The 72,089-nt window shown below is 38.1% G+C and overlaps 2 protein-coding genes across 2 annotated transcripts; one reads left to right on the top strand and one right to left on the bottom strand.

The window, feature by feature from the left end:
- Positions 1-24,054: 24,054 nt before the first annotated feature.
- On the bottom strand, positions 24,055-29,195 carry LOC112184522. The gene is made up of 6 exons (XM_024322788.2): positions 26,892-29,195; positions 25,627-26,738; positions 25,229-25,250; positions 24,500-24,592; positions 24,237-24,316; positions 24,055-24,148 (listed from the first exon to the last, which is right to left on the bottom strand). Exons 1-6 carry the CDS (start codon positions 29,193-29,195, stop codon positions 24,055-24,057), a joined length of 3,705 nt encoding a protein of 1,234 aa, XP_024178556.2.
- Positions 29,196-52,626: 23,431 nt separating this feature from the next.
- LOC112190153 (ethylene-responsive transcription factor WIN1) lies at positions 52,627-53,994 on the top strand. The gene is made up of 2 exons (XM_024329568.2): positions 52,627-52,788; positions 53,094-53,994. The coding sequence occupies exons 1-2, from the start codon at positions 52,709-52,711 to the stop codon at positions 53,596-53,598; spliced, it is 585 nt and encodes a 194-aa protein (XP_024185336.1). The 5' UTR covers positions 52,627-52,708; the 3' UTR covers positions 53,599-53,994.
- The last annotated feature ends 18,095 nt before the right edge of the window (positions 53,995-72,089 follow it).

Genomic DNA, 72,089 nt, shown 5'->3' on the forward strand with positions numbered 1-72,089 from the left:
GCAATCTTAAATCTCTAGAAACTGAAAATAAAAATGCAGGAACAGAAAGAACGATGCACCTATGCTAATATGATGGCATACAATGTAGATGCATGCAAGGATTCAGTTAACTCAAGGGAGAGTTTCATAACTTAGAACATTAATAGCGCTTCTAAGTGATTCAAACTAGTATTATCCAAGGGTTTTGTAAACGAATCAGCTAAATGATGTTCAGTAGAAACAACGGCACGCTAAAGCATATTATCAAGATTATCCATCTGAGCAGAAAAACAATTGTTAGAACCTTTTCTAATCCAGATTTGCTTTTACTTCAAATTCTGCTCTTTGGGGATTGCAATGCGCTCTGCAATTCTATTGATCAACTTCAGATGCTCGTTCAGCTCAGCTTGCAGTTATGCAGTTGGGCTAATTTTTAAGCGATTCCTCTGATTTTGAGTGACCCTGCAAAGTATATTACACCTAGGACGTATGTGTCCCAATTTTCCGTAATAATGACAGGTGGGAGTAAAACGTTTAGAGTTATGAACATACCTAGGTTGACGCACAGAGATGTGATTTTCAGAACTTACTTGAGCAACTTTTTGATGGGTTTGAATGTCCAATTTAGGCTCTGATTGTCAGGACCCACCCCGGAATTACCCTCCTAACTCCTAGGTGGACCTGCAGGACCCACTTTTCGAGAAAATTCGACAGAACCTCCCCTAAAAATGGGCAACCCTAAACCTGCTGAAAACACTCCTCAAATATAATTTAAGTTCTATGCTTGAAGCCACCCTGCTTCGTAGCAACAATCCAAAAATTCTCCAAATAAAAACATCGAACTTCACAACCAAAACATCTTAAACAAATACAACTCAGCAACTCAAACGTTCAATAACCTCCCAAAATAAACCACTCTCTTACACACATAATTATACAAATGTGTAAATCCACTCTCAACAAGTATTCAGAGCAATCTAAGGAACAGACTCGGAATATAATACAATAAGTAGGTTAATCAATAACCTACTGAGAATGGATGACAAAGGTGGTACTAGCCTCCGCTCCTATGCCGGTCCGCAGCACTGTGATCTGGGCAATTTAAACCAAAGGGCCCAGGGGGAAAGTACATAAAAACGTTAGCGTGAGTGGACAAAAATAAATAAGTATAAAGGAAGAAGAATTTATACTTTCCCACAATTTTTACATTATAAAGTCTCGATGCATGCAACGTTTATAAAACGTATTTCTTTAAATTCAAAACTCGTGCAAAACATACCAGCCCCGCTGGTAAAATAAATCGGACTAGCCCCGCTAGTCAAATCATAATAAAAGATGGGGAAAGACGTTCACCATACGAAAGAAGGGAGCCTTATTGGCTCGGGTCGGAGTGTCCCACACTCTTGAGCATCCCATGCTCTCCTGTACTCACCTACGAACACATAGTAAGTAGGGAGGAGTACTAATAGGCTAGCCAGTAATATAATATATATATAACGACCCTGGGTATGGCGGTTTAAAAACCGATAAATCCTTAAAGCTTCCCCATGTCCCACATATAAAGAAAAATACGGGTACGATTCCCAACCGTACCCTGATTTTCGTAAAAAACCGTATAAATTAACAGCGTGTCCCACACGCTAAAGAAATAAATAAATCAACAACGAGGCATTCCCAATGCCAAAATCGTAATCAACAAATAATCATAGAGATTTATTTCAAACAAACTCCATTTATAAATAAAGTCTCAAATATAAATTCGAATCCGAGCATAATAACTTTATAACCAAATTCTCAACCGATATAAATCATAATCACTTCATGGAAAAAAAAAATATTTAGAAGTAATTCCATAAGATAAATCATAATTATCTTTATATGCTCGAAAAAAATACGTTAATAAAATAAAACAGGCTTTAATAAATAAATGCATGCATCACTTATTTAAAACAAACGTCCACTCACAAAGTACGGCTAAGCTTGCCGTCGATCCAAACCCTCCTCGAGGAAATCCTCCTCACATCCTGTACAATATAACGTTCGTAACTTTAATTTCGGGTTGGAAAATTAAATTGGATTAATTAAAATCAACCCTAATAACAACTTCAATTGCCCAATTTCTCCCAATCGTCTTCAATAATAATATCTCCTTAATATATAGGCTCAAAGGCCAAACCGAGGAAATCCGATGGATGGATTCCTCATAATTCGTTTAATAATTTCACCAATTTTCTTGATCAACCATCAAAATTTATATTCAATTCAACTCCAAATCCATTTCCAAGCTTCGATTAATTAACTATGCGTAAAATTGATCCAATACATGTTCAACAGTCAAAATTCCCGGCCAAAACCCTGTCTCACGCGCCACCTACAGTGGCGGTGCGTGGGTTTCACGCGCCGGTGGCCAACCTCCACCTCCGACCACCAAATTTCAGGTACAACACCTACTCAACACACTGATTCCACTTCATAACTACAACATTTACAAATAACAACTACAAACAGTCGAAATCGATCCAAGAACACAAACCTAGAAAATTCAAGAACCCTAATTCGATCCGGCCTCTACACTTCAAATCGTGTTACAAGACCATAGGGGAAATAATCAGTGAAGAAAACCAAACCTTCGACAGAAAGATGGGGACCGGAGGTGGCCGGAATCGCCGGGAATCGGCAAAAGTATCAAACTGCAGCCGGAGGAGGTTTTTGCTTCGATCTGCGTTTTCTGGCCAAATCGTTCCAAACCCCGGTTGCTAGGGTGCTCGGAGGGAGGAGGCGCTCCTCTGGTGACCGGTGGCACGCCGGTTGGTGGCCGGAATTGCCGGAATTTGATGGAAGAGGAAAAATGGCCGAACCGGAGGAAGAGAGATCGGGGGAGAGGAGAGAGAAAGAGCTGGGGTGGTTTCCGGAAATGGAAACCTACCCGGGTAACTTTCCATTTTTATCAAAAGTTACCATGAACAGTAACTTTACAATTTTTGCCATAACTCTGGCATACGAAGTCCGATTTTTACGAACCATATATGCATGCGCTCGGTTTAACGTCCCCTACAACTTTCGTGAAGAACATTTTCTCAAATTTTGACCCGAATAAAAAGTCAACTTTTAGGGCCACTAAAATATCCATAACGGTTCAAAATTGAAAATATTTAACAATTCACCGTCCAACACGAAAGTAAATCGTAAATTCTAGGTTTGGGACGTAACACTGATCTTTTGGACAACTTGGGGAAAGAATCATTGTCATTTGAAGTTTGAAATGGGCCCAATGAATTTTCACACTCCTTGCCTTTTACAAAGGTTAAGAGCCTGCAAGTTTCACCTTCATACCCCAATCTTTCTTTGTTGCAATGAACTTTACCAAATCCAATCATCTTAGAGACTTTTTAAGACCCTATAGAGAACTTGTTGAAGCTTTCCTTGACTTTCAATAGCTCATCCTGCAATTTCTCATTTTCAAGGGTTAGTGAAATATTTAGAGTGGACTGAGTCTTGACTTCAACCTGCAAAATTTTGATTTTGTTAATAAGTTCATCATGCTCCTTGTCCCAATCGTGAGGTTTGACCTCACCATGTAAAACTTTAATCTTATCAACAATGTCAGTACACTCTTCTTCCCATTCTTTTAAAGAAGTTTCAAGTTTTTGCTCAATTTTCATCTTTTCCACTCTTAAAAATTCAATTTCTTCTTCAAGTTTGTTATTTTTTTGAAGAACAATTTTTGACGCATTATACAATTGCTTACACTTTTCATTTGTTTCTTCATCAAGAGTGTCATCTTCCAAATCAGAATCATAAGATAAATCAATATTAAGAGAAAAAGTAAGAGCAAGATTTACCTCTTCACCATTAGATCGAGAGCCTTCATCACTATCACTCCATGTGGTCTTTAAAGTCTTGTTACCACGTGAATTATACTTCTTGTTGTCACAATCGGTAGCAAGATGTCCAATTCCACCACACTCAAAGCATTTAGGTTTGTTAGGAAAAATTTTGAACTAAATACTGTTTAGTCCTTGAGTTTTTGACCATAAAACACTTCAGTCCCTGACCTTCTAATTTCACACGTTTAGTCCCTGTATTTCAAATTTTCAGACCAATAGGTCATTGCCGTCTAAAAGTCGCGACGAAATGTCTATTATGTCTTCAGTTCTTTTTTTATAATAAATTTATTCCTTTTTTTTTTATTTATTTATTCTTTTTTCTTTATTTTATTTATTCTTTTTTTTTTCAAACAGAAAGAAAGAAAGGGAAAAAAACAGCAAGAAAGAAAAAAGAAGGGTTTTTGTCCATTTACACCATTTTTAGAGATTTTTTTCCCACTTACCCCACTAAGTTTTTTTAATTCCCTCTTACCCAAAACACTCTAAGGAGGTCTTCCCTAATACCCCATTAAGATTTTTTTTTTGTTTTTATTATTTTTTAATACCATTTTACCCTCACCTTTGTTACTTAGAGAGAGAGAGAGAGAGAATGGAAGAGAGAGAAACCATAGGGGACTTCGCCGGAGTCCGATCACCGGCAGCCGGATTCCGGTCACCGGCCGCCGGATTCCGATCACCGGTTACCACCCACCGGAAAGTTTTTTTGCCCCCAATAGACTTCTATTGCCCCCTAATAGACGTCTATTGCCCCCCAATAGACGACTATCAGCCATGTATTGCCCCCCAATAAAGGGGAAATAGACGTCTATCAACCATGTATTGCCCCCCAATAGACGTCTATTAACCATGTATTGCCCTCCCAATAGACGACTATCAGCCATATATTGCCCCCCAATAGACGTCTATTGGAGGCCAATAGACGTCTATTGAGGTGTCTTCTGCCCACAGTTGACCCCTCAATAGACACTTTTTTTCCTTTTTTCTTTCTTTCCTTCTCGGACTTCCTTCTACCCACCTATTCATCAACTTTGTCCTCATCAAATTTCTCGTCATCATCAGCATCCTGTATCACATTGGTCAATAACAAACATCAGAAATTGGGCAAGGAGTCTTGCAAGCATTGACCAAATAAGATTGATCCGGCACGGGCATCAAAGATGTCTATTGTAGGCAACGACGCTAGCGACCCAATCGACCCAACTCTTGAAGCCACATGACCCGTATCAAAATCCTCCGAGAAGCTCTTGCACTCGACACCGACGAGCTGGACCTGAAACCAGCACCGGAGAATGAAGGAAGGCTTCGACGCAGGAGAGAAGAGGCCGACCAACATCGAACTCGTATCCACCGAACCCCAATCGCAGAGGGCTGAAGACCATCAGAAGCGAAACCGCTATCGACCACTTGGCTCAGACCCGAAGAACCGGCGTCGCTTCTACCGTCTCACCCCCCTCCACTCGCCGCTCTCGCAAAGTCCACCTGAAACCAGAGATTTTATCTCTTCTCCACTAACAACGACGACGATGATCGAGGTCACAGTGGTCTGAGATCCATCAGTTTGTGTCCTCCTCCTCTGATGAAGACGACGCCATCGGCCACGACATGGTGCTTGTGATCGGGGAGGGGGAGAGAGAGAGAGGAGAGAGAGATAGAGAGATGAGATGAGATGAGTGTGGTAGTGTAATTGTTTAATTAGTCTGAGGGCAAAATTGTTATTTTTTTTTAAATAGGGTTGGTGGGAATACAAATTTCTTGGTGGTGTGAGTGGGCTAATTTTAATCTATTTTGGTGCGATGGGTCAAGATCCCAAAAAAGAATTCATTTTCTAAAAAAAAAAATTAATTAATTAATTAAAAAAAACTGAGGGCATAATAGACATTTCACAGTGACTTTTAGATGGTAAGTACCTATTGGTCTGAAATTTTGAAGTACATGGACTAAACGTGTGAAATTAGAAGGTGAGGGCTGAAGTGTTTTATGGTTAAAAACTCAATGATTAAACAGTATTTAGTCCAAAAATTTTCGAAGAGTTTCCAAAGGAGTTTTTGTTTTTTAGAAAATTTTTGAACTCTTTTGTCAACAACATTAAATCCACATAATCATCATCAATATCATCTTTCTTTTTAACAGAAGAAAAAACAATATTTTTTACCTTTTTCTCGGGGCTTGATCCTTATCTCAAAGGTTTTGAGATTACCTATAAGTTCATCAAGAGAATAGGTGTCTAGGTCTTGAGCCGCCTCTATGGCTGTTTGTTTGGATTGAAATTTTGATGAAAGCGATCTAAGGATTTTCTTGACAATTCGATGTTTTTCAAAAGGATCACCAAGACTATGACACTGACTTGTCACATTCAGAAGACGAGCATGAAACTCATCTATTGATTCATCCTCCCCCATTTGCATGTTCTCAAACTCCAGGATAAGTCTCTAAAGTTTTTGGCCTCTGACCTTTTTGTTGCCTTCATAAGTGACCTGAAGAAGATCCCATGCCTGTTTGGCCGTGTCACAGTGACTAATTTTCACCCTCTCCTTGGATAAAGTTGTGAATAGGGAATTTCGTGCCTTGTAATCACAACTTCTATTCCGAACCTCCTCTTCTATCCATTCATTCATTGGCTTAGAACTCTTGCAGATGCCCCTTCTCCTTTCTTTGAGTCTTCTGCCTTGGATAGGTGTTCCCATCCAGTCTCAACTATATTCCACATATTTTCATCCTGAGAGTAGAGGAATGCCCTCATCATGATCTTCTATTGTGAGTAATCTTCACCATCAAACAAAGGGGGGTAGTTTACCGAACTAGAGGCTCTGTTATATTCACGTTTCATCATGTCCTCGGATCTACTAAAAAGCTCTAGAACCTGCTCTGATGCCAAGTGAAAAATACAAGAACAGATCTTGTTTTTTGGAAAATGGGGATTGATAGACACGTTGCAATCCTTACGGGCAGAAATAAAAAAAATTACATAGAAAGCACAATTTTGGTTACGCAGTGAAAACCTCAATTTTGAGATTAAAAAACACTGCGGGGCTTTACTCTTGAGAACCCAAATAAAATTAATTAGCTTATTGATGAAGGATACGGTTCTTTACAAACACATATAGCTCTCTACGCCGCTACAATCTCTAGACTCATTAGAGAGGTGCTTGTCTTGAATCTTGACCTTCTTCTTCACTTGAACGATCTGCAAATATCACTCCACTTGCAACACCAATCTTCTCTACTGATCTCGAGATAATCAATGCATGTATATGAATGGTTGGTGAGACACTTCTACATGGAACAAGTGTCTCAAGACTCCTATGCAATTCTTTCTCAGCAACACAAGAAGAACAGTTATTCTTGAGTCTAAAAAACAGTCCCCAAATAACCTCACGTTTCTGAATATATGGAGGACAAAAACCAAATCCTCAATCACAAGGATTTACCATAATTGGACTCCTAATAGGAAAAAGACTTTAATAAAAGATTTTTCAATTTAAATAGAAAAATCCTTAAATGACTAGGACTTCAATGACACGATTTCACCAGTTAGAAAATATCTTTAAAACAATAATATTGGAAAACCAAAAGATACTTTCCAAAAACAAACTCCCTAAAACGTAGGGTTGACTAGGACTAACTCGGGCTGATTTAGACATGTTGCAATCCCATGCTTATACATGAGATGCAATTACCTGAAATTCTCCGAGACCAGTTTTGATGAACTTTGTAGGCTTCTTTTTCCAACTTCTAAGGATGAAATGGGATAAGATATTTCACTTGCTTTTGTATGGGAATGCCAACACATAAAACGTACAAACTTTTGTACTTACACAAGATGAGGTCGAAGGATGTCCCGTACTTAATTCATATGTTAATTTATTTTTTATATAAAGAAATTTGATCAAAGAAAATTCAGTTCAAAGTCGGTCCAATACGCTAATCTAGGGTTGAGAAAATCGAAAACCCTTACACTATCTTTTTGGTTTAACAAGCCCTATATCCTAAATACTAAACTTTTCTTTAAAGATGGAAAATAAGGCCTTAAAAGTTAATTCTAAGTATTGCATGATGTTTGTTTGTTTGTTTATTTATTTATTTATTTATTAAAAGAAAAGGAAATTACAAGAAAAAGCCTCTAGGGAAACCACAACGCATTATTAGGAATACGGTCGAGCCAAAATCGTAGGGTTAGAAATACTTTGGCCCAAAAACGATATCGCATCAGCTACGATATTATCTTCTCGCATAACGTGAGAGTAAAAATGTTAGAGAAGTTGAATCTGATAGCAGCTTGAAGTCCCCATCCTTGGGACTGAAATCCATACCGACCATTTTGTTTATTTCTTGTTAAAACCCAATAGCTACAAGGCTGGCCCAAAAGCAGCCAAGCCAAGCATAGACAACCCAAGCAGCAAAGTCTTGCTACACCACAGAGACAGGCCACTGTAAACGGCCCACCAAATGAAATAAATAATAAATATAAAAAAACAAACAAACAAAACAAAATGATCCTCAAAAGAAAGTGACTTGGATTGGATCCAAGCCTATTGCCTACTAAGGGAGAAAAGATGGCCAATAATTCTCATATAAAAAAAAGAAGAGAAAATTCAGAATGATGTGTTAGCGAAATACATTATTTGTATCGTAAATATTAATTTAAAAGAGTAGGTATATGAAGGGTTTGCAACCTCTGTTGCATATTACCAAAATAGTATCTGTATGTGCTTTTCCGGCTCGAGTGCTAGACTTAATGATTTGAAAATACATACTGTTTTGCAATACTTTTTTTGACAATTCTTATAAAAATATAAAATAAAATAAAATAAAATTTTTTGACAATTTTTGAGAAACGAGTCGATCATTATGTGTAATCTCTCTCGAATTGTTATAGTCAATCATCTTTTTCTTTTTGTTTATATTGTAACTCTTTTATTTTTCGCAACCATTAAGGGGAATCAGAGAACATAAAGATTCATAAAGGGATTAAGCAAACAGCAAACTGATTGTTGGTAAACTGCGGGAAGCCTCTATGAGTGACAATGATTGAAGAAAAATATAAATGAATGGAATCCGTGAACATGCAAAAGCATAAGTTGTAAAACAAACACAAATAAATGATTAAGGGGTCGGAGAAGAAGCAAACAAAGGAAACCAAAAGAACCGGTGAGTGGAGGAGAATAGATGGATAAGGGGGAAATGATTGATACGAAGGCATCAGAGATGGAGAAGAAATACCAGAAGGACCAAAACAGAGGAAACAACACGTAGAAAAACAAGCCGGAAAAAGAGGCTAACAGTCTTAGATTTGGAGTAGAACTCGGGAAAAATTAATTGTCCATAAAGGGTGGGAGAGATCGCCACGGACTGTTAATATGCTTTAAGAGGAAACATAGACCGATGAGTTTGATAGCTATATTCTTGAATGACGAGTTAGTGCCAACGTTTTGTTAGAGTAGGACTAGAAAAAAATTGAGTGTGTGCCAAATACTTCGATTGTAGGTTAGACAGTTAGACTTAGTTGTCAAATGTGGAAGCTCCTCCAGTTTTCAACCTCAACCAACCAAAAAAAGATATTTTCAGTCAGCTCTTATCTTTATAACTGAGCTTATAGTTTTAGTTGCAATGGACCAGCAACAATCCATGGTTGTTAAATTGGTGCATAGCCTAACATAGCATAATGCATGTGCTACCCCAACCCCAAAATAAGCTCATGCCTTTCACATTTCAATGGTTGCTACGAGTCACTTCAAGTCTTCAGCATTGGGGGTTGGTCCTTGATCTGGCCGAGCAGTTATACTTGCCAATGGGATTAGTTTGTATCTGTACGGCTGTACCATCTATGCTACTTTAAGTGGAATCAAGCATGAAATCTCATCTTAAGATCTGTGACAGGTGAATATATACATGATTGATGATTTATGATTGACCCCTAGTCTTTCTATTTGTACCCATCATATTTCTAAGTAGACCCAACAATAATATTTTATGTCAAATTATTCCAACTTTGTCCCTGTACAGTGAAAAAAAATGCCCCATGCGTGCTGTTCCTCTGCCAACCGTCTCCAGTGGCTCTTTCCCCTCACCTCCAGCGGCATTTTCTTCCTCCTTCTATGAACGAAAACCATAAGGCAAACAACTGAACTGTCCAATACCCAATTAGAACTGCAAAATTCAGCCATATGGAGAATTTCAAGCGAGATATCAATTCAACCATTGAAGTCTCCCGTACCCAATCAGAACTGGGAAACAAAGTCATCAAACCAAAACAGGGACGTTACAATTCTAAATTGCAAACCAGCAATCACCTCTGGTTTTAGTTTAGGTTGTTATACACTTATTTTTAGATAGAGCTGTTATACATATGTTCCTTTATTCAACTTTCCTTTGTCTTGACGTTGAACCTTCCATTTTCCCCTATTCTGTATTCCCATAGTTTCATAAAGCCACACTAACCCAGAGCTTTGATCACTCTCTATATATATACATAAACGCTTTCAAAACCTCCCTAAGAACCCAGAACCATAAATCAGCAACACTATCTTTGATATCACTTTTAAACATAGAACCATCTATACACGCTGGGCCGACACCTGGCTTTGCGGTTGGTCGAGATCGGCGTTCATGACGTGTTCTCCGTCCCCGACGACTTCAACATGACTTTCTTGGACCACCTGATCACCGAGCTGGAGCTCAACCTCATAACCTGCTGCAATGAGCTCAACGCCGAGTACGCCGCCAACGGCTACACGAGCGCCAGGGGTGTCAGCGCGTGTGTCGTCACTTTCACGATGGGTGGGCTCAGCGTCTTGAACGCTATCGCCGATGCTTGCAGTGAGAACTTGCCGGTGATTTGTATTGTCGGTGGGAGAGATCAATTGCAAGAGATCAATTCCCAGTCTTGTCAACGTCTTTTGAATCTGGTTGCTGGGTTTGTAACTCAAAGCAAGGGTAAAGTTGGAAAGTACATGACAATATTTTAAGTGCTGGGTGTATTTAGATATTTGCTGGGTACATTTAGAAAGACCCATTCACTATTCATTTAAGATTTTGGGTTGAATCACTGGTACTTAGGGTTGAATTCGATTCTATCAGTATGATTTTTTTAACTACTAACAAAACTCATGATACCGGTTTTTTAATTTTCAAAAATCAAAATTATCAAAACTCATGATATCAGTTAAACTCATAATAAATATGTGATATAAACCCATAAGCCGTGGTTAGTTTAATGTAGATTGCATCCTAGCGGTGCAGACTGCGGAGAAGTTACATTTTTTCACCCTTCACAAACTTGTGGGACCTAGACATGTTCTTGGGCCTCTAGCATGGCAATTGGGTCATGACCCATGTCTAGCCTTTTCCCAACCCATGCCCTAGGTCAGACAAAGACCAGGCTCCTTATTATCACTTAAGATGGGTTTCTAAAAAAGAGATTTTTACCATAAGCATGATGCAAATAGTGAAAATCCGTGTGGTCACCTTAAAATTGCGGAAATGATTTAAATTGTAATTAAACATTGAAGTTGTAATAAATTATGAGATTACCACCAGGTTTATTAAAATTATGATAAATTACATGGTTGCCACCTCATTTATTCAGGTTGTTATTAATTACGAGATTGCCACCACATCTAAATATTTTTTTAAGGTAATGCTATTGACTGTCAGTAGTAATATTAAACTTTATCTGCTACCAAATATAGACCTCTATAAATTAATATTAAAAACAGTAACCAATGAAAATCAAGAAGATGAATTATTGAGTGAGCCTTGGAAGCTTGTACTATCATATTCAACAACAAATACATAATACTACTGAGAGTCAGAATATTTGCCACATTACTACTAAAAGTATACTTAGTGGCGTTGCATCTGAGAATCTGTATACTTGTTGTCATTGACATTCACAGTTAGTAATTGACATTTTTATTTAATAAGTCTATTTACAGAAATTGCTACTGATCATCAGTATACTTACAACATTTGCTACTGACCATCAGTACTTACTGAAAAGCAATAACAAACACTATAAAGAATTCCAATTAATATAATCAAAGCTCTAATTATCATTAGAATTAAGATTTTATAGAATTTACAAAGGGCCGTGACCACTTACCCAATTTCAGTTTAAAAATTGCACACTTACTCCACTAAGAGTTTTTTAACCCAATTTACCCAATCTAACATTTATTGACAGTTTTGACCTCATTTTAATTAATAAATTACACTCATCTCTCTATTAGACTCTCTCTCTCTCTCTCTCTCTCCCCTCTTTGATCTATTCTCTCTCTCCTCCTCCATCACCGATTTCTTCTCTCACTAGAGACCGAATCCGGCAACGCTGTCGAATGATGACTCTCTCTCTCTCTCTCTCCCTCCCTCCTCCCCTCTTCTATCCGTCAAAACAACGTTGACCGCCACCGTTTTACGACCACCTTTTGATCCTTTCGCCGCCAGAACCTCAAGCTTTTGGTTCGTGAGTGTTTTGCTGAGAAAGTAGCTCTGCTGGAGGATTTGATTCCCTACAGCGACGGTGCCTGGGCAGTGCGTGTACCCCGCAATGGTCTGCCACCACGATGAGACAGATGGCTGTGGAGTGCCGTGGCCAGAGCTCAGAGACTAAAGAAAGTCAACGAGAATTGACCGTTGATTGGGGGAGAATTTACCGTACCATACAAGGTTTATAGTGACGTTGCCATGGAGAAGTGGGCCCTTGTGGTACTTAAGGACCAGAGGTTGTTGTTACACGAGGGCTGAGAGCTTTCGAGGTGTGGTTGCACTAGGGCTGAGGAAGGTCGAGAGCGCGAGGAGGAAGAAGACCCAGATGGCCAAATGGTAATTAGAAGCCATTGACAGGGTTAATCTCTCTACTTGAACTGGGTTTGGATGTTTGTTTACGGTAGCTATGTGTTCAGTGGTGCACTAAGGAATGCAGACCTCTGGGAGGGAGTGGAAGAATATATATAGATGAGAACTGAGGAAGAAGAGACAGGTGAGTTATTAAAATAGGGGAGTGAGTGATGAACCTGTCTTTGTTTAATGGAGTCGCGTGGGTTTGTGTGTGACCTGGTGGTTGCTAATGGGGTTAAAAACTTGAAACGCAGCGCCTATGGTTTCAATTTTCATTAATGGAAAGTTGGAAACTAGGATTGAGATGAAGGTTTTGGGAGTTCATGCAATTCACTGGAGGGTAATAATATGATTATTATGGCAATAATATGATTATTAGGAGGTAATAATATAATTATTGGGAGGCAATAATATGATTATTGGGAGGCAATAATATGATTATTGGGAGGCAATAAAAAGAGTATTGGGAGGCAATAATATGATTTTTGGAGGGCAATAATATGGTTACTGGGTATTATTAGGGGCAATAAATTCAGATGCCTGAATCCGGTCACCAGTCTGGCGACCGGATTTTGGATTCCGGTGACCGGCTGCCGGATTAGGATGACTGGTTGCCTGATTCCCGTCACCGGAGTCCGCGGCCAGCCACTGGTCACCGATGTCTAGCAAGGTCTCTGATGACTTCTCTCTCTAAGTGAGAAAGAATGAGAGGGCAAAAAAGTCCCAAAAATAAATAAAAAAGAATAAAAATAATAATTAATTGGGTATTAGGGAAATGATCTCTTAGAGTGTTTGGACAAGTGAGGTTAATTAACTCCAAAATTGGGTAAATGATCATTTCCCCAATTTACAATACCAGCAGTGGCGAATCCTTATAGGGGCGGGTATGGGCCATGGCCCCCTAATGTTTTCAAATTTTCTTGATAAACTATGTATAAAATCGATGAAGTCGACAATTTTGTACTTATATGCCCCCCCCCAATTTACTATAAAAATTGCCTTTAATCCGTTTTTCTTTTTATTTAATTAATGTTTCTTACTTTCCAGCCTTCCAGGCATCTACTCTGCTAGCCTTTTGCTATTCACGATGGTGGCTTTTGAATGTCTCACTGTTCCAAGCAACCTCATGCTTTTTTATTGTCAAAAAAATACTTCATGCATTTCCATATTTTATTATTATAAGTGATTAAATAGTCATTAAAAGGCAAAAAGGAGTCACCATATTTCGACTTCGACACATCGTCTTCTAGGTCCCAAAAAAAAGAAGAAGGTCATTGTATGTTTTTATCCGGCCTCTCCAAGGTTCGGCTCCTAGTTCCTCCACTGAATACCAGAATTTCATTTATTATAAAAAGGTCAGTAAAGTACTACCATTTCCTAACAAGCAAACTTAAAATGAGATATTATAAGTTTTCCAAATATGTCAACCCAAAAGGCCACATTAAAGAACTTCACCCGTGTTCTTGAAACCTTAACAAGCAGTCTTCATCTTGATATATAACATAAGCATAATCATGAAGTGAGTAACTCAAGAAGAACATATTCACAAACGTTATTGATCTTCAGTAAGAAACAGCATGATGAACAATATTAAGGAAAAAAAAAGCGTATTTAAGTATCCTAAAACTTAATTAAACACACTAAAATAAAATGCGTCAAACATAAGTACAGACTCCATGTCAATTCCACTATGTGGCATATAATATTAATCAAGAACTCTAGAGCCCAAGATATCAATTGGAAGGATTCGGCTTCCAACTTTCTCAATGATAAAGAAATGTATCTATCTCTCTCTTATAGCCTGAAATCAATATGCATAAGAAATTGATTAGATCGAATAGAAAAATAGGAATTACCTATTTCAAATTGCAGATTCACATCATATCTTTCTCACAGCTTGAAATCAGCATGTAGAAAAATTAATCCCAATCGAATAGAAAAATAGGAAATCACCAATTTCAAATCCTTACAATTGCATATTCTCACCGATCTCTCTCTCGCCCCCCTGGCAGGTGAATGAACCAAATCTACCAGATCGGCGAATCTATCAATGATATAAGAAGGGTATGTCACGTCCCTGATTTTACACACATGAAAATCGATATATATATAATCCCATAATTACATATGCGTGAACGTTCAGCCATCAATAAAAATACCTAGAAACTTTTTCCCTTTTTAACCCAAGTACATATTGATGCCCAGAACCCACTATGTCAATATTGACCCGCTCCACAGAGTCATATATTACAATGCTTACGAATTAAATTGTCAACAACAAAATAAAACGTAAATGCTGCTCAGAGTAACTGTGCAACGGAAGTCCTTATCAATGGTAAAGTCACAAAGATATCTTCCACCGTAAAGCTGCAAAGACGCCACCTCAGCTTCAGCCACGATTTCCCTGACTTGCAGGATTAACCCCTACACCATTCCATTGAATAGTGCACCGGGTTGCCACATAACAAACGCAGTAAGTTTATGAAGCTCGTATGAGTAAACTCAAAACCACAAAGCAAAACACATATCTTAAGTCACCACAACCTAAACAACGATAAGCACACATCTCACACCTACAACCATCCATTCCACATCCTTCCATATTGTGCTTACATAAGTCAACTGGTGACTAAAGCCTCATGCTCAGAACCTCAATCCTAGCATCCAATTACACAAATTTCGGTCAAACAAGACTTCCTCAAGCAATGTTTAATGCCATCCTAACGCACTACTGCGAATTCCAAATCACACTCATTCCCTCCCCTCTAGGAGCTTTTTGTCATCAACATGACATCAAGGTGAAAAACAATAAATCACCTTCCTATCCTCACCACAGAGTACAATTCATCACCAATATAGCTCTTAATATAAATCAAACCATCAATCAATACAATCAAGGAGAAACAAGGCAATCACATATCAAAACAAGCAAAACAATTCATAGTAACCCCTGCATGTAATTTAGTTCAGGAGGTCACATTAAGTCAAGCAATTCGAGTCAAAGTAGTCATCGGAGTCCCACACTCTGACGTCTGCAGGTAGCCCCAACCATCACAACAGTCCTCTCGATCTTTGTTAACTTAATAACAATTCAGCTCCTTTACCGAGCAGTCATCACACTGATCATCGTACAGATTTCACCAATCATCACGCAGATATTCATCATCTTACTGATCATCACATAGATTTCAAGGATCATCACATAGATAGCAATTGTCCAGCTGATCACCACATAGATTTTGCCGATCATCACGCAGATAACAATCATCCTACTAATCATCACATAGATATCGTTGGTCATCACATAGATGGCGATCATAGATATCGCCAGTCATCACACAGATAGAGATCATCACATAGATTCATGGCTAGTCATCACACAGATATCAATCATCCTACTAATATTCCTACACAAGCTACACAGATATTTCTACACAAGGTTTACATGACAATTATCACAAAGATTCATTATACTGATGTCATCAATTCATTACACAAATATTCCTACCCAAGCTTTACATGACAATCAACACAAAGATTCATCATACTGATGTCATCGATTCATTACACAAATATTCCTACACAAGCTTCACATGGAAATCATCACAAAGATTCATCAATACATATATATTTCACGTAAATATATATATATATATATACACACATATACGTAGTCATTCAATTAGGAATACCACTAATACCAACTATAGTCGTAGTTAACCTAATAACTCCAAGACAATAGGGTAATCTCACTCATAACAAATATCAATCATGCTCATAACTAATATCGATCCTGCTCATAACAAATATTGTGAGATTTACTCACCAAACGATAAAGGTAATCCGTTCATTAATGAACCTTATGAGATTACTCACCTTTGAATCCAACTGCGTCTTCACACGAGAACCAAAACAAGCACAATCACTGCAATCCGTTCAACAAGTCCTACAAGCACCTGAACACATAGGGTTTTGATTTAGTGCGCGAATCACGAAGTGATTAAAGTTTGAAACCCTCGTTTTGAACAAAATCCCCATGAGCAATGCCAATAGAGGCAAAACCTCATCCGAGACCTCCCAAAGTCTCCAGAGTACTTCCACGATCGATGTGTCCAAACCATAAGTTGATCGGAAGCTCGAATCCTCACGGATCAAATAAATCAACCGGTATGAAACCGTAAAAATCATAACAAATTCATTCGAACTCCAAAATTTGTATATTATATATCGAAACGCTCGTATCAATGAGTAGAACATATATAATACCAAAAAGAGTTCCCTACATGGCCAGAAAACCTTCAGAACGCCGCCACAGGCAGTGGCTCACCGCCATCGTCCAAAACTCATTATTTCACAAAACTCCCAACATCAAAAAGTTTCATCTAAGCATGCTTGTGAATTTTGATAACTAGCTCGAAGTCAGAAAACAAGTATAAAGGATCGAAAACTACCTCACAAGCCGTGGATTACTGTTCAATCCGAGTTGAACCAAGTTTCATATGAATCGATCTAAACAACCACCAAGGATCGATCAAGGAGGCTGCTCTGAGCTCCCCAAGCTCGATTTGAAGCCTCGCCGAAGTCGGAGATCGGAGAACCGATCGGGCCTGAAATCCTCAAACTGCGCCTCATTTGATCGCAGCCACCACCGAGAATCGCCGCAAGAGGATGCCAGAGGGACGACTGGAGCAAGGTGGCGAACCAATCGGGAGAGTTTCACCGATAGAGGTCGCCGGAGTATGCCGGAAAGCTGGGTCTTATCTCCGGGTTCCGGGTCGGGTCAATAGGATATTTTCGTTTATGAAGGTGCAGCCGAGAGAGAAGAGAGAGAGAAAGGATATCAGTTTCCGGAAATGGAAACCAAATGAAAATAGTAAATTTCCCACTTGGGAAACTTCTATTTATACCAAAATAGAAACTTCTTCCAATGGCCATAACTTTCTCATACGAACTTCGATTGACGCGTTCCGCATGTCTACGAACTCGTATCGACACATTCTACGACTTTCGTGAAGGAAGTTTTAAGAGAATCCAAACAAATAAAAAGTCAACCTTTGCCACCCCCCTAAAACCATATTCTTCGAATAATTATTCTCCCGAAACACTTCTGCTCCATCCACGAGCCACGAAATCGTCCAAAAAATCATAATTTAGATTCCGGAAGGTCCTCGGAAAATTAATACGAATTTCCGGGGCATCACAGAGTACCTCTAACAAAAGAAAATATCCCGCATGAGATTTAGTAGACCACAAGGGCTATCCGGCTAATCAGCTTGGGAATTGACTAATGGGCCACTGCTCATGGTAAATATTTGGCAGGCTTTGTAGTTACAGGTAATTTGATTTTTGTTTTTGTTTTTGTTTTTGTGTCCTTGACCCAAAGCACCAAATTGGCCAAAATTATCTCGCTTACCCCAACAACAGATTTTTATTAATTTAGAGTGAAATGACAAATTTACCCTGCCTAATTAAACAACTACATGATGCCACTAAATCTCCACTCTCTCTCTCTCTCTCCACTCCAGCAAGATGCCGGCAAACCCTGGCCGTCTCCCGTTCTCTTCTGGCTCCGGTGATCGATCCAGGCCATCTCTCCTCCAACTCCGGCGATCAACCCAGGCCATCTCTCTCTCTCCTCCAACTTATGCGATCGACCCAGGCCGTCTCTCTCTCTCCTCCGGCTCCGGCGCTCTTCGCTCACTGTTCTTCCTGACCACGTCACCTTCCTCATGCTCTGAAGCTCAGTCGCCACCTGAAGAAGATCTTTGATTCCAGGCTCCTCCGCCACGTGACTGCATTTCTAATTCCAAGTAGTGGTGACTTGACCCGACCCACTCCCCCATCTTCCAGCCCCGGCGGCTTTGACGATGTCGACTGCGGCAGAGCTAGGTAGGGCTAATTAATCATATCCAGATTGGGTAGGAAGGTTGGGTTTGGAACCTGACATACTTGAATATTTTTAGTTTTCGGGCCTTGGAGACAAAGTGATATAAGATCATATTCCAGTAAAATATTTGGTTGTCAATCTGCTTTGTTTTCGGGTCGTTGGGTTACAAAACATTGTTCTGCCATTATTCATATCCTTGAATTTCTGCCATTACGAAACGTATTCATCTCCAAGGTTTGCGGCTTGATTTTATTATTTTTAGTAAACTGTGGGCAGATGGCCCAGAAGGAAAAAAAAGTTTTATTATCTAGTAATAAAGGTCTATTAGGGGTAATAGACGTCTGTTGGGAGGCAATAAATGTTTTGAATTGATGTAATCTTTTTTTTTTCCTTAATCAAAGATTTATTTGTTTAATTTTAGGGAGATTAGTTCTCATTCCAGTGATCGAAAGGTCTATTAGGGGGCAATAGAGGTTTATTACCCCCATAAACCTCTCCGGCCTCATATGAGATCTCCGACAACCTCTTTGGGGATTTTCGATGAGGTTTTATTAACTTTTATTGCCCCTCCAATTAAGGTCTATTAGGGGGCAATAGAGATTTATTGGGGGACAATAAATGTCTATTTTGGGAAATACACTTTTCTGACGAGCTCTTTAAGGACCTCCGGTGAGGTTTTTAGAGAAGTTCGGTGGGTGATGGCCGGTGACTGGATTCAAGCGACCGGTGACCTAAATCTCGTGATCGTTGGCCAGAATCTGGTGGGCGGTGACCGGAGTCCGTCTGCTAGTGACTGGACGGACTTCGGCGAAATCTCCTGTGACTTCTCTGTCTTCCACTCACTCTATCTCTCTCTATGAAACAGTGGGGGAGGATAAAATAGTCTCCCAAAAAAAAAAAAAAACTTAATTGGTATTAGAAAAGACCTTATTAGAGTCTTTATGGGCAAGGGGGCCTTAAAAAAATTTAATGGGGTAAGTGGGATAAATGACCCTAAAATTAGGATAAATGGACAAAAATGTAAAAGTAAAATGGAATTGGAATTGGTCTACTCATTTCATTTCATAGCCCCCTTATATAGGGATAGAATTACAATGAAAACATCGATTAACATCAATTACAATAATGATAGTAAATGCTGATTTGTGATGTGATTGCAATTCCTTAATTCCTTCTTCGTCAGTTTCTTTGACGAAGGCACATAATGTGATTTTTCTTTAACACGCCCCCTTGTGCCAAGTCAATGACGAAATGGTGTATGAGTTGTTGCCTCACTAAAAACCTTGCCAAGTAACAATAAAAACCCTGTGGGACAAAAAATACACTTTGGTCGAAGGAAAAGTGCACAACGCACCTTTTACATTTGAGGACGACGTGTGTATTAGACTCCCCCTGACGTCTACACCTCCCCCTGATCCCTACATTTATCAAGGGAGCTTGAAAAGTCTTCGCATTCCTATGCTTTTCACATGTTTATCAAATATGGCCTTAGACAATGATTTGGTGAACAAATCTGCCACATTCTCCTCAGACCTTGCTTGATTCACTTGAATCTTGAGGAGAGCCTGTTGTTGCTGATTGTAGAAACACTTTGGCGATATGTGTTTTGTGTTATCACCATTGATATAACCTAACTTCATCTGTTCGATGCAAACTGCATTATCTTCATAAATGCAAGTAGGCGCTTCAGTGGTAGAACTAAAACCACTAGTCCCTCGAATATGTGTAATCATAGCTCTTAACCATACACACTCACGAACCGCCTCATGTAAAGCAATGATCTCAATAGCCTCCGGAATAATCATCATCCTGATAACGTGTAAAAGTAAAATTGAATTGGAATTAGTCTACTCATTTCATTTCATAACCCCTTTATATAGGGATAGAATTACAATGGAAACACCGATTAACATTAATTACAATAATGATAGTAAATGCTGATTTGTGATGTGATTGCAATTCCTTGATTTAAAGGCACATAATGTGCTTTTCCTTTAACAAAAAACTTTTTTTTTTTTTAGTTATTATCATAGATGGTGGCTTAACTTTTTCTCTATCTTATTGTTGATACTTGAATTTCAATTTTGATAACAACCAGTACCTGAACTTTTCGATTTCATTTTAAACGGTACCAATCACTAACTTCCGTTAAAAACTGACATGTGCATAGCACATGACCTATATTCAAGGGTAATTTGATGAGAATACCCACAAATATAACGAGTGGTTTTTAACGAGTGGTATAGCACATGACCTATATTCAAGGGTAATTTGATGACCTATACCAAAAAAACTTATCAGACGACTGTAGGAAACCGTTATGAGATATGGAGAGCCACCATTGTAGACCGAGCCGTTGTCTGATGAAAATTCAGACAACGGTGGAACACAGTTGTGTGAGAAACATATAGACAAAACATACAGACAACGGGTATGTGTTAAACGTGTTGTGTGATACTCGGCATGTGGCTCGGCAGGTGGCTCGACAGATGCCAGGCGCAGCTGCATGGCAGTTACGGCGCTGCCTTCAGACAACAGTGCTAGTTTTGAAGTTGTTGTATGTTGAGCTTCTCAGACAACAGACTTTTATTTTGTGTGTTGTCTGACTGATATTCAAACTTCAGTTCTTGGACTATAACTGTTGTCTGATTAATTTTGGGACAACATAACAGAATTTCTTCTGTTGTCTGATTAACTTTGCGATAACAGAGTTTAATTGCTTCTGTTGTGTGAGTGTGGATTAGAAGACAGTGATTTGTTAAAAATCGATGTGTGATATGAATGATTGCAGTGTGATTTGTCCCCATTTTTGGCCATTCAGACAACGGGCAGTTATCATTGTATCTATTTTGTTGTTTGATTATTTGAACATATTCCATTCCTTAATTAAATTGTGCATTTGATCCATTTACATACCAAATATAAACATTGCAAACCACTAATCATTGAACCCAACATTTTAAACAAGAAAAGCATTCTAGTGCATGCCCATCTACTTGGGACATAAAAAAGCTGATACATATATATCCATTGTTCCAAAACATGCAACACATGGTGCATGACAATGTACCAGCAGAGAAGCACAAAGAAAGATCCTTTCCTTAGCAAAAATGGACCAGCAACAAGCGCGCTACTTCATGGCTGATGCACATGTGTTGACAACAAACTTCTCCCACTCATTTCGCACTTGATCAGTATCCGCTTCGGTGTATTGGCTGCTACCTCTCTTCCCCTATCTCTTTCGTTTTCTTCTTCTTCTCAACATTATCCTCGGTAGGTTTCTAGAATAAAAAATAAATGTAAGTTATATATCATAAATATATGCTATATATCTAAAGAGTAAATATCTTCAAACAAATGAACTTTTATCAAAGTAGCTAGGTTGAATTATACTGAGTTCTAACCTTGACATGTGATTTTATGACCAAGTGTTTAGGTCATGCTACCCAACTCCCCAAAGCCTGCTTCACTATTTCAATTTCATCTTTCACAGGAAATGACACTTTTACTTTCTCCTCAAGTGCGGCTTAAATAGAAACGCGCATATTAGCATGCCCTAGTGGAGTGCCATGAACGAGCTGGGAAAGACAAAGCAACATGTTCAACAGAACCTATTGCCAACTTGCATTCAACCTCAGCTACCTTTAACTAAAAAGTAGACCAAAAAACAAGATTTATAGCTGTTGCCTATGTATGTTCGAAATAGAACAGATTTAAAAGAATAAGATGCAACCTTAAGACGTTTTCAGAAAACTGGTAACAATCAAACTTTGATATTTTCCAGTTCATTATTGGCCCATACATCACAATCAAGAAAGCTAGGGACTGTAAGTACCAGAATATAGGTTGTCCCAGAGTCTTAATATTCAGAAAACTTAAACAAGACTCAACTATGGAACAGTAAATAATAAGGATGCACCCCACTCTCTTACCTCGATCAGGATTCACAGGTTTTGTTCTCATATCATGCTTGCACAAGGGGCAGCATGTCCCCAATTTTGTCAGCCATGAGTCCACACAGCTTGAATGAAATTCTGCAAGTAACTCTCAAGTGGTTATGGAAATATTTAAACTTCGAATGACAAGGTAAGAAAGTACTGCTAACTTATATGACGTCCCTATTACTACTACCAGTTGGCAATATACTGGAAAAGAAAAGATGATATAATATAACACTTTCATGTTACTCACATTCAGTTGTACATTTATCACTGGCTCAGAAACAGAGTTTGATGCTCTTGAATACGAACCTGGATATTCTTCCTTCTCAACAGTCAAGCAGATCAAGATATATTAATTAAGGGCACGGCTATTGCCACCCTGCAATTTTCTTTGTACACCTATTTGAATTATTGAAATACTATATTACCCAAATGCAAAATGACTAATAAGTATACTAATTTTCTAAAATTTAAATTTTTAAGGAAAACTAAATACATAACTAATTAAATACAAAAATACTTAATTTCTCTTCTGATAACATTAATCTTCATCTTCTCCATCCAATTTTCAATTTATTACAATTTTCTTTTTTTATCTTTTTGTTGCGTCCTCATCGTTAATTCGTTATTCAATTCACAAAACCATTAGTGTTAACTTCATCAAAATATTTATAATACCTTTATAAACACTGAAAGTAAAAAATTTAAAACACTAAAAAAAATCAATCTTTTTTTAATATGGATTGGAATAAATGAACATTGAAATTGAATGGAAAAAATGGAAGCAAATCAAATTATGATTTTATTAGGAAACTTTAATATATTTTAAGACCTTTTTTTAATTGATATAAATTAAATGAGAAATTTTCGTTAAAAAAATTTCTTTTTTAATTTGATATGTCATATGATGGAGGATATTCCTGGAAAGATAAATGAGTTGGATAAGTAAATCTAATAATTGAAATTAAAATATAAGGTGTAATTAGCAAGTAGGGTGAACAAAGAAAATTATAGGGTGGCAATAGCCTCACCCTATTAATTAAAGCTCTTTCTGAGATAAAGAAAAAATAAAGATCTGAAGATATTCTATTCAAAATGACTGTTTCAATTACAAACTTCAACCACTGAAGATATTCTAGGTATAGGGTTGGAAAGCTTGGCTGATTGAGACTCTTCTCTACCTGTACGTGTTCTTGTGTGTGTGTGTGTTTTTTTTTTCTTCCAAACGCAGAAAAAGATACCAATTAAGAACCCAGAAAAACACAAAAACACAACCAATCAGAAAATACTAAAAGCCAGCCCCACTTCACAACATCCAACTGATTAATCATAATAGAAGAGATGGACTGGTCCCTAGAATAGCAGCAACTGGAGCAAATAATACACTTGATCCTAAAGCCATTCCACTCCCAACATCTCTTCCCATTTTCTATCACCCACTTTTAGGTAATTCATAATTTCAGACATTGTCAGAAGTTTAGGACATATAGACTAATGCAGCTTATATACAAAATAGAAATATTAGTTACCTCAACTTGAAGTCCTTTTCTTTTGCATAAAGCTTTACGAGCAACATCGCATCTAACCACAAGTTCCTATGCAGATATGTGTGTATTTGCCTATAGATAAGAAGCACAAATGTGTCAGAACTCAGAACACAAGGATTAATGATATAAAACATATCTTTAATTCAAATACACATAGTACCACACAAATTCTAGTTGAATTCCATCGCAAGTGCCCTCACTTTCCAGTTTTTCTAATATAACAACAAGTGCAACATTGTCCTGCAAAATCACATATAACAACAAGTGCAACATTGTCAGAACTCACATAAACAAGATATTCCTCATTTTCCATTTTTTCTAAGTGCAACATTGGCCTACAAAATCACATATAACTAGTTGATAGAGCAAATAGATAATGCAGAAAGATATCCACAAAACATAAGACTACAATGAAATATATACCTTCTTCAGCCTTATACAAGCTCTATCTCTCTGTTGAGGTTCCAATGGCTGCAATGCTTCTATCACTCTCATAATAGAGCTATCAAACGCACACTACAAAAGTATATCAGAATGATCAACCATGGCATGTAAAATATTATCAATTTCCTCACTTTCTCCTTTTTTCCTAGTTAGTAAAAGCAAGAGCTTCCTCACCTCATATTTTACGATTTCTTTGAATACATCTCGGCGGTAAAATGTAGCACAACCATCCATGCAAAACCCGTCTCTTGCAAAAAACTGAAAATCATCCATTCAATTTAGTATCTTGATATGGTGTCATCAAGTTCAAAAGCTCACGGAGTGGATTTGCTTTTATTAGACCAAATCTAGCAACACATATGTCCCTAAAATTTTTTTAAAAATTATTCAGACGCAGTTGTTTGGTAATTCATTGTATTAATTTGATAAGCACAAATCTTGCAGAATGCACAGTAGGTTGGGACAGGGGCAGTATTAGCTTGATTGAGAGGCCAAATGCACAAACTCTGTATTCAGAAACATTATTTTCATAATTTGTAAAGCACAAGATAATATGAAAGTCAAGAGCATCAGGCTTAAGGATTCAAGAAGCACTCTTCTAAAAAAATATTAAATAAATAAATAAAAAGGATTCAAGGAGCACAAGAAAAATGGTATACTTATATGCACGTGTTTTCGGTGACATCAGTAACTAGCAAAATGAGAGACCTCTAGGGCCTTAACTGAGCTCCTGATATAGTCAGAAACAAGTAGAAATTTAACACAATCTACGTAAATGTGCTTTTTTGTTGTTGTATAAATAATGCACAATCTACTTAATACCTACCCTAGCACAAATTACTGAACAGTTCTTTATTCGGGTCAGCCTATGTTAGGTTGGGGTAAATTATGCTAAAGAAAACATTTTGCATTATTCTCACATAGCCACTTTTGCAGCAGGACATTATCACCTACAAGGTTGCGCTTTGTTTGGAGTTCAAATGAACAACAGGCTTGGAGATGGATGCGATTCCAACACTCAATTTAGGAAATATGGAACTTAAAACATGTTTCAAGATTTTTTGAAAGAAAAGAGATTTTATTACTAAATACGATAATGATCGTACATGAGGGCATCCAGTACAAACTCTGGAGCATGACCAAACCAATCAAGATGGATGTTTGAATCAAAGCTATAACTAGCTAGGCGATGAGCAACTCTGTTAGCCTGCCTAGGAGTAAAACCAACTGTAACATCTCCCACTACACCTACAAGGCCTTTGATGTCATGAATCAAAGCACCTAGCTCAGACAAATCCTCAGTCGAAGAATTAATGGCCTGAACTGCCACTAAACAATCAGTTTCCACGACCACCTTCGTGACATTCATAGCATGGAGGAAATCTAACCCATACTTCAAGGCTAAGAGTTCAGCGTGTAATGGAGAGAGCACAAACTCAGCTCTGTAGGAAAAGGCAGCAATAAAATCCCCTTGATCATTCCTGAGAACTCCCCCTGTACCTCCATACTGAATAGACGATAGGAACGCACCATCAACATTCAGTTTTAAGGTACCAGTCGCTGGAGGAAACCATCTTGTTTGACCCGTAGGTCCTCGCCGATCAGGAGATACAGTAGCCTGATTGACCTGGGAATACTCCTCAAACCATGCCATAGAAGAGGCCACGATGCTAGGACCAGTCTTAGAGCAATCTCTCCATAACTTGTCATTCCTATTCTGCCAAATATTCCAAAGCAACACAAGCAATTTTTCAAAGCAACCTGATGACAGCGAGTTAACCCGTTCTAAAAACCAATCCTTCCAAGATAATGAGGAAACCGGAATGATAAAGGGAGGAGCTCCCACTATCTCTCTAGCCAAACTACATTGGCAGAACAGGTGTTCCACCGTCTCCACACCATTAGAGCAAACAACACACTGTAAGTCCCCATTATAACCCTTCAAAGATAAGGCAGCACGGGTAGGCAGGAGATTATGGACTGCTCTCCACCCAAAAATAGCCACCTTACTAGGGACTTTAGCCTTCCACAAGGCTCTCCAAACCGGGCCATAAGGATCCCCATTAGAAGGAGAGGCAAACACATTGCCAATAGAGAAGTCTCGTGCTATTGTATAAGCTGATTTCACAGAAAAGAAACCCTTCTTGTGAAGCTTCCATGCAACTCGGTCGTGTCCATTTCGATGACTAAGAGGGATAGAAAGAACCCGGTGAGCCACCTATGATTCAAAACACGTATGGACAGCAGCCTCATCCCAGGTCCAAGTGTCCGGGTTGATCAAGTCAGCAACCCTTTCAAAGATGGTATCCAACGGTTTAACCACAGAGTGATGGGGGACAGAAAGGATCCAATCATGATCCCAAATACTAACAGAAACACCAGTCCCAATCCGCCAAGATAAACCAGCTTGCAACACCGGTCGAGCTTCCATAATGCTTCTCCAAGAAAACGATGGCCTCTCACCCATGTCAGCCGTAAGGAAAGAACCATAAGGATAATTTGGATTAGTAAGGAGTCTCCAGCCTTGTTTTGCAAGCATCGCAAGATTGTGAGCATGCAAATATTTAAAGCCCATACCTCCTTGTTCTTTTGGGAGACACATTCTCTCCCAAGACCGCCAATGAATTCGACGTCGGTCATCAGAACTTCCCCAAAAAAATTGACAACAAAGTTGCTGAAGATCATCACATAGAGATTTGGGTAGAGCATAACAGTTCATAACGTAATTAGGCAGAGTTTGAGCTACCACCTTAATAAGTAACTCCTTACCTCCAATACTGAGAATTTTAGACCTCCAACTGACAAGTTTCTTAGTGAGCCGCTCCTTCAAATAGGCAAAAATAGCAGACTTATTTTGCCCTACATGTATAGGAAGCCCGAGGTATAAACCATGCTCTGTGACACACTCAACTCCCAAAATAGCCGCAAGCTCATTGCGCTTATTTAAATTGACATTGCCACTAAAAACCACACTTGACTTCTGGAGATTAATATGTTGCCCCGAGGCCCTGGCATATGTCTCTAATATGTTCTTGAAAGTGTGACACTCTGGAACTGTTGCTTCACCAAAAAGAAAGCTGTCGTCCTCAAACAGTAGATGATGTATCGTAGGAGCAGTAGGAGACATCTTAATGCCCTTAGCAACTCCATGCTCAACTGAAGAAGAGATCAACGATGAAAGACCCTCAGCACAAAGGATGAATAAATATGGAGAGAGGGGGTCCCCTTGCCGGATACCCCTAGTAGGTAAGATAAAACCTGTAGGAGATCCATTGATTAAAACCGAGTAACTAACTGATGTCACTGTTGTCATAATAATCTGAACCCAGGTTGAACAGAAACCCAACTTGAGCAAGACTGCCTCCAAATAATGCCATTCCAACCGATCATAAGCTTTGGAAATATCTAACTTGAGGGAGAAAAAACCATCTACCTGATTACGAAGTTTCTTCATGAAATGAGCTATTTCGGTTGCCACAAGAGTGTTGTCAGAAATCAACCTCCCAGGTACGAAAGCACTCTGTAGAGGTGAGATGATCTGCGGAAGAATTGCCTTCAACCTGTTTGCTAAAACCTTGGAAGCAATTTTGTATACAACATTGCACAACGCAATAGGTCGCAAGTCGGAGACAGACTTAGGCTCTTTAATTTTCGGAATCAATGTGAGATGAGTGAAGTTGGACTCTTGAGAGATCTGGCCTGTAGTGAGAATCTCCCTAACTGCCAGACAAACATCCTTTTCAACAACTGACCAAAACTTCTGAAAGAAACATGGGGACATCCCATCCGGGCCCGGGGACTTGGAAGGGTGCATCTGAAATAGAGCCTTCTTTATTTCAGAGTCAGAATAGGGTGCTGTGAGATCGGCATTCATTTCAGGAGAAACCTTGGGATGCAAGCACTCAAGGACCGCTTCTGTAGCTGCCGGATCAAAACCACCAGCCTTGAAAATGTCTTCATAATACTTTAGGATTACCTCATTAACTTCTCCTTGATCAACAGTCCATTGTCCTTCAGCATTAAGTAAACCTTTGACCCGATTGCGACACCTTCTATTAGAGGCTCGCCTATGGAAGAACGCCGTATTACGATCCCCATCCTTGAGCCATTGTACTCTAGATCTCTGCCTCCAATACGCTTCATTAGCCGAAAGCAATTCATTGAGGCGAAACTGTAGGGACTTTTGTACATCAAAATGCCTGGGCTCGAAATTCTGTTTCATCAAGACGTCCAATTTACCCTGAATCAGCTTCATCTCAGTTTGTCTTTGTTGGAAAACTCCAGAATGCCAACGTAATAAAAGTTGACCTGTTTGTTTGATTTTCCTTCCAACCTGCATCATTGGTTCCCCTATAGTTGGAAGCATCCACCCTTGCTGAACCACGTTCAAACAGTCCATATGCTGTAACCACATCTCCTCAAAACGAAACAGTTTAGGTGTTCGAGTTCGAACAGCTGGCTCCGGAGACACTTCAATGAGGAGAGGGCAGTGATCGGACCTACTCAGAGGGAGAGTAAGACATCTAGAAAAAGGGTAAAGTTCTCTCCATTGCACATTTTGACAAGCACGATCCAGCCGTTCCTTGGTAAACCTATTAGACCAGGTAAACCTAGGACCGACGAATCCCATGTCAATTAACTCACAATCCACCAACGCTTGCCGGAATCGGGCCATTTGTGCTATAGAGCGAGGTGGACCTCCCGATTTATCCGCATGACTGAGGATCTCATTGAAATCGCCAGCAACAAGCCATGGCAGACGAACCTGAGCGGCCAGAGTACGTAATAGGTTCCAGGTGATGACACGATTCGCAGTTGTAGCTACGCCATAAAGACCAGTAAAGCGAAAACTCCTGGAGACCCTACAGCACCAACTTCTGCATCGATATGGTGAGCAGAATAGTGTCGAAGTCGAACAAGGACCTCATTACGCCAAAAAAGAGCCAAACCACGACAATCCTCTGCTTTCGGTGCACAGACAACACCATCGAAACTGATCCGACGTCAAACAGAGGTCAGGAGATCCGGTGAGGCTAGGGTTTCTGATAGAAAGACAAGGCTAGGGTTTTGTTGTCGTATAATGCTCACAAGGGCATCTTGGGTTTCCGTGTTGTTCAAGCCTCTGCAGTTCCAAACAATAATCTTGAAGGCCTGCATGAGGAGGAAGGGAGTACTGGCCGTCACCGGCCTGAGATTTGCTAGGGCGAGAGAGAAAGCTCTCCTAGGGTTTATTCTATCATTTGATTCCAAAACATGTTTCAAGATTGAGACAGGAAACCCTGATAAAATAACATATAGAGGAAAGGAATTCAAAACAGGAGACAGGATAAGGAAGATATGATGTTAGCTGAGTATACATTATTATTATTGGCTCTTTCCCAAACAACTTAATCTTGAGGCCCAATGGTTGCTTAACATAATATCAAAGCTGTGGTTAAAGAGTTTTCACTCTCAACAATTTTCTGCAACAGAAGGTGCATAATGAGACAGCACTTGATAAAGGGTGCTAGTTCAGAATACAAATGTTGGCTCATTCCCCAACTTCTGAAGATTTTGGGACCTAATAGTTGTTTAACAATATTGGGGGATGAGACATAATTAAATTACAAAATGATATAGAGAAGCCGGCAACTTAACAATTAAACTCATATATAAACTTAACAATTAAACTCATATATAGACTTGTCCATAAACACACATTTTGACATGCACTTAACAACAATCAAAAGATCATGACATGCTTAATTCACATTGCTAAAGACTCAGCAAACTAAACTCACACATATGCACTAAGAAACCAACTAGATCTTACTACAACCAACTAATAGAGCACTAAGAAACCAACTAGATCTTACTACAACCAACTACGGAGAATGACCATAGAATTTAAAATTACACATATCCTGCTACTTATAATCAAAACAGAGTTCAAGGTCCTTACCAATTTCTGATTTCAAACTGACCCAGCGACTTTCCCTTCTCCAACTTCTATTATCCAGATTCCTCAAGCTTCAACTGCTCCAAACTAAACAGCAAGTAATTAGGGTTTTCCCAATCCAAATCAAAGCCAAGACCTCAATCAACAAGGGGGGTGGGGGAGGGGTGATGAAAACAGGCTTACCGGACAAAAAGAATACATTGGTGGCGTCCATGATGGCGCGGCAGCGTCCCCAATCCCCAAATCCATTTTAACAAGAAAATCAATCAAACCTAAAACACAATCGATTTAAAAAACATAAAAATTTGAGGCAAGAGAAGTACCAGTTAACAAAACCAGTCCTTGGCCACCACCGTGAACTTCACATCACCAGAAACTAGCTGAAACGGCGCCGATTCGAGGAGCTTGTGGACTTTCTGGTAGAGATTCCGATCGGAGATCGAACTTGGAATCTCCGTGTTGCTGGTCGGACATCATCTAGTACAAGGTCTAGGACTGGCTCGTTCGAGACAAGTATTGATCGACGTGGCAGAAAACAGAGGCAGTGGAGGGGAAAATAGGGTTTGGAGTTGGGGGAGTGGAGCTTGGAAAGAAAGAAGATAGAAGAGAGAGGTGGGGAATGCTAACTACTTCCTCTCCTCACTAACTACTTCTTTGGTTCTTTGTAGAGGCAGGAATTATGTTGGAGTGCGATAGAGTATGAGAGGGTCGCGAATAAGTTAGAGAGAACGAGTTAGGGTTTCGACAGTTGAAGAAATTTTGGGGTCGGGAGTTGAGGGGTTGATGATTAGGGATCAGGGATACAAGTTTCAGTGGAGTCGGACACGGAGGTTGGTTGTAGATGAAGATGAAGGTACTTGTCTTTTGGGGATAGAAGAAGACATATGAAAAAGAAATTGTGCTTTGATGGTGTTCTGTCTAGCCGTCTGGGTGTTGGAAAAAAAATGAAGTGGGAGACAAAAGTCATTATCCCTAGCCAATTAAGTTGTCAAACACACCGGCTGTTGGCTATTTTTATTTTGTGTTCATGTATCAGACAACACATAATGAGGTTATGTTGTCTGATTCCACACACATTAAATTTGAGTTGCGGCAGCAAAGGAGGGAAAGTTCCCGCTCTGTGTAAGCAAAGTTCAATTTGGGAGCAGGGGAATGAGTAGCGTATGGAGACGCATCGAAACATCTAATATATCTTCCTTGATCATACAACACAAAAAAAAAAAAAACTGTTGTATGATAATTTGTAAACTACACTCATACAACAGATATAACTATTCTGTTGTACAAAGAAGTACCAATTTTGAGCCAAATTTGGGTCGATCTAGGAGGGAAATCTGCCGCTATTTTATTTATTTATTCACACAGCAGATTATTCTTGTAACCGTTGTGCAATGACCTTCTAGAAAAAAACTTTAGCATTTTAACCACCTTATACAACGTAAGTTTATTAAACATGTTGTGTGATTCACTTTCCTTCATCACACAACACTTTTTTTTTTTGTGCAAAAAGTGTAGTGTGTTAAGGTTTTTGGCATAGTTCCATTTAAATAATTTTGTATACTAAAAATTTCTAAATAATATTTTGATCAATTAATATGTTAATAAAAATAAAAGTTCAATTAAAAATAGAAATAAAAATGTATCTCTACTCTCTTATGAAACCATAGAATATAGATAGGGAACATAGAGCCTGACCCCAAATTACAATAAGTAATGTATTCTAACATGCACCAGTTAGCAAATAGTGTGAGATTGACTACTCTATTTGCTTTGTACAAGTGGTGACATAGTGGAAATATAACTCTACTAAGGAGAAGTATCATAACAAGTAGCATATATTTCCTATTATGTTGCCTCACGGAGTCTACTCCAGTGACACTTCATTTCATCTTGCAACTAGGAGGTTGCTTCCACTTTAGTACAAATGGTCGCCTTGCTAGGATAGGCAAGGCACACGTTAATGTGTAGATCGAGACACATATCATACTTGGATGTGGACTTATTGGAAAAAATAACCAAACTAACACTAAAAAAGCAAAAAACTTAAACAAAACACCAGCAAAGGTCGAAAAGGGGCCCACAAGCAAAATCCAGGCCCAGAATTCCAAGACTACAAAGAGAACATTTAGCCTATCCTCCTCAGCCCAAATAAGCAGTTGCACCACCATCACCACCCGTCATCATACCCACCGTGCACCCGTGTTGGATCCCCACCAACATTGTGTCACCGCCAGAATATGACCCATAGTCGGCGACACCAATCAGCAACACAGTAACTACCCTGCCCTACTTTGATCTAGTCTTACAGCCCATACCGTACCAACCACAGCCCAACTCCCCCGCCGCCGATCCCAACGTACCACCACACTGATGTCGCTTTTGGGAAGCGCATAATTTAACCCTGAAAATATCGTTACTAGTATAAGTAAATAGGGATCGTTCTATTCCGGGGATTGAGGGTACACCTGTCATTGTCAAACAATTAAACAATTAAAATTAAAACAAAGTATAATATTCACAAAGATATTCACAAGTATAAACATTATTTACGAAAACGGGGGGATTTTGTTTTTGGTTTTTTCAAAAATAAAACTAAGTTAACAAAATAATTAAAATGCAAAAACATAAAAATACAAATGGAGTGAGAGAACAAAGATCGAAAACCGAAACATATGATTAAAATTGATTCAAACCCTAATATTGTTCATCTAAGTCATGAGAGAGGAGTTGATCATGTGAAACGTTAAAAGCAAACAATTTCCCATATTTTACTTTTCAATGCTAATTAATCTAAGTGAAAGCACCTAGATTAATCCTATTAAACATGGAATCAAACCCTAGAAAGCTAGTCAATCATGTCATGTTTAACGCATTACACATAGAGAAAGGCTATCAACTCAAGTGTACAACTTAGTATGGAAAAGTCCACCTAATTGCAATCCTCTTTAATTAAATTCGGTCTTTGCACAAAACCTTTACTACTTTGATTCAAGTTTACACAAAACGAAAAGTCGATTTCATGTTCTTAAACCTAGCACCATTCATATCAAAACCCTACGTGTTTGCAACCACATAAGATTAAAATACAAAAGTTATCTATAACGCAAATTTAATTAAACAAACTCACATAAGCAACTCTCGAATCACAATATATGAATCTGAAAATTCTCAATTAATCATAAAGCAACATAAAAATCAACATATAGAAATCACAACTTTATCTCAAAACATATAAACGGGCTTTAAACTTTGCCCTTAACATTATTTGTTAACTAGAATTCATAGTTCTACAAATCTAAACAAAGAAAACCAAATGAAATTACAAGGAAAAAGATAGAATTACACCATGAAGGGAGTGGATGATGAAGAGCTTGAGACATTGATCTTGAATCTTTAAAGCAAGACTTCACTATCACGGCACAAGGTGGATGATGACGGCTAGGAGGCTTCATGGCTTCTTCTTCTCTTCTTCTCTTTGCTTAAAAATGCAGAAACTTAAAACTAGAGAATGGAGAGAAAAATGGAAAGGAAATGGAGAGACAAAGAAGATGAGATGGATGAAGGAAGATGTGTTTTAGAGTGAGAGGAGAAGGTGTTTATATAGGGAAGAGAAAGAAGAGTGAAATTGGAAAAGATGGAGTAAATTAGTGTGAGTAATGATGGAGAAAACATGATGATTACACCCTAAAACATGGAATGTTTTTGGGTGATGATGATGGTGGATTAGTGTGAGAAATGATGGAGAAAACATGATGATTACACCCTAAAACATGGAATGTTTTTGGGTGATGATGATGATGGATTTCCTACTCATTTACTTCAATTTTAACTCCACCGAAAGTTTAGATTCTGCCCAAGACTTCTTCATAACAAATATTCCCCCATGAATGTAGATTACCCTGGTAAAATTTCAGATCTTTTAGAAAGGTATTTTGGCCGGAAATGCTTCCAGAATACGTTCAGGTCCGACTTTCAGTTTTCGTCTTTTAGTCAGAACTTTGGACCGATCTTTTGAAGGCCTTCCACTTCTATCTGGATCTTGCACTCTTCATATGAAATGTTCCTTTGGGTGTCTAGAATGGATCTGGAAAGTTTCAGCTCATTTAAAGTTCATTTGGTCAGGCAGCCGCTCCTTCTTCCTTGCTTGGCTTGGTTTCTCCTAGCCGGAGTAGGAAAATGTGTAAAATTGACATTTTAGTACATTTCCATTTTTCTCCACCATTTGTAGGTAAGTGTGGACATAATGCTCATTTCACCATCATTTACTCCAATGTACCTAAGAAAATAGAAATTGAGTTAAAAATCGATTCGTTAAGGAATTAACTAAGCAAAATGTGAGGAATTAACTATTAAAATATCACATTAAAATGCTCCTATCAAATTCCCCCACACTTAGCTTTTGCTAGTCCCTTAGCAAAACAAAACAAAAAAAATCCAAAATAGAACAAAGACTTGACAAAAGGCAAGTAAATGACTCTATTGCTCCTAACTGTTGTCTCAGAGACTCCAAACTCATGGCTTTCACGTTAAACACTTAATCAAAATCACAAAGATAATTCCATGGTTAATAAACCTGTGACTTTCATATGACTAAGCAAGATATGGAGAACTTAAGTTATACAGTGAATGATAGCATGTTTCGAACAAGTCCAATCCAAACTCACAGGGCATATTCTCGATTTTTCTCTCAGAAATGGCTATGCTTAAAAGCTTCACACTCAAGTATATGCAAGAGAACAAATTGTAAGGCAACAAACAGCTTGCATATTTCATCAATAAACACATTTTGTGAAGAATTTTTAAAGACCTCATGAAATGACTAAGTGCACAAATGGACCTAAACCATAAGCTCGACTGCGTAACTGACTCCACTAACCAAAGACTGCCCATCTCAAGGATCAAGTCAGCACTTAAAACAGGTTGGAATGGGGCTAAGCTAGGGTTTTTGAAATGAAGATTAAGGATACAAAAAATCCTAAGGACCTAGCAGAGCATATAAGGACCACCTTATGCCATCATTTTTGTAGACCAAATATCATTGTTTTGGGCCAAACCTTCACTCTAACCAACATGGGAATGGACAAAGGCATAATTTTCAACTTTGAGCCTTCTACAAATTTGCAAGTCCAAAACCACACTTCAACATTTTCCCAAGAGTTTTCTTTTCAATTTTTCTTCTCTTTTGCCGCTTTTCTTTCTTTTTTTTTTCTTTTTTTTCAAGGCAAAATTTTTTCTTTTTTTTATTCTTTTTTTTTCTTGGATTTTCCCCACCCCACACTTGTCTTTCATCGTCACCCCTACATACTATGTCATGCTCTACTAAGTCCCTAAGACAAGGGTAGAGATATCCTGTACTAAGCTCATGGTAGGGTAGTGAGGGTGATGAAACAAAGGTTTTCAACGTAGGCTCAAAGGGGTTCATTCTAAGGAGTCCCACGACGGACACAATTGGGGACACATGCTTGTTTGGTTATGGTGGTTACCCTAATGCCTTCTATCCTATCCAGGATCAGTGCATATTATGGCATACAAGTTTTGACAGTCACAACAGCCGAGTTCTAGTATTCTCTAGTCCATTAAAATCTATGGCACATGATCATTGGATTTTCAAAGAATGATGAGGTTTTGCAAATACAGCCACGACATTCTGGAATTATCAATTAAGCACTCGAAAAGAAAGTATTTTAGCTCAATAGCTCACTTCGGGTCAAATGAATCAGACTTAATCCTAGCATGCTTAATGAACCAAGTTACAATCCTATCTCAAATCTTCATACAAGCATCACAATGTCGATTAACCACAGAATTCAATTAAGTCCTATTTTGATTGTGAAAACCTTTAGCCATGAATTCGGAGACATGTTCATCCTAGACGTTAGGAGCATCCTAAGACTCAAACACACAAAAACACTCTAAAACCAACATTTTTTTTTTTTTTTACAATTTAATTTAATTTCAACACTTAGGTACGGGAACAGGGAGTCTCAATGTGCAATGGGACTGAAACAGCTACCCTTTTTCAAGACTATGTTTAATCCAATATACCTTAGTGTATCACAACATCAATTAAAAACACAATAAAAACACAATCCAACATCAACTATTTTTCATTTTTTTTTTTATATACTAACTACTGAAAACACAATAAAGCAATAATCCTTCCCCCATACTTAATTCATGCATTGTCCTCAATGTATAAACAAATATAAATCATGCAAAGCATAAATCAAGCATAGAAGAGAAAGTTAACACAACGAAACCTAAAACAACCTAAAATTCATGAAAATAAAATAGAAGGAAGAGTTCAAGAAAGCAAATCTGCGTTTGATGGCTCCTCCACAGCTACAGTTGAAATGGGTTGCCTCCCATGCAGCGCTTAATGTTTAAAGCCTTTCAGCCTAGACTTGTACCTCCATTTACTCCTTTGGAGGAGCGGTATGCGGGCGAGTGGCAGCTCTCTTGCTGGTTTCAGCTTCCTGAGGAGGGTCCTCATGGTGTGATGCAGTAGCGTCCTTGCGAGGAAACCCAGGAGGATAACTCTGCAAGTTATTGACTTCCTGAGCAAGCTTGTTTATTGCAGTGTGACAGCGGATCAAAGAGCAGTTCATCTCAGAGATGTAATCGATCATGCAATTGACTCTCCAATCTGTCACCATAATACCATCGCGGAGAGAGGAACGCAAATCATTAATCGAATCCGACAAGCTTTCCAGGGTGGCCATAGGCCGAGGAGCACGAGCAGCTGGTGAGGAAGAAGACTCTCCGGGATGCAGTCTGGGAGAGCGACGAGGCAGAGGAGGGGGACTGCGGGTACGCTTACTGATGGGACGATGGTCCCATGGACGAGTAAGCCCAGCTCTAGTGGCCGCTTGACGACCTTCTTCCTCCAAAGAGAGAATACGGTGTTGATTGACGCCCCTGCGAGGAGTGACCTTGGTTCGAGCCATGAGGAAGTAGAAGGAATTTGAAACTGCACGCTTAGACAAACCTTAGTAAAATCTGGAGGAGACAAAAAAGGATGTATATGTAAAGCACAAAATAGGGTAGAAATCTCAACAGGCACACGGTTTTAACAAAGCTTCTCCGGGAAGGAGAAGAGTTATGACAGTTCACGGCCCAAGAAGCTCCCCCACGTGTAAATATTCCTTTCTTTTCCTGGATTTATGGCATGCTTTCGGCTATAGCTTGTCTGTCACGAATCCTCGAGATTCGTTTGATTCACCCACGCGTCCTTTCTTTTCCTTGATTCACGGCAATTAAACTTGCTTTCAGCTGTAGCTTGTCTGTCACGGATCCTCGAGATTTGTTTGGTTCCCCCACGTGTCCTCCACGCGCCAACAGCTTTTCCGTGTTTTCGGGTGACTTTAATCCAACGCGTAGATTTAATCTCAGAGATCGTCCATCCAACGGTGGAGATCTGCTCACTCATTCTATAAATAGGTGCATTCTGAGGGAGCGACTGTTCACTCCAAAAGAAAATTCTTCCGAGTTCCAGCCTTTCTCTCTCAACCCTTCAGCCTTTCTTTCGAAACTCAAATCCTTTCTTCATCAACATGGAACCACGAACTCTGCAACTAATGGAGTTACAAACCCAGCAACAAATGGAATTACAAGCCCAGCAACCAACCGAGGAGGGAGGAAGCATCCAAGCAGCCGGGAGTAGTGCCAACATGCCTATCAGGCCGACCAATAACCGGTGGACTCCCACACCAGATCAACTAAGAATCCTCCAGGAGCTTTACTACGACAGGGCGCTTAAGAACCCAACTCCAGAGCAGATTCAAGGGATCTGTCTCCATCTGAAACCGTATGGGCAGATCGAGAACAAGAACGTCTTCTTTTGGTTCCAGAACCTCAAGGCTCGTGAGAGGCAGAAGTTGAGGGAATTTCGGAACGTTCGGGTTGGTGGATCTCTCGATCTCAATTTTGGATCCACAAGTTCTACTGATGATGGTAGGTCCATTGATCTGAACTTTGGTTCCACTGGTTTTACTAGTACTGACAGATCCATTGATCTAAATTTTGGGTTACGTGTCGGCTATGGTGTTGATGGATCGATCATGGAACAACGAGGAGAATATCACCAGGAGATTGAAACCCTTCCACTATTCCCCATGCATGGTGAGGACATCTTTGGCAACATGAAGACTACTTCCGAGTGAGGTAGCGGTTATGGCGGTGGCTCTCGCATTTCCCTTGAGCTCAGCCTCAACTCCTACGGAGATGCAGACATGGCTTAGTATAGCGTATAAATTTTTTTTTTTTTTTAAATAGCTGAATAAGACTGAATGAATGCAGTTTTTTTTTTTAAATTTTTTTTTTTATATATAAAGGACTCAAAAATAAAAGACAAATATAAATAGGACTCAAAATGAAAGACAAAAATATAAATCCCTTCCCCCACACTTAAATATTGCATTATCTTCAATGTAACCAATTAAAAGCATGCAATGAAATAAGTAAGCATAGATAGAAGACATTTACGAAAACAAATCCTAAAATAAAAACAATAGAGAAAAATTGAAAAATAAAAAGAAATAGGGAAAGAGAAAGCAAATCTGATTATATTCTGAATTGGGTTGCCTCCCAAGTAGCGCTTGTATTTTACGTCTTGCAGCCAGACGGTACCTACATAAAATAAAGTTAGTAACTATAATTAACAAAGAAATATAGAATAAAAACAAGTATAACTATTAATTACAAACTACAAGTATAATTAACAAGTATATTGTACATAAGACACAAGTTAAGTATACAAGTGAGTATAAAACGTGAAAAGTATTTTTACAAGTTTAAAGTGTGAAACAACAAAATAATTTACACGTATAGAGTATTCACAAGTATTTCTTATATAATAAACATTATTGATATCGAATCAAATTCCAAGCGGTAAATCAAGTGGACGTGCGGCCCAAGTATAGTCGCCTAGACACAAACTCCCTTTCAAATCGTTTGGGCAACCTTAGTGAAATGGCCAGGTGGGGGAGGGCGAACACGAGAGGAAAAATCCATTTTGGCATGAGCTACTCCCACATAGTGGTTTAGGCCTATTTGCAAGCACTTCTGGATTCAAAAACCCGTCATGAACGTTGTCCCCTTCCTAAACACCATTTCACATGAACCTTTACTACTTTTGATTTAAGTTCATAACACAAAAAGTTGAATCATGTTCTTAAATCTAGCACCATTCATATCAAAACCCTAAGTGTTTCGAACCACATAAGATTAAAATACAAAAGATATCTATAAAGCAAATTCAATCGAACAATCACACATAAGCAACTTTGGAATCACAACATAAGAATCGAAATTCTTTATTCAATCATAAAATTTCAGAATATAAACCTTGTTCAAACATAAATGTCAACTAAAAACAATTCTCACGAAACTAAGCAAGATTACAAAGAAAGAGGTTGAATTACACCGTGAGATGGAGATGGGGATGAAGGATGAAACGTTATGGATTCTTGAATCTCGAAAGCAAGCTTCAAGGTGGAGGATGGATGATGATGCTCACGGCTCCTTCTTCTTCTTCTTCTCCCGTGCTTGGCTTGGTTTCTCCTAGCCGGAGTAGGAATATGTGTAAAATTGACATTTTAGTACATTTCCATTTTTCTCCACCATTTGTAGGTAAGTGTGGACATAATGCTCATTTCACCATCATTTACTCCAATGTACCTAAGAAAATAGAAATTGAGTTAAAAATTGATTCGTTAAGGAATTAACTAAGCAAAATGTGAGGAATTAACTATTAAAATATCACATTAAAATGCTCCTATCACACACCACCACCCATGAACCTAGAATGGAGTGACACCAGGTTTCAAACTAGAAAAAAAAAACGCTGCCATCAACTAAAACCTCACCCCAACGTTCTCGTCTCACCTTCCACCGATGACTATTGGTCCTTGTCCAGATCCGGCTAGGAACCAATCCCACTCCGATCCTATCCCACCTCCATAACTCCGCCCAATATAAAGCCACTCCCTTTGGACGATAGGTTTGACAAAAATCTCCTCCCAACCTCTGTCTCCAAGCACCACACTTACCCATCAAGCTAACATCTCGTCCGACCGCATGAAGCAAACGTCAGCGAGTCCAGAGGCCTGCACAGAGCAGCGATGCAGCCGGACAGGCGTGGATAAGACCAGCAAAAAGATCTAATATTTCAGCACATGAGAGCCCATTCTAGAGAGAGAAGTGAGAGACGAGAACAAAAATTTAGGTTTGTTGAAAGTTTTTCTTTTTAATAATCTCATCTTTTTATAACCAAAATATAAGCGAAAATGAGTGATTTAAAAAAAAAAAAAAGTAATTTTACAAATTATCCTTGAAAAATGAGTCATATGCTAGGCATGTGACAGTTTTTAACAGAAGATTAACGGAAGTCAGTAATTGATAACATTTTAAATGAAATCGAAGAATTCAGGTACTGGTTATGATCAAAATTGAAGTTCAGCTATCGATAAAATGGGGAATAAGTTCAGATAGCATTTTATGAGAATCAAATTTTTTTTTCCCATTCTTTGGGCCAAGCCCAATTGGCACCATGTTAAAAGAAGGCCATGTGGTCTTGCTCTAAGAGACGGTGGCGACTGCCAATCCCTTTTTTTGATCAAATAAGTTCATTCATATGGAAGTGTTACAAGTGATATGAACGATACAATCAAGGAGTCACTAATGACCCACCTGTAAAGTCAACCCAATGGGTCTAAACAAAACTTCCAAAAGGAGTTACTAAATCTCTGATACACCATAAGGCAGGAACAATGATCACACAGACCAAAGAGACTCAAAAATCCGACATGGTGCCAACAACGTTGGTAAGGACTCATCGGTATACCAACCGGATAACGGCTCTGAACCCATGACGGATTTACATACACTCGAGTCAACTCCACCTCCTGACTAGTGAATACACGTGATAAATGCGGGTGAAAACCGTCATCACTTGATGAGCAGTTTCTTGTAATAAGCTAACAACACAAACACTCGACCACAAAGGATCAGATATTATTCAAAACAAAGACACAGAAACTAAATGAACAAAAAACCTAGAGAAAACAAGGAGATGCAATAGCATTCCACGGCTAAAAGACAGGCCCAAAGTTGAAGATACCCATACTGCCACAATATGTAGCCCACATCAAACAAAGCTTGCCCACTAGCCCAGGATCTAAATAAGCTTATGTTGCCCATCGACCGCCATGACCACTGTTCCCTAGCACCTCTACCGTCCAACCATCTATTGCAGATCGAGACATCTCACCTGTCTTCACAATCACCGTCGTTGAGGTCACAACCACCAGAATCGTGGCCTTACCACTCCACCCATTAGCACAACCCTTGGAACACCCCACAGGAACTCGGCCGAAGATCGATCTGACATCAGATCACCAAGAAATTTTGACTCAAAGGGTAGAGCACCTAGACATAAAGGTGGCAAACGGGCCTAGTCGTGCTTCGTGCTGTGTTTGGGCCGACTCATTTATTATCGTGTCGGGCTCGTGCCGGCCCATTTACTTAAACATTAAGCTCGGTCCGGCCCATGGCCCGAGCCCATATCTTGTCGGGCATTGCTCGTGCCGGGCCAATAAACGGGCCGTGCTCGTGCCTACTCACTATAAAGCACGATTTTAAAATCTTAATTTGAATAAATAAAAAATAATTTTATTTAATTATTTAGAAAATTCAAATAAATTAAGTTCTACAATGTTTTTCTCAATCTTAGCTTTTTAAGATTAGTTTTCTAATAATTTTTTATATTCCACTACAAGAAAGGAAGAAAAAAAAATAACTCAAAATATATTGCTTTTAGTATATTATTGTGAGATTAATCTTTATTAATATAATGAAAATTTAGTATCATATTATTCTTTCCTTCATTCTATAGTTGTATTATTATGAGATTAGTCTTTATTCATAAACATATATTTAATATTTAGAAAAAATACTTTATGTCAAAACAAGGATATAATGTTTTTTTTCACTATTTTGACAATATAAAAGAAATAGCATTGGTGGAATTGTCATGAGATTTTAAATAAGGAGGTCTAATATTTAAATCTCATCATTGTGGTTTTTTAATATTTTTAAAAACAAAATGAAATTTTATATTTGAAACGGGCCGGCCCAAATATGTCGTGCTCGGGCTGGGCCAATGGGATAATATTCCTAGATCCAACCCGGCCAGTTATTCTAACGTGCTTGGGTCGTGCCGGGCCACTAATGGGCTTGGGCTGTGTCGGGCCGCTTTTAAGCGTGCCGTGCTCGTGCTTAGCGGCCTGTTTGCCACCTCTACCCAGACATATAGCAAATTCATATGAAACTGAACAAGGTTTTGAAAGAACTTGCTTACTTGTTAGAGTTAGGCAAAAACCCCGTCGTGTTTTGATTGAATCTACACAATAAATTGTTTATTTATTTTTTATATACCTAAGCTAAGTTCTGCACGCATTGCGGACCCGTCACGAATGCAAAGTGGGGAATAAGGAACGCTATGCCCGATCCGAAACAAATAGACACCGGATCAGGGAGCAAAACCCCCAACCAACCACTTTTCCAACACCGAACACCGATCTGGACCCTCCCTAGCTGGCAAAGATGGATCTGCAATCCCGCGTCACTGCTGTCCTCCTTCTACACCATCACCAACCCACAAAGGCAAACAAACACCGGAATGGAAGCAAAAACGCGTGCACTCCAAAACAACTAAAATCCCCTCTCAGACCAAGACGTAGTTGCGGATTTGCCGGCTATGCTCGGCCGAGAGAGACAAACTCTCGAACTCTGTTTTTCTTTTTTTCTTTGGCGCGTGAGTCACGTTCCAAAGTATCTAACCCGGTAATCCTCACCTAGCCTAGGACAACCTCATTTGAATAACTATGTCGAGGAAAACATTGAAAAATGTCCACAGGAGCGGAGATGGTGAAGGTAAAAAGGCAAAACCTACATCGATGTTGATGATTATGGGAACAGGGGCCGCTAAACCTCCTCTAAAATGTGATGTGACCGAATTTCGTACATAAACCATGGATCACTGTTTAGGTATTGTTTTGAGCCAAATGGTGTATTTTGTGAAAACCAATCTGTGCCGCATCAATATCATTCTTTGATTCCTTGGTTATGTACTTACGTTGCCAGATCACCACATCTCCTTCATTGTCATTGTTAGTATGAGTCTGCTAAATTATATGTTTTTCGGATATCTCTTCCTCTGATCATTTTCAGGAAAAGAATCAACTAAATCAGAAATCATTTAAACATCTAAGTAGATCAAATAATTTGAATATCCATCATAAAACCATTTAGACAGTTCGCATTATGCGATGGTCCAAAAAATGAATCACCCTCTGTTGGCGTTATAACTTTCGTAATAGCCTTAATTACGTAAGGTGCTCTCCCTACGTACCGCACATCAAAATCTATCGCAATTATAGAGCCAAATTATTAGTATTTACCTTTTCCTTCAATGCCACTAGCAACATGTACCCAAATACACAAATAATTCAGCTTTCTTTACAAGTTCCAAATCTCCCAAAAGATAGATCCAAAAGTTAGCCGACCCTTTTTCCCCAAGTGTGTGCGTTGTTAATAAAATGAATTAATTCTTCACATTAACTCATTTTCGAAATTATTGATGCCCACTTTAGTATATAGTACTTGGCATCTTTCACAGATATATAAGAACTAACAGCTGCAACTGCAATTTTGATGCAATAAAACTAACCGCGCTGCAAAACATACCAGAACCTAATAAAGCTGCAACTTATAATTCGACCATGGTTTTTTTTTGCTAGTTTTCAATTAACTGATGAGAAATCGACATTGAATGTCTTAGCCATTCATGGTAAGAATCAAGCTGTCCAAACGGGTCCATGCCAAAAGCAAAAGCTATGTGATATTTCTGTTATAGAATTGATATGAGTATCAGCCTGGTAGATGAAATTTGATTCTACAATTTAGTGCTGACATGGATAAAGGTACGCTAGCAGCCACACTTGGATATATAGTGTAATATTGGTATATATGCAAGCAAGGTACAAAAGGCCGGTGGAAGAAGCCAAATCGCGGTTGACGGTGATAACACCTCTGGTTGGGGCAGTACTTGAGTGTTAAATACTCTCACTTAAATACTGGAATAGGGTTTGTACCAAAATAAATAAATAAATAAAAAATCCTGGAATAGGGTCGGCTTGGAATTTGTTTCTGGCATGTACAAATAATTATAAGTTTCGTACCGCAAGATGAAAGATGCTGCATTGCGGATCGAATGCAGTGTTCAGAACTTCAAACATTGGACAAGGAGTTGGTGGGTGAGTCTAAATCTTTTCTTCAATAAAAAGAGGGGATCGTCTACAGTACATTAATGTACCGATACATCAAGTAGACTATGTTTAATACAGAGCTAGTCTACCTCTGTATTGAATATAGTCTACTTGATGTATCGGTATATTAATGTACTGAAGTATTTTCCTAAAAAGAGACCAGAGTTTTCTTCATAATGAAAGGACAAATTTGCATCGTAATATAGTGAATGCTTTTTAACAGTTACCAGCATGGCCCGTGGCCCATAATTGTACTAATACTGTCCAACTTAATCACACGTTAGATTTGAGGTTTTAATTACAAATGACCTTGTTATAATTTGGGTGTGAGTCACCAACATATAAGTTATATTATTTTTAACAAATTATATATAAGTTTCTATATTATTTTTTTGTCACTTTTCTAATATGAGATATTTCCTCGCCAACATCGAACACTTGGTAACAATCGATGGCCAAATAAATGAACTAAAATCGGGTCCATGACAATTGAAGACTTGATTGGAAATTGACCCGCTCTAATACTATATTAAACAGCGACAAATGTAGCTCGTAGCTCATTATTATACCAATATTGTCACAATTAAACCACGTACTAGGTGGTGATTTTTAATAAATAAAAAAATCTCAGTACAATTGGGTGTGAGCCACCCATTTATAAATTATATAATAATTTTTTACTTTTCAAATGTGACATATTTCATCTCCAACAGATACAAATGACGTCATATTTCATTCATTAAGCAATAAGATCGTCTTAGAATATATTTTGTCTCTTTAAGACATTTTGTCAAGGGAAGTTCTTTGGTACATCAATTACCAATACTTAAAGTAAACTTAATTAGTTCGATACATAGACAGACTTAGTTCGATCTAGAAATAGAATAGTCTCATACTAGTCTACTAATGAATGAAGTTAGTCTATCTCTGAATCAAATTAGCCTACTTGATGTGGCGGTACATTGATGTATCGCAAACGAACCTATTTTATCAAACACACAATGAATCCAAAAAAATATGAGGATAGACCGATAGTAATGTAATCATGTAGTGAAAAGTCAAAACACTAAATGCTTAGAAAAGTTTTTTTTTTCCTTTAATTAAAAGTTAAATTTTTTTTACATAAAATTATCATATTTTCGAGTGATATGAATAGTTCAAGGAATTCATTGCAAACAAAGAGAAACAAAGACTCACACGGGGCATTATGAATTTGTAATATTGATGCACACTATTCACAGATTTAGCTTCAAAATATCCTTTTGTAATCTTAATAGGGTGATGATCTTAGATGTTAATTAGCTTGTTGTTGCAATGATCTTAGAGCATCTTTAGCAATGCTAGTCATTTTTGAGTCAAATTTTAACCAAAGTAGCTAAAAAGGCATTTTAGCTAGCAACTTTAGAAATACGTCTGCATCAATGCTCTCTATTTTAGCTAGTTTTGAATTTATATTAATTTTTAAATGAAGATTAAATAGTTTAAATATATTTATAAATTACATAAAATAACTTAAAAATAATTTTTTTAATTATAGAGAGTCTCATCTCGCTCTCTATATTTTTAGGAGCGAGATAGCTAAAAGTTATAATAGAGAGCCATTTAGGAGTCTGGTGCAGCTACTAAAATTAGTAAAATATATAAAAAGCTAAACATGCTCTCCAAAATAGATAAGGAGTCAAAATAGAAAGTCTGCTAAAGATGCTCTTAGATGTTAATTAGCTTGTTGTTTGAAATCCATTTTTGCTTTTTCTTCTTGACCTCTTGGACAGAAATCGATCAACAAACTTCACATTATTCGAAACTTCCACACTGTTTTCCATCAAAGACAAACAAATAAATAGAACCTCATGTTCTTCTCGAGAAGTATAGACTTATAGCTGATAAGCAATTGATGACTTTAAAGTTAAGACATCAAAGTTGATCAAATACACACACACACACACAATTTCTCAGGTAAGGATATCTTTACCTAAGCTTATGGAACGGATTTCCATTTTTTGGCCCCTTTCTGATCACATATTCACATCTTAACCGTTCAGTTTTTAGGTCATAATGTATAGATCATCTTTGCAAAATTTCAGCCAAATTGATGATCATTAAGGTATCAAAAACTGCAATTTACACGAACGAACCGAATCTGTCGAATCGGAACCGTTCGTGTACATTGTTGTAATTTGCAGTTTTGAATGCCTCAACAATCATCAATTTGGCTGAAATTTTGCAAAGATGATCCATACATTAGTACCTAAAAATTGAACGGTTAAGATGTAAATATGTGATTGAAAAGTGGCCAAAAACTAGAAATTCGTACCTAAGCTTAGGTAAGGATGTCCTTAGCCAAGAAGGACTATATATATATATAAAGAGCCTTTCGAGAGCGGACGTCCGCAACCCAGAAAAAGTGCTGACGTCGCTGCTCCGGCCTCGATTGAGCTGCGACGGAGTGGGGCGGCTTACCGGAGGGAGGCCAGGGGTCGTGCGGATGGGTCTGCAGTCGAGTGGAGTCGCCGGCGAAGGGTTTTACGGTGCTGTACAGAACTTGCAGTTGTAGGTGAGGTGGCTGCCCAGAAACCGGCAAGCCAGACCTCGAACGGTGCCCAGAAAGGTCCGAGACGCCTCCGGCCTCCCTCCTGTAAGGCTCGGGCCGCCATCGCAACCTGGAAGCTGCCTGCTACGTCGACGTCCGCACTTTAGCGACAGTACGGACGTCTGCCTTTGATCGGGCCTATATATATCTATATATATACATATATTTTACTAAGGGATCTCTTTTTTTGGTCATTTTGAGGGATTGCTCATTAGCCCCACTTTTTGATTACATATTCATATCTTAACTGTTCATTTTTTAGATATATATGAGTGTATCATCTCTGCAAATTTTCAATCAAATTAATAATCATTAAGGCATTTATAATTGCGATTTACAATCATGAACACAAACGGTTCCAGTTGGACAGATTTGGTTTGTCCATTGATTTAATCTAGTTCAGTACCTAAACGATCATCAATTTGGCTGAAAATTTACAGAAATAATCTATACATTATGACCCTAAAAACTGAACGGTTGAGATGTTAGAATATGATGGAAATGTAGGTCCCACAAGAGATCCCTTAAAATGGCAAAAAAATGGATCTCTAAATGGAAGGGCCCTACACACACACATCAATATCTAAACCATTCAGTTTTCGATCATATATCAACATCTCGACCGTTTAGTTTTTAGGTCCCAATGTGTAGATCATTTCTGCAAATTTTTAATCAAATTGATGACCATTAAGGTATCGAACTATATTAAATCGATGGACGAACCAAATCTGTCTAACCTGAACCGTTCATGTTTATAATTGTAAATTGCAGTCATGTATACCCAAACGATCATCAATTTAGCAGAAAATTTACAGAATTGATCTGCTCATAAGTGAACAGTGGAGATATCAATATGTGATTGAAAAGTTTGTCTAATAAGTGATCCCTTAAAATGGCCAAAAACAGGGATTCCTCACTAGAATGGCCTTGTATATTTATATATGTATATAGGGATTAGGGGCGACCTAAGGCGGATGTCCGTGAACAATAAAAGAATGCGGACATCTAATTACAACCATTGGGTTTCACTAATGAGATCCGACGATAATGCTAAGTTTCCTTTTAAAAAGTCAACATGTGATCAACAATGATCTCTCACATCTCTCTCTCTCTCTCTCTCTCTCTCTCTCACACACACACACACACACACACACATTGATAGATTAATTACAGAGTGAAGATGAAAATTTTCTTGTTGCTTTTCAAGCCAATTTAAGATTCAAAACAACACATAGTAACCCATCAGAGAATCCATGACCCTTTTCAACATCAATCCTATCTGAAAATCTAAGGTTTTTTTTTTCTTTTCGATCTTTTTCTTTTGAATCAAACTGGGATTCAATGTCACAAATCAAAATTTGGGAGAAATAATAGCAGTTTGAGATAAGAAATTAAACCACAAGAGGAGATGGGTTTGGATGAATGATCTTTAGCAGCTTATAGTCTTATAGGTTCTCATCAATTTTGAGTTATTAATTCAAGTGAATGAAAAAAAGAAGAAAAACAGGAAAGAAGGAGAATTAGGGTGTAAGAGCATTAAATTCGGAACTTTTGAAGCTACTTCAGATGAACTTTGAAGTTCTTGTGTAGTATTTTTCTCATCATAGATTGATAAAATAGAGAGACAAATTGGAATAGAAATTGGGTTGGTGACAGATGAGTTCATACTGATTTGTAAGGATGCTTTGTTAACTTCACTACTTGTTGCCTCACCAGACCACTATGCCCCTTTCCCAAAACCAACGTACCCAAGCTATAATTTTAGTGAGAACCCATATCTAAAGGAGGAAGAAGAAGACAATAACTTTGGTGTGTCGTTCATGGGTCCCCCGATAATAACAGGATCAAATCATTATATATATTTGTGCACAGACACACACGCACACTTACCCTTGTTGGCTTATGTAGAGGAAACTCTAAGCATCACCATCATATCAAGTTCATGAAATCCAATAGCTATGATTACGTGTCCGCATCCTTTTGTTTTTCACGGATGTCCTCCTCTGATCGATCGTGTGTGTGTGTGTATATGGGCTCTTCTAGTGAGGGATCACTTATTAGACAAATTTTTCGATCACATATCAGCATTTTGACCGTTTAGGTTTTAAGTCTATATGAGTAGAGCACTTATGCAAATTTTCATTTACGAATTATAAACATGAACAGTTCAGGTTGGACAAATTTAGTTCATCCATTGATTTATTCTAGTTTGATACCTTAACGGTCATTAACTTGGCTAAAAATTTGTATAAGTGATGTATTCATGGAGTCCTAAGAATTGAACAGTAGAGATGCCGATATGTGATAAAAAAGTGGGTCCTACAAAAGATCCCTGAAAATGACCTAAAAAGGTACCCTTAATGGAATGGGGCTCTATAAGTTCGAGATAATTAGTTTTTTTTCTTTTGATTGTGTTACATAATATTCATAGTACAGCTGGCTTTGTTTTTAGTAGTGAGATTGTAAATCCTATTTTTGCTGCCTCCAAAAACTTGGGAGCTGCAAATGTAATTATTGTTGAAGCTCTTGCCCGCAGAGAAGGATTACATGCAACCTGGCTTCATGGTTTCAACAGCATTGAAATTGAAGGTGATTCCAAACTTCTTCTCGATAGTATCTCTGGTGTCTGCCAAGCTCCTTGGAGAATCAGATTCATCATCTCTGATATTAAGGCTCTAGCATCCAAACTTCATTCGGTTTCTTTCATACATGTCAAGTGTGAAGCCAGCTTCCTAGCGGATGCAATTGCAAAGACTGGTCATACAGTGGCAGCACAATCTTGGAATAATTTGTTACCCTTATCAGCTAGCTTTGCCTTTATTTTTGACAATTTTGGGGGTGGTTGTAGTAAAGGGTTTAGATTGTAATTTCTTTGTTTCATCGAAAAAATTAAGTTTTGTGTTCAATGAACAAAGAAAATTACAAAGAAAAGTCTCTAGCCACAACCCTACTGACCTAGGTGATAAGCATTAGCAACTCATACAGGTAGACAATTCTCCCAAATCGAAGTAGTAATATTGTGACCAAGTTTCACAAGAGCATTGGCAACAAAATTTACTTTTCTCCAAACATAATTAAAAACGATTAACTCGCAACTAAGACCATTTTTACAAAAGAATAATAAATGTTAAATTAACAAATGGCATGGGAAAAGAAGTGTGCTCCAAAGTCTGAATGAGATTTGGATTTAGGAATCATATGGAAGCATTTTACCAAGTTTTGCTTGCAAGACAAGGTCGTTGGCGGTTTATTTGGAGATCGGATTCCCTTATTGCTAGGCTTCTAAAGCCTGCAGTATTACCTTAATACAGATTTCATGCATGCAGCGTTGGAGTGTCTTATATGAAGAGAAGTTCAGGAGCTTGATGACATGTAGGGAGCTTCTGATCAAAGAAGGGCATATTAGATACCAATTCGGCACGAGAAGCAAAATCTTTGTCTTGAAACTTGCTGAGTTGAAGAAGGATCTTTAGTGGATGAAATCAAGACATTATTGCACGCTATCAGTACTAACAAAGTTCGTTTCAATCCAAGGGAATTGACTGCTAGAAACTGGTCCAGATTGACTGCTTAAGTCGATCAATGACGACTTAGCAGATGATTGTAACCCCATTATCAATTAATGAATGGTTTACTCAATTTGATAGGAAAAAAAAACATACTTAAGCGTGAAAATGAGCTTTCCAACTCAGTTCCAAACTCCGTTTAAAAAAAAAGTTAAAAAAGTTATTACTAATGACAATGAGTTAAGGTCATGTTTGGTTCATGGATTTGAGGCATCAGGAAAGGAAAGTCTTTCCTTTCCTTTGTTTGGTAACCACAAAATCTGGAAGCACTTTCCTGACAGAGGGGAAAATTGGGGGGAAGGTCATTTCACTCAAGACCCATGGGATTGATTTTCCCATTTTCTTTCCCAGCATTTATGACTGCAATTTTAGACAATAATAACCCTGCTCAAATATACAATTGCCAAATTTACCCATTGAATCTCCTCACAATCTATGCCTATTTCATCAGTTCCAAAGTCATGCCTCATTCGCGCGTTTGTTTCGCGCCTTTTTCATCACTTACAAAGTCACACTAACACATTCCAAAAGCTCTATATCAAGGGAGATGAATTGGATCATCTTCACTCACAAAGAATTCATATGTTCTCATCCGTCTCATGCAACAACTTTCATTAATTTAGGTATGTATGATATATAAATTCATTACCTATGTATTTTTCTGATTGGTATATGATTTGTTACTTCTTCTTCTTCTTCTTCTTCAGCTTTCATTCGATTCACTCTTCTTCCGCAATCAGCCTTATCTCTCCCAAGTGATCAAAGGTCAGGCCTCAGCTCTCTAATCTTGTTCATAATACAATTTGACTCTCTTAATTTGGTGGGTTTCTATCTGTGTCTGAATTGAGAATTGATTGGAAAATTGGTGTACTTTTGTATTTTTATGATGTTGTTTTTATTTTAAAATACAAGGATATTATTGAAACCTAGGTATATTTTACTTTCCTTTCCTTCACCAACCAAACACTGGAAGGGAAATCAAATTGTCTTTCCTGGATGTTTTCCCTGCTTTACCAAACACAGGAAATGAAACCTGACAGGAACTTTAGTTTCCCTTCCCCACTGGAAAGACAAGGGAATTGATTTCCCTTACGTGAACCAAACGAGGCCTAAATTCAACTAGATCTTTAGTATGTAAAACAAAATACCCAAAAAAAAAAATTTCAGGAAAAGAGAAAGAAGTGATATTAAGGACAATTCTAGCTTAAGTTCACTATTTGGGTGAATGAGCATATTCACCACCTCTTGTAATTAATACATAATAATTTAAAAATTTTCTAATCCAACCATCTATGTTGTATAGCATAATACAAAGATTAACTCTGTAAAAAATAAATCAAATTAAAGACTTTTTAGTTATTTATTTCTATGAAATATATGGACAGTTCATCATAATAGTCATAAGTGTTGTTAGAACAATCTATTTGTTTGATTCAATTAGATAAACGATTTTCGATTTGATTGATTTTTTACAGATATAATTTTTAAGGCTAATTTAAGATATAAATCGTTAGATTACAGATTTATTAAGTAAAAGTATGTTAATCGACAATGGAAGTGAATATACTCGTTTACCCTACGGGTGAATCTAAAAATTGTCCTGTTATTAATGTCTATCTGTTCTAGGACCCATCTTGAGTTCAGTTTTGTATTACAAGCTCACAACTCCCACATTTTATCACACACAGACGCACACTCTACTTACAAATTTCTCTCTCTCCTTCCATCCCTACGCTCACTCATTTTTCTCTCTGACTCTGACAAACTATGGTACAATCAAAGAAGTTCAGAGGTGTCAGGCAACGCCACTGGGGCTCCTGGGTTTCTGAGATTCGTCATCCATTACTGTAACTCTCTCTCTCTCTCTCTCTAGCTATCTGTTCTTCTCCTCCTCCTAACCATCCATTAATTCCATGCCATATATATCATACTCAACAAACTATCCCGCATCTCATTTACTCAATTTCAAGAGTACTTATTAGAATCTCTATATATTGCCGATCTAAGTCTTCTAGTTATTGATTATATGGTGAAATAGTTCCATGATAGCATGGTCGCACAAGGAGTTTGTTAGTTATCAGCTTAATGTTACGTACGTACTAACTATATGTGAAATTTGATCCTTATTTACGTACTGTCAAATGTGTTGCAGGAAAAGGAGGGTGTGGCTTGGGACATTTGAGAGTGCAGAAGAGGCAGCACGAGCCTACGACGAGGCTGCGATTCTGATGAGCGGTCGAAATGCCAAAACAAACTTTCCAGTCACTACAAATGAAATTGCAGCTGCTAGTAAGGATCCTATCAACAAGAGCAACTCCAATAGTCCTTCTTCTTCACTTTCTGCAATCCTCAGCGCCAAGCTTCGCAAGTGTTGCAAGTCTCCCTCTCCTTCCCTCACTTGCCTCAGGCTCGACACTGAGAATTCTCATATTGGCGTTTGGCAAAAGCGTGCCGGGCCACGTTCAGATTCGAATTGGTTGATGATGGTGGAACTGGGACAGAAGAGTGATTTAAAAGAGGAGAAGGAGGAGAGTACTAGCGCCCCTGAATTACCCGATGGACACGAAACGGAAGGAGTACACGGTGGGGATGATAGATTGCACGAGGAGGAAAGGATTGCATTGCAGATGATAGAGGAACTTCTCAATAGAAATTAATCACTTGGTATTTTATTTTTTGCGGTTCCGATGGATGATACGGAATGAAGGTAAATGTTTTATCGTGATCTTTAAACTTCTCTGTCACTCGAGCTAGCTACAAATCTATCGTAATATTTAAAATTAGGTAATCGTACGTATAGGAGTCCTAGTCAAGTATCAACATCACATGGAGGTTGTTCATACCACCAAATTGTATGACGAATTTCCATGTGCTTAGTATTATCAATGCATTGTCTAAATATGTATGGTTGGAGGATTTGTTTCTTTGTGTGCATAAGGAAGGTGGATTCTCAATCAAGCACACCCTCCATGTAATGTGTCACTAAAATATTTGCTTGGTTAGGAAAAAAAAAATAAGAAGAAGAAGGGGGCTAGTACTGTTTTATGCAGTGACAAGTTTGTAGAAGATATCGATGTACGATAAGTATATAAAATTGATCGAGTGCTTATAAGTTACTAACTTCTTTCACTCTAACTGCATGTTCTTCATCTGTTAATATCATTCCAATTGCCATTACGCATCAATTATTCAATTATAGTCCGCATATTAAAATTCAAAAGAAAGAAAGAAAGAAATGCTCCAACATATATACGTACGGAAAGGTCATTAGTGATCAAAAGCATGCAGTTTTCTGGTACATGAATGATATAAAAAGACAAGGCATTGCAGTTAATGACTGGCATGTGTTTGATTTAATTTGAGGGATAGTACTGAAGCCAAAGCAACATCAAGTACTTAACTCCTAATAGTATTATTAACGAGTAAGAAGTTAAATCGGAATCCTGCTCATTTAAGAGATAATTTTTTAGAAGAGAATTTGAATGCCAAGATAAAATTAAATTATATTAATTTAAAACTGTGTATTTATTTTTATTCTTCAAATTCATTTATTTTTTACAGCCTCTTAAAAACTATTTCTTAGGTGAACGATACTTTAGTCCGTCCTACTTACCTAATGGACAACATTTTAGGAACTACGAGGGAAAAATAATTTTGACAGTGAGATTAAATTCAATTGTTGAAATTATAACAACTTAAAGATGTCATAAGATGGCCAATAGCCACACTTTGTTTCGATGGTGTTTGAGAGCGATCGTCTCGGTGCGGTGAGTAATATTAGTTTGTGGGAGTCGGATTGTTCGAGTTAAAAAAAAAATCTATGGGAATTTTTTTTCGTTCGATTCTCTCGTGTCAACTCTCCTAACTGCCTCTATTTCTCATGTCCATAGCAAATAAGGCTACTCACTAGCTAGCTTGTTTACTTTTTTTCTCGTGGAATAGCTTTTGATTTAATTCAAGATGACAATTGTCTAAAAATCGAGTATTCTTCTTTCTCTAGAAAACAAAAGTAAAGATTGATTAATGGGAGAAAAACAAATTATCAACAAAAGAAATGGATACGATCATACAATTGCACGGTGAAAGAAGACTTAATTTTATATCGGACAATTCTTAGGTTCACCTCTTGTGTGAATGAGCATATTCACGCTCTCTTGCGATTAAGGCATAATAACTTTACAATTTTCTAATCCGACCATTAATGTTGTATAACGTAATACAAAAATTAGCTCTGTAAAAACCTAATTAAATTGTTGACCTTTTAGTTATTCATTTCTATGAAATACATGAACGGTTCATCATAATAGTAGTAAGTGTTGTTAGAACCATCCATTTGTTTGATTCAATTAGATAATTAAACGATTTCTGATTCGATTAATTTTTTTACAGAGATGATCTTTAAAAGCTTATTTGAGATATAGACCGTTGGATTATAAATTTATTAAGTAAAAGTATGTTAATCGACAATGGGGGTGAAGATGCTCGTTCACCCTAGGGGTGAACTTAAGAATTGTTCTTTTATATCGAGGGCTGAAATTCAAAACTCCTTTTTTACAGACCACACTCGGCATCCTCTCCCTTCCTGAGTAGTTTTTCAATGAATATGTGCATACAGAGGGGTTTAGTTTGTAAAAAAATAGTGTCAATTTCACTCCCCTTTATTAGTGAATCCATCTATTCTCCTCAAAGTTTATCCTAATTTTGGTGACAATGTTCTTCAATGTCGAGCACTTTAGGTCTGATTTTGTTGGCCCCTTGTACCTATCACGTTTGTGTGAAAACGCTTCTTCTATCTTATTGTAGGGTTGTGGTGGTCTCTTAGCCAAGTTTCGATAATTGGTTTATCGTGTATTATGATGAAATCAATGAATTCTTTCATTGGGTTGATGGTTTTTGGTAAATCTCTATTGCAGTCTATGGTATCTTCGACTAAATAATACAAAGCTTTGATCATAATATTAATAACATCACCAATAATGGGAGCAACAAACTTGTTAGGTTTAAAGTACACTAGGATAGACTAATAGAGAACTACTATTTTTTTTTTTTAAGTAACATCAATTTTTTATTTAAAACTAATATTAAACACAATGCGAAAGCCTTGCTAATCTATTTATATTGAAAATATATTCTAACTTCAATATCCTTATTAAACAAAGGTTTGGCCGCACTAGAAGTGATGTCGGTGGGTGATTATAGCCATGTGAGTCTTGTGTGCATTTTTTTCCTCCCATAAGTCATAAATCATAACTAAATATTTCAATCCTGTTGATACTGTTAGAGGATCTATAATGGAGCTCTCAGCATTTCAATGAAATTTCCTGGTTTTTGGAGTATAAGAGGCCATGTGCTTGGAGACCCATTAGGTGATCTAGGCTTACACATTTCCATCTTTTACAACACCACGGATCTGCAGATCAATAGGGCAGGGACAGCCAAACTAGTAGCCAGCTGGCTCTTGTTCAATCTTTCATAAATGTATCTTTGGCTGTACATTCTGTAAATCCATTTAGTCATGTTAAAGAGTTTTATTTTTTATTTAATTTTTTTTTTTTTTTGCAAGGAGTAGTAAGTGTTTGTTTGGGAAAAATTTCATGAGAGAGCAACTCTCCATTATAAAAAGGGCTCAAGGGATTTTTTTAAAATTAGAGAAGTCATTGTATTCTGGAAAGATGAAATTGATAGGGATTTTCATTAATTCCATTTGTGAAAGGTCTTACCTCTAAGTTTTGATGAACAATTACTAGTTAATGTTGTACGTTAAATAACGAAAAGCGTGGCACGTGACTCACTACAACACCAATATTATCTCAACTTTTTTTTTTGTGAGAAGATGAAAATTTCGTTAATAACCAAACAAATTACATAGCATTAGATCCATAGGTACGAGACCGTCAACATGAGTAACTTCCATGAGCCAAAAAGGCCCAACTCCTAACCAAATTTTACTCTCATACCCACGAGCTACAATGAGTAACCACCAAACATGTACCGATACAACCCAGCCACCAACATTACGATGAACTGTTTTCACCCGTTCGGATACCACGATCCAAAACCGCCAGACCATGTATAAGGGTGATTCACCATCACGTTGATAATCAAAAACCACCGACAAAAGACCAGACCACGACACACCCATGAAACCAAAACAACCTAACCCTCGCTCAATTGAGGAGGGACTTATTATACCTAAACAAAAACCTAAACCTAAAAAACCTAACCAAAAACCACAAACTAAAAACCTAATAGAAAAGAGAATTCGACCACCGCAACACACTTCCAATTTCCTCAACATCAGACCCCAACCACCAGCAAACCACCGCCTTAATCCCAGTCGCACAATCTCACCCCATTGTAGCCACCCAAACTCGCCGTGTGGCCTTCCACCTCCACTATCTACATACTCTCTGACCAGATCTAGGACCAAAACTGGACCATTGACAAAGAACGACACTGAAAATCATGAAAGAGGGAGCAATCTACACCGCCACCATAAGCCTGGATCTGCTGACCGCCACTACCCTTTGACTCTCCACCTTCCTATCCCCTTCCACTTTGGAGTGAAACCATCCCAGCCGCTCACACCCATCAAATCCATAACCAGGATCCTCCACCCCTGTCGTGACCCAGCCAAAGGCTTAAGAAAGAAAACCGTCGTCGTTCGATACTACTGTAGCTGAAACTCTCTCACCCCAGAAGAAACCAATAAGTCCACCACCTGTCCAGCAACGTCCACCACACGCCGACGCAGCCAGAAGCCGCCATCGACATGGGATCTCCGCCGGACAAGCCACAGCAACAAAACTCTGTTTTCCAACCAGGTTTTCCTCCAGATATCCCGGAGTAGAGTCCCCAAGTCGGGCATCTCCAATATTATCTCAACTTAATCACCTATTACCTGTTCGGTTTTGACTCAAAATACCTCGATGTAATTAGGAATAAGCCACTCACAAATAAATTATATTTTCTTTTATCTTTTTCTTAATGTGGGATCTTCACTTTCTAACACGCCCCCTCACATGCAACTTAACTACTATGTTTGTACTTGCGACCAATTCCGACATTGGAAACTTAGTTAATTCGCAATTTGTACGTAATTTGTACTTCGTGGAGCAAAGCTAACACATATTTTTGAGTGCTCGGTCATATTTTGTTCACTAAAGCCAACACATCTTTTTGAAGGCTCAGTCATTCATTTTGAGCCTAGTTATTCGGGCTCAGGAATTGACTGGAGAGGAATCCACTCGGATACCATGTTAAATAATGATAGGCATGACCTGTGGCACAGTACTTTACCAATATTGTCCTAACTTAACCACCTATTAAAATGTTAGGTTTCAATTCAAAAAGCCTCGCTGCAATTGGAATAAACTACCCACTTAGAAGTTAGGTTTCAACTAAATTCTGCTCACTACCCTGTACTTTCAAGGGTTCATTAGTTCAGTCTCTGCACTTCTAATTTAATCAGAAAAGTCCTTACACTCTCCAATTTCATCAAATTGATCCAATCTGTCACCACTCCGTCAATTTTCGGGAAAAATTGCCAAACTACCCATCTACATTCACAATACTAACATGTCGGCAGGCTGCCTAGAGATGGGTAGTTTAGGAATTTTCCCTATGAGAAGGTCCCACGTCAGCATTTTAACAGCAAAAATTGACGGAATAGTGACGGATTGGATAGATTTGATGAAATTGGAGAGTGCAAGGACTTTTCTGATTAAATTAGAAGTGTAGGGACAAAACTGATGAACCCTTGAAAGTACAAAGTAGTAAGCAGAATTTAATCCTATATTCTTTTATCGCTTTCTTCACTATCCAAAAAATGCGGCAAAAGAACTTAATGTAGCAACTCAAACCATCCACATCCATAGAATTCTGGTTTAGAGAATAATGGAAGGAGTTGGTACATGAACATTTTAAAATCCAATAAAAAGTTGTCATGTATTGTAAACCTCATAGAATCTGAACCTCCTTTGTATATAGGTTATTCAAGATTGATCTTGAAGTTCTTATTGACCCACCACCTTAGGGCTTTAATCATTGAGAGCATGTATCCTACATCTAAAACTAGAATTGAGATTCATGCTTTAAGAGCTTCAACTCAGCTGAACATTTTTCATCCACACTAGTTAGGAAGAACTTGTTTCTTAGGCCCAGTTTGGCATTGCTTTCTATAGGGTGCTTTTGGAACCAAAAGCGCTATTAGGTCTAATCCAAGGTGTTTGGAAAAATATTAAAAAGCTGCCTTTGGTCACTCTAGCTTCTCCTAATAGTAGGTTTTCAGAAGCTACAAATTGTAGCTTTTCAAAATGGCTTATTGTGAGCCCCTGAAAAATTTATTTAATTTTCAAAGGTAATTTTCGCCAATAAGATTTTTCCGCAAGGTGATTTAAGTGCAGGAAATGACTTTGTAGATTATTTTGGTCCCAAGATCATGATTTGGACCTTATAATATGAGTTTGGGCCAAAGTCTTCCTTTTGGGCCTAAAAGATCACCAAGTGTTAACGAGATAAAAGATTGTCGGAGTTATATTACAAAGAGATGAATTGGACCTTTAAGCAATTGAGTTTTGGACTTAAGGTGAAGTCGAGGACTTAAAAATGGTGTTGTCGACGAAAAATGAATAAAAGAAAAGTTACGAGCCCAAAACCGAAAGCAGTAAGGTAGGAGAGTTTCGTAATTTGTCGCAAGGGCAAAATGGATATTTCACGGACATGGGTATAAATAGGAAAGTGGAAACCCTAGAACCTAAACTTCTCCTTTCTTCCTCTCTCAGCCGCGTCCTACTCTCTCTCTCACCGACCTCTCTCCTTCTTTGTGCCTTTGCCGGAAAGCACGTCTCCGACCACCATCTCGCAAAACCGCCACCACCGATCAACGCAGCACCAAAATGCGACCCAAATCCAAGAGAAATCGAAGCCATTCATCGACCCCCGACCTCTCTTTTCCGCTCTCCTTCTCTCTTCCATTGCCGGAAAAACCAACTTCCGGTCACCACCTCACATCACCGCCACCATCCTTCTAACCAGCCCCCAATTTCGATCAAAGCCCGAGCCTCACCATGGACATGCATTGCCTATAACCACCACAGTCCCCGTCGCCTTGTCTAGTGACGCCCCTGAAAAGCAAGCGCGCAATTTAACCCTGAAATATCGTTAGTAGTATAAGCAAATAGGGATCGTTCTATCCGGGGATTGAGGGTACACTTGTAATTGTGAAACAAATAAAGAAAAGTATTATTTACAAAAATAAAATAAAGAATATAAATATATACAATTGTATAAACAAATAAAGAATTAAAATAATAAAGTATTATTTACAAAAATAAAATAAAGAATAAATATATACAAGTAAACACAAATAAGGGGGGGATTAGGATTCTTAAAATTAAAATTAAAATAAATAAAATAAAGAAAATGTAAAAACATATATACAAGGGTGGAACGCAAGGAACAAAGATCAAAATCAATTCCATGTAATCAAATTCGATTCAAACCCTATAATTGTTCTTCCAAGTCATGAGAGAGGAGTTGATCATGTGAAACATTCGAAAGCAAATGATTTCCCATATTTTACTTTTCAATGCTAATTAACCTAAGCGAAAGCACCTAGATTAATCCTATCAAACATGCAATCAAGCCCTAGAAAGCTAGTCAATCATGACATGTTCAACGCATTAGACATAGAGAAAGGCTATCAACTCAAGTGTACAACTTAGTTATGGAAAAGTCCACCTAATTGCAATCCTCTTCAATTAAATTCGATTCTTGTCCAGAACCTTTACTACTTTTGATTCAAGTTACACAAAACGAAAAGTCGATTTCATGTTCTTAAACCTAGCACCAATTACATGCAAATCCTATAAGTGTCGACCCAAATAAGATAAACATATAAAAGTTTTCTGTAAAGCAAATTTAATCGAACAAACTCACATAAGCGACTTAGAATCACAATTATAGAATTCGAAAACTTTATTTAAACATAGAAATTGGGCTTAAACTTTGCCCTAAACGTTAGGTTAACTAGAAACAAGTTCATACGAAATCAAACAAGGAAACCAAAAAGGTTACAAGGAAAAGGAACGAATTACACCGTGAGTGGAGATGGAGATGGAGAGCTAGATGGTTGGATCTTGAATCTTGGAAGCAAGCCTTCAAGGTGGATGATGGAGGATATGATCTTCACGGCTCCTTCTTCTTCTTCCTCTCCTTGCTTGAAAACGCAGAACTTTGCAACTAGAGAATGGAGAAGGAAAATGGAAAGGAAATGGAGAGACAAAGAAGATGAAATGGATGAAGGAATTGGTGTATAGAAAAATGGAAAGGAAATGGAGAGACAAAGAAGATGAGATGGATGAAGGAATTGGTTTAGGAAAATGGAAAGGAAATGGAGAGACAAAGAAGATGAGATGGATGAAGGAATTGTTTTGAGAGTGAGAGGAGAAGTGTATTTATAGCCCAAAAAATGATGAATGGAGGGTGGAGATGAACATAAATGAAAGGCTAGATATGTTAGACAAATTTGTAAAAAATATCTTCCCACTTGTTTATCACTTGTTCAACATGAATTGATTTTCATCCTCAAGATTTTCCACTTGCTTGCAACTTTGATTTTCCTCCTCAAGATTTTCCACTTGGTTGCAACTTTGATTTTCCTCCTCAAGATTTTCCACTTGGTTGCAACTTTGATTTTCCTCCTCAAGATTTTCCAGTTGCTTGCAACTTTGATTTTCCTCCTCAAGATTTTCCACTTAGTTGCAACTTTGATTTTCCTCCTCAAGATTTTCCACTTGGTTGCAACTTTGATTTTCCTCCTCAAGATTTTCCACTTGCTTGGAGGTCCTAAAAATAGAAACTAATAAGAAAAATAGAAACTTTCCTAAAATGAAAAATGGCAACTTACTAAAAATGATAAATAGAAACTACAAAAATATAAACTTTCTACAAATAGGAACTTTCCCAATCAAAGAATGGAAACTTTCCTAAACAGGATTTTAATAAGGAAATAACGTAAGAAATGAAGGGAAATGCAGTTAAAACGTCGCATTAAAATGCTCCTATCAAATTCCCCCACACTTAGCTTTTGCTAGTCCCTTAGCAAAATCACACTAAGACACACACTAAGACTCAACGAAAATTAAAGACTCTACAAAAACAATGACTCTATTGCCCTTCAACTTTTTGTCTCAGAAATCTCCTACTTTCACAACATCAAGATTAGCACTCAACCAAGAATCAATATGTAGATATTCAAGAGTTAATTAAAACATATAATCCACACATACACAAGTAGGACTTGGTTGTAATAATGGTGATGGTTTCTGTTAAGCATGCTTCGAACATGTATGATTCATATCCTCACAAGGTATATCCACTCTTTCTTCTCTCAGAATTCAAGACAATGCTTAAAAGCTTATAATCACTCATGTATATGTGAGAGAACATATTTAAAGGCATTCAAGTAGCTCACATATATAAGAAACGAAAAGCACTTTGTGAATATTTTTTTCAAAAGATCTCATGAAGGATAGTAATTACTTGCACAGATGGACCCAAGCCATAGGTTCAACTCTTGTAACTCATCTCCACATCAAGGGCTGTCCCATCTTAAGGATCAAGAAGGTCTTCTCAAAGGTTGTAATGGGGCTAAGGCTCAAGGTTTAAAGAAATGAAAGGTAAGGATTTATCAAAGTGTCCTAAAAACCTAGCAGAGCACATGTAGATGTAGAGACCTCAAGAAATCCACCAAGGCATTTCAAAAACGTCACTTTCCCTAGAGGTAACATAAAAGGGCCTAATGTCTTCATGTTGGGCCAAATCTTCATTGTAAACTTCCCTAGAACTATAGTGGAATGGACAAAGGCCAAATTTTTCTGTAGTGGGCCTTCAGTTCAAAGTAAACTCCAAAATCACTAAGTATGGGAGACTAAAATCCATAAACATTTTTCTTTCTTTTCTTTTCTAGCCGTACACAATTTTTTCTTTTCTTTTCATTTTTCACGGCTTTCACATATTTTTTTTCTTTATGGACAAGTCTACCCCCACACTTGAACTTTCACCTCTTCTCAATTTTCATCCTTAGCACCAAACCCACGTAGTATGTCTCAAAAACATAGCTCCACTAAGTTCTTAGAACAAAGGGTAGGGTTGTAACTATACTAAGCTTCATGGTTAAGGATTTAAGGGTGATGAAAGAAAAGGCTTAATGTAAGCTCAAAGGGGTTTATCTAAGGGAGTCCCACGACGGGCACAAATAGGGACACATGCTTATTTAGCAATGGTGGTAATTCCTAGGTTGCCTCTATCCCTTCCAGAATCAGGGCCATGTATTGACAAACGTCTCAACAAGCACAAGAGCGAATTCTAGCATTCTCTAGTCCATCAAACTTAATCTATGGCAACCAATCAATCAAATGAAAGAATAATGAGATCATCAAAACATTGCCAAGAAATTAAGAATATATTTTTCAATTATCACTCCAAGAAAAAGGGACATGGCTCAAATATCTCACATGGGCTTTTATGAATCAAAACTTATCCTAACATGCTCATATTCTGTACCAAGGTTACGAAATCCATATCCACTACACATGCATGCATTTTTCATATATCTCAATTAACCAAAGAATACCATTTTAAAAATCATCTCAATTTTATGATCCTCTTTTAATCATGATTTCAGAGATATAGAATCATCCTAGACAGTTGAAAGGGCATTCTAAGACTCAAAAACAAAAACAAAAGTAACAAATTTTTTTTTTTTCAACAATTTAATTTAATTTCAACACTTAGGTACGGGAACAGGGAGTCTCGATGTGCAATGGGACTGAAACAGCTACCCTTTTTCAAGACTATGTTTAATCCAATATACCTTAGTGTATCACAACATCAATTAAAAACACAATCCAACATCAACTATTTTTTTTTTTTCTTTATATACTAACTACTAAAAACACAATAAAGCAATAACCCTTCCCCCATACTTAATTCATGCATTGTCCTCAATGTATAAACAAATATAAATCATGCAAAGCATAAATCTAGCATAGAAGAGAAAATTAACACAACGAAACCTAAAACAACCTAAAATTCATGAAAATAAAATAGAATGAAGAGTTCAAGAAAGCAAATCTGCGTTTGATGGCTCATCCACAGCTACAATTGAAATGGGTTGCCTCCCATGCAGCGCTTAATGTTTAAAGTCTTTCAGCCTAGACTTGTACCTCCATTTACTCCTTTGGAGGAGCGGTATGCGGGCGAGTGGCAGCCCTCTTGCTGGTTTCAGCCTTCGGAGGCGGGTCCTCATGTTGTGATGCAGTAGCGTCCTTGCGAGGAAACCCAGGAGGATAACTCTGCAAGTTATTGACTTCCTGAGCAAGATTGTTTATTGCAGTGTGACAGCGGATCAAAGAGCTGTTCATCTCAGAGATGTAATCGATCATGCAATTGACTCTCCAATCTGTCACCATAATACCATCGCGGAGAGAGGAGCGCAAATCATCAATCGAATCCGACAAGCTTTCCAGGGTGGCCATAGGCCGAGGAGCACGAGCAGCTGGTGAGGAAGAAGACTCTCCGGGATGCAGTCTGGGAGAGCGACGAGGCAGAGGAGGGGGACTGCGGGTACGCTCACGGATAGGACGATGGTCCCATGGACGAGTAAGTCCAGCTCTAGTGGCCGCTTGACGACCTTCTTCCTCCAAAGAGAGAACACGGCGTTGATTGACGCCCCTGCGAGGGGTTACCTTGGTTCGAGCCATGAGGAAGTAGAAGGAATTTGAAACTGCACGCTTTAGACAAACCTTAGTAAAATCTGGAGGAGACAAAAAAGGATGTATATGTAAAGCACAAAATAGGGTAGAAATCTCAATAGGCACACGGTTTTAACAAAGCTTCTCCGGGAAGGAGAAGAGTTATGACAGTTCACGGCCCAAGAAACTCCCCCACGTGTAAATATTCCTTTCTTTTCCTGGATTTATGGCATGCTTTCGGCTATAGCTTGTCTGTCACGGATCCTCGAGATTCGTTTGATTCCCCCACGCGTCCTTTCTTTTCCTTGATTCACGGCAATTAAACCTGCTTTCTGCTGTAGCTTGTCTGTCACAGCTCCTCGAGATTCGTTTGGTTCCCCCACGTGTCTTCCACGCACCAACAGCTTTTCCGTGTTTTCGGGTGACTTTAATCCAACGCGTAGATTTAATCTCAGAGATCGTCGATCCAACGGTGGAGATCTGCTCACTCGTTCTATAAATAGGTGCATTCTGAGCGACTGTTCACTCCAAAAGAAAATTCTTCCGAGTTCCAGCCTTTCTCTCTCAACCCTTCAGCCTTTCTTTCGAAACTCAAATCCTTTCTTCATCAACATGGAACCACGAACTCTGCAACTAATGGAGCAACAGACCCAGCAACAAATCGAGGATGGAGGAAACAACCAAGCAGCCGGGACTAATAACCGGTGGGCTCCCACACCGCCTCAACTAAGAATCCTCAAGGGCCTTTACTATGATAAGGGTTTTAAGTACCCAACTCCAGAGCAGATTCAAGAGATCTGCCTTCATCTGAAACAGTATGGGCAGATCGAGGACAAAAACGTTTTCTTTTGGTTCCAGAACCTCAAGGCTCGTGAGAGGCAGAAGTTGAAGGAATTTCAGAACGTTCCGGTTGGTGGATCTCTCGATCTCAATTTTGGATCCACTAGTTCTACTGATGATGGTAGATCCATTGATCTAAACTTTGGGTCACGTGTCGGCTATGGTGTTGACCCATATTCCTCCTCACCCTTCAACACTAATACCAGTACTGCCTCCTTTGGCACAACAGGAGGACAATCTTTCATGGAACAACGAGGAGGAGATCACCAGGAGATTGAAACCCTTCCACTATTCCCCATGCATGGTGAGGACATCTTTGGCAACATGAAGACTACTTCCGAGGGAGGTAGCGGCTATGGCGGTGACTCTCGCATTTCCCTTGAGCTCAGCCTCAACTCCTACGGAGATGCAGACATGGTTTAGTATAGAGTATTTTTATTATTATTATTTTTTTTTTTTAAATTTTTTTTTTTTTTTGTAAATAGCTGAATTTAATAAGACTGAATGAATACAGTTTTTTTTTTTTTTTATATATATATATAAAGGACTCAAAAAATAAAAGACAAATATAAATATATATTGGACTCAAAATGAAAGACAAAAATATAAATCTCTTCCCCCACACTTAAATATTGCATTATCTTCAATGTAATCAATTAAAAGCATGCAATGAAATAAGTAAGCATATAGGGATGAAATTTACGAAAATAACAACTAAAACAAATAAGCAAAAACGAAAAATAAAAGATAAGGATAAAGAAAGCAAATCTGATTTGCATGGGTTGCCTCCCAAGTAGCGCTTGTATTTTACGTCTTGCAGCCAGACGGTACCTACATTAAATAAAGTTAGTAACTATAATTAACAAAGAAATACAAAATAAAAACAAGTATAACTATTAATTACAAACTACAAGTAAAATTAACAAGTATATTGTACAAAAGACACAAGTTAAGTACAAGTGAGTATAAAACGTGAAAAGTATTTTTACAAGTATTAAAGTGTGAAACAACAAAATAATTTACACGTATAGAGTATTCACAAGTATTTCTTTTATTATAAACATTATTGATATCGAATCAAATTCCAAGCGGTAAATCAAGTGGACGTGCGGCCCAAGTATAGTCTCCTAGACACAAACTCCCTTTCAAATCGTTTGGGCAACCTTACTGAAATGGCCAGGTGGGGGAGGACGAACACGAGAGGAAAAATCCATTTTGGCATGAGCTACTCCCACATAGTGGTTTAGGCCCATTTACAAGCACTTCTGGATTCAAAAACCCGTCATGAACGTTGTCCCCTTCCTAGACACCATTCCACATAGGCTATGCTTACTAAGATGAAAAAGTTCATAAGTGTGAAGACAGTTCAACAAGTGTTAATAAAGGCCGCCCTCAACCTTAAGGGACCTGAGCTAGGTACCAATAAGGGGTTTAGGCCAATATTAACAAAAGAGACTTCACCTATTCATCTCAATTTACAACCTACAATTAAAATTCGTGTTCAATAATATAAATAACATCCCAGTTAATTTAAACTAAGTTTCAAACAATTTATATACAACAAATATATACAATAAATGATACAATTTAGCAAGTGATTTTTCAATCCCCGGCAACGGCGCCAAAAATTGACGCCCCTGAAAAGCAAGCGCGCAATTTAACCCTGAAATATCGTTAGTAGTATAAGCAAATAGGGATCGTTCTATCCGGGGATTGAGGGTACACTTGTAATTGTGAAACAAATAAAGAAAAGTATTATTTACAAAAATAAAATAAAGAATATAAATATATACAATTGTATAAACAAATAAAGAATTAAAATAATAAAGTATTATTTACAAAAATAAAATAAAGAATAAATATATACAAGTAAACACAAATAAGGGGGGGGATTAGGATTCTTAAAATTAAAATTAAAATAAATAAAATAAAGAAAATGTAAAAACATATATACAAGGGTGGAACGCAAGGAACAAAGATCAAAATCAATTCCATGTAATCAAATTCGATTCAAACCCTATAATTGTTCTTCCAAGTCATGAGAGAGGAGTTGATCATGTGAAACATTCGAAAGCAAATGATTTCCCATATTTTACTTTTCAATGCTAATTAACCTAAGCGAAAGCACCTAGATTAATCCTATCAAACATGCAATCAAGCCCTAGAAAGCTAGTCAATCATGACATGTTCAACGCATTAGACATAGAGAAAGGCTATCAACTCAAGTGTACAACTTAGTTATGGAAAAGTCCACCTAATTGCAATCCTCTTCAATTAAATTCGATTCTTGTCCAGAACCTTTACTACTTTTGATTCAAGTTACACAAAACGAAAAGTCGATTTCATGTTCTTAAACCTAGCACCAATTACATGCAAATCCTATAAGTGTCGACCCAAATAAGATAAACATATAAAAGTTTTCTGTAAAGCAAATTTAATCGAACAAACTCACATAAGCGACTTAGAATCACAATTATAGAATTCGAAAACTTTATTTAAACATAGAAATTGGGCTTAAACTTTGCCCTAAACGTTAGGTTAACTAGAAACAAGTTCATACGAAATCAAACAAGGAAACCAAAAAGGTTACAAGGAAAAGGAACGAATTACACCGTGAGTGGAGATGGAGATGGAGAGCTAGATGGTTGGATCTTGAATCTTGGAAGCAAGCCTTCAAGGTGGATGATGGAGGATATGATCTTCACGGCTCCTTCTTCTTCTTCCTCTCCTTGCTTGAAAACGCAGAACTTTGCAACTAGAGAATGGAGAAGGAAAATGGAAAGGAAATGGAGAGACAAAGAAGATGAAATGGATGAAGGAATTGGTGTATAGAAAAATGGAAAGGAAATGGAGAGACAAAGAAGATGAGATGGATGAAGGAATTGGTTTAGGAAAATGGAAAGGAAATGGAGAGACAAAGAAGATGAGATGGATGAAGGAATTGTTTTGAGAGTGAGAGGAGAAGTGTATTTATAGCCCAAAAAATGATGAATGGAGGGTGGAGATGAACATAAATGAAAGGCTAGATATGTTAGACAAATTTGTAAAAAATATCTTCCCACTTGTTTATCACTTGTTCAACATGAATTGATTTTCATCCTCAAGATTTTCCACTTGCTTGCAACTTTGATTTTCCTCCTCAAGATTTTCCACTTGGTTGCAACTTTGATTTTCCTCCTCAAGATTTTCCACTTGGTTGCAACTTTGATTTTCCTCCTCAAGATTTTCCAGTTGCTTGCAACTTTGATTTTCCTCCTCAAGATTTTCCACTTAGTTGCAACTTTGATTTTCCTCCTCAAGATTTTCCACTTGGTTGCAACTTTGATTTTCCTCCTCAAGATTTTCCACTTGCTTGGAGGTCCTAAAAATAGAAACTAATAAGAAAAATAGAAACTTTCCTAAAATGAAAAATGGCAACTTACTAAAAATGATAAATAGAAACTACAAAAATATAAACTTTCTACAAATAGGAACTTTCCCAATCAAAGAATGGAAACTTTCCTAAACAGGATTTTAATAAGGAAATAACGTAAGAAATGAAGGGAAATGCAGTTAAAACGTCGCATTAAAATGCTCCTATCATCTAGCCGAAACTTCTATTTTCCGACAGTCTCTTCAACACACAACCACCATCGCTTATTCCAGTTGACATCGATCATCCTATTCCAGAAATTTCGTCTCCGATCGACGTTGCACACTCATTGTCGGAGCCCATGGCTCTGCTTGTCTTTGCTTTCCAATCTCCAGTCAATCTCAGGCTACACGACTGTCATAGATGAAAATAGCACACCTTCTTTTACCAAAAACTTCATGGTTCCGACCCCCGATTCCAACCAGAGTTGCCGCACGCGCTACATGCGCCGCTGCCAGCACTAGAGCCACCCCAGCTCCGCCGCTCATGGATGCCTGATTTCCAGATAGTTTCGATTAGGTAATTATCTTACCCTCTCTTGGTTAAAACCTTGATTTTTGATGTGGATTGAGAAATCCTAACCCACTGCCATTTAATTTGGAATTGAGGTTTACGGTTTCTGCATTTTTGGAGTTTTGGAAAGGAGGAAGCTAATGCGTCAGTTTTCATTGAGACTGGAAAAGGGTAAGGAGTACTCATAGGTTCTGTTTTGAATACAAGTATTGGTGAAGAGATGGGTTGTTAATTTTGTTATGTTCGATAGGTGTTAAAACAGTGGTGAACGATGGATTGCAGCAACGACGATTTAATTTCCAAGCTGGAAAAGAAGAATGGTAAGGGTTTGGGTATTTACATGTGTTTTTGGCATATGTTGTTTGTACGGATTGAGGTTGTGGTTATAGTGAAAACAAGAAGTGATTTTGTAAATTAAAAAGATGAATTTGGTACAGAATATTGAAATGTCACTTGAGGATGAAATCGGTAGTTTGGCCAAATACTTAAAGAAATTGGCAATTGAGAATGGAGGATTGTATTTGTTCAAGTTAAAAATTAATAAGACAAGTCACAATTGAAACAATCCTAATCTTCTCATATCCCGGAATGACTTAAAGTGACGAAGTTATTTGGGAATGGTAATTATCATTTGTTTCCTTAAATTAGAAATGTTAAACAAATGAAGGTGAATGTGTCAAGTATGGTCACCATATCCCAAATGATTTAAATGCTATATCATTTGGATTATTTGGGAATGGTGGTTGCTATTTATTTGCTTAGGTTAAAAAGCTAAATAAAGTGAGGTCAAACCAGTTGACCGAAATTTGAACATGGAAAGAAGTGTGATCGCCATATCCCGAATGAGCTTACTACGTTAAGTGAATCGTTCGGGAATGGTCACCATTAATTATTGGTTAGAGATAAATTGGTAACTTATAAAAGAATTGAACAATTTCAAATTTTGTATGGATAACTCATCGGATATAATTTTTGTTAAAGGACTCGAGCGTGTACACATGTAATTGGAAGAAATATCGAGAGTCGGAAGCGAAGCTAAGTTTGGGCGAGCACTCCAATTCCAGGTAGGGTGTGTTGTCCCTTCCTTGTTAGAGGCTTTTCTATATGTGGAATGCTCTAGTATAATAATATGTTGCCTGCAAGTATGCTTTTGGTTGTTCATTAGTCGATGCCTCGTGATATCAGTGTTTCCATTGCTGATAATTGCTTATTACGAAACCGAGGCTAGACTTGCATATTGAGATACTGTAGCCATCGTATGTTTGTACTTGTGACCTGAAAGTGAATGGGACCTAGATGCGTAGATTCCTAAGGATCCCACAATGTTGATAACTATGAAACTCCGGAGGGGCCGTGCTCCTATGTTTGTCGAGGAAGAGTGAGTACAAACAGTGAACCAGTCATAGGAAACTCAGGGCTAGAAAATGGACACTTTCGCTACTTGTAGTTACAAGGACTACCAAGTAGTTAGTTGGTTCTAGAAGGATGACGAACCAGGTCGGTCACCTATTTGGTTTATTTTAGCCGGCAGGTAAGTATCACGGAGCTCCAAATTGTGTGAAGCATACTGCATATGCTTTATAAAAGAAATAAAGGTTTGTGGTTGCCTCTTTTAAAAGTATTTTCGATAAACGTGCACAATGTTATGTAGTAAATATTTTTGATTATTATTAATATTATCTTTCAAACCTAGCATGGTTGGGTCGGACCCTACTGGGCATGCGAGGATGAAAGCTCACCCCTACAATAGTGTGCCGGTTTCGAGGATGTGGTCAAGGAGCATATAGAGGAGGCACATGCCTGGCTTGGCGTATTATTTTTTGACTTTATCAAGAAATGGTTTTAGTCCTTTACCGGATTTTGAAGTAACTTGTTTATTTACTTTCTCACTAATTTACTTGTTTATTTATTTCCTACTCGTTTACAAAATCTCTGGAGACCCACAACCCTGGGGCGCTTCTCTCCTACTTGTATTTACTTAGTGATCTGTCATTTTCCGAATTGGGCTCCTATTGCAAGCCCAAAACTCTTAGCCCATTTCAAATTCCGCTTTTGAAAATGTGTTGTTCGGTTGCTAGAACGATTTGTCCAAGAAAGTGTTTTGTAAACCAACAGTTTGAACCCAAAAGGCCTTGTAATTTCGGGTTGATGAGTTATCGGGATGTCATTCGTGACATGTCGGTTTCTCATTGGCTCAGGGTCGCGGCGCTGTGGGACCCCTCTCGAGTCAGCACAGCTTATGCAGATGGAAGGTGAAAAACAAGAATTAAACCCACAGAGAATGCAAAATTGTTGAAGCTTAAGTAATTTGGACATATGCCCACATAGACCGCGGGAAGAAGATGGAGGAAGACAGAGGAGGACAAGCTGAGCTGCCGTATCCGGCTAGCTCCGACACCCCAATCTTAAAGCCAATCCTCACCGCTTCAACTCAAAATCCCCATTGAATTAGACTGAGGTATTCAGACTTTCAGAGTTCTTGAAGTCGATCGAGGTCTGCCTTCGCCATTGTCGAAAGCTTCACCTCACTCTTCTCCTCCCTCCACCTCGCCTCCCTAAGGTCAGCTCCGCTATGTTTCAATTTCTCAGTTTCTCATCTTGAAAAACTGAGCAATCTGCAATTTAA

The sequence above is a fragment of the Rosa chinensis genome, chromosome 2, assembly GCF_002994745.2.
Source record: "Rosa chinensis cultivar Old Blush chromosome 2, RchiOBHm-V2, whole genome shotgun sequence".
In the NCBI taxonomy this organism is placed as follows: domain Eukaryota; kingdom Viridiplantae; phylum Streptophyta; class Magnoliopsida; order Rosales; family Rosaceae; genus Rosa; species Rosa chinensis.

Bases quoted from the DNA above. Each gene is read 5' to 3' on its own strand.
- LOC112184522 (XM_024322788.2), bottom strand. From the start codon at position 29,195: ATGGCCCGATTCCGGCAAGCGTTGGTGGATTGTGAGTTAATTGACATG. The intron at 24,317-24,499 runs GTATATATTTCA...GTGATTTTGCAG, and splicing joins CTTGTATAAGGCTGAAGAAG to GACAATGTTGCACTTGTTGT. The intron at 24,149-24,236 runs GTACTATGTGTA...TCTTATCTATAG, and splicing joins ATTCAACTAGAATTTGTGTG to GCAAATACACACATATCTGC.
- LOC112190153 (XM_024329568.2), top strand. From the start codon at position 52,709: ATGGTACAATCAAAGAAGTTCAGAGGTGTCAGGCAACGCCACTGGGGC. The intron at 52,789-53,093 runs GTAACTCTCTCT...AATGTGTTGCAG, and splicing joins GAGATTCGTCATCCATTACT to GAAAAGGAGGGTGTGGCTTG.